General features: G+C 36.0%; 4 protein-coding genes, 1 long non-coding RNA gene and 1 pseudogene across 6 annotated transcripts; 3 read left to right on the forward strand and 3 right to left on the reverse strand.

Moving 5' to 3' along the window:
* Positions 1-1,293: 1,293 nt before the first annotated feature.
* On the reverse strand, positions 1,294-3,914 carry LOC122274633 (annotated as a pseudogene).
* Positions 3,915-25,436: 21,522 nt separating this feature from the next.
* Positions 25,437-36,670, forward strand: LOC122318525 (nuclear envelope-associated protein 2-like). The gene is made up of 9 exons (XM_043135954.1): positions 25,437-25,780; positions 26,148-26,212; positions 26,517-26,881; positions 27,053-27,160; positions 31,528-31,989; positions 32,113-32,214; positions 32,678-32,892; positions 33,036-35,397; positions 35,523-36,670. The coding sequence occupies exons 3-7, from the start codon at positions 26,657-26,659 to the stop codon at positions 32,843-32,845; spliced, it is 1,065 nt and encodes a 354-aa protein (XP_042991888.1). The 5' UTR covers positions 25,437-25,780; positions 26,148-26,212; positions 26,517-26,656; the 3' UTR covers positions 32,846-32,892; positions 33,036-35,397; positions 35,523-36,670.
* LOC122318524 (cell wall adhesin EAP1-like) lies at positions 33,672-36,458 on the reverse strand. 2 transcript variants are annotated; one of them, XM_043135953.1, is made up of 4 exons: positions 36,321-36,458; positions 34,526-35,980; positions 34,283-34,415; positions 33,672-34,170 (listed from the first exon to the last, which is right to left on the reverse strand). In XM_043135953.1, the coding sequence occupies exons 1-4, from the start codon at positions 36,382-36,384 to the stop codon at positions 34,005-34,007; spliced, it is 1,818 nt and encodes a 605-aa protein (XP_042991887.1). In that variant the 5' UTR covers positions 36,385-36,458; the 3' UTR covers positions 33,672-34,004. The 2 variants fall into 2 exon arrangements, with proteins under 2 accessions (XP_042991887.1, XP_042991885.1); XM_043135951.1 differs by having other exon boundaries at positions 33,672-34,176.
* A 2,346-nt stretch (positions 36,671-39,016) lies between the features above and the next one.
* Positions 39,017-40,401, forward strand: LOC122274634 (protein FAR1-RELATED SEQUENCE 5-like). Its single transcript, XM_043083655.1, has 3 exons — positions 39,017-39,103; positions 39,226-39,713; positions 39,804-40,401. Exons 1-3 carry the CDS (start codon positions 39,017-39,019, stop codon positions 40,399-40,401), a joined length of 1,173 nt encoding a protein of 390 aa, XP_042939589.1.
* Positions 40,402-40,662: 261 nt separating this feature from the next.
* Positions 40,663-42,651, forward strand: LOC122274635 (protein FAR-RED ELONGATED HYPOCOTYL 3-like). The gene is made up of 3 exons (XM_043083656.1): positions 40,663-41,526; positions 41,627-41,740; positions 42,463-42,651. Exons 1-3 carry the CDS (start codon positions 40,663-40,665, stop codon positions 42,649-42,651), a joined length of 1,167 nt encoding a protein of 388 aa, XP_042939590.1.
* Positions 42,652-62,641: 19,990 nt separating this feature from the next.
* Positions 62,642-63,445, reverse strand: LOC122274251. The gene is made up of 2 exons (XR_006228262.1): positions 62,952-63,445; positions 62,642-62,831 (listed from the first exon to the last, which is right to left on the reverse strand). It is a non-coding gene; the product is annotated as an uncharacterized LOC122274251 (long non-coding RNA).
* Positions 63,446-72,089: the final 8,644 nt, after the last annotated feature.

Raw genomic sequence — 72,089 nt, forward strand, 5'->3', positions numbered from 1 at the left:
AAATTGAAATCAGACCGATTTTAATTAATTTTAAGAAAAATAATACTAGTATAGACCAAACCAAATCCAATACCAAACTGAACCCAGCAGTCCAGTATACTAATTTTTTTTTTCACCCCTAGATATATGGGTACTGGCAAATGGCCTTGGGCAGATCCGTCCGCAAGGCCCGAAAGTGGCCCACCCGACAAAAGTCGAGTTCATCGGATCCAGTTGCAATAACGGGTTGGCTTCACCTAATATCGATCGAAACCGATAAACTGAATAACGTTTTGAATCAAGTTCTCCAGGTCTCCTCCCCAAACCTTAGCCTCTCTGTTCGTCATCTTTGTTCTTCGTCACCGTTCGTCGTCATAGTTTGTGGTTGTCGTGGGTCGTCACAGCTCGTAGAAGCAGTTCATCCCCTCTGTTGCTTCTCCACGAGGTCCAGATCTGCCCCACTCTCTCATACTCTGATCCATCACAGGTTACTCTCTCTCTCTTAATTTCTATCTCTAGTCGATCAATCTCTGGTGGATCTCTTATGCCATCTATTGCAGTCTCTTAAATTCAGATGTGGGACTTGAAAGAAGTTTGGCGATTTTATGAGAGTTCTCGAATAGCTGAGATTTAAGAGCTTTTAAATTGTTGAGTATTTGTAAAAAAAAATGTATTGTAAAACGCACTTTACCCTGTTCTCTTTCCAAATTTGTGTGAGATTGTTGTACTACATGCCATCTTAACTCTTTGGAAAGATATTTGAAGCTTCCTGTGAGATGTACAACATTGATTTGTCGAATCGTTGGACCAAGGACTAAACGGTCGAGACCAGAGCATTGATGGTCTGGACCACGGCGGAGCAGAACTGGTTGGACTCGAGGGTATGGGTGTGGTCGAGACTCGGTTCTGCACAAGGACTTGAGGGTGTGGGTGTGGGTCGAGACTCGGTTGATTTGGGACTGGGTTGACTCAGAGGAGCATTGGTTGGACCAGCGGGTCATATGGGTTCGACCCGATTTTGTTCAATCGGATCGGATCGGATCGGGTTGTTGTCTTGTTGCGGCTGTGTCAAGCCGGGTCGGGCGTAAACCCGATTTAATCAGCTCGGGTTGCACCCCTAGGTACTGCAAGCTCGTGTTAATTCTGTCTAGGCAGCTCATATTTTAATACAAAATATTGATAAGACTCTTTTTTTTTAAACAAACAAAATATTGATAAGATTCTGTCTAAAGATATTTCTATAACAAGATTTACAACAAAAATTTAAAAAAAAAAAAAAAAAAGTTCAAATTCATAAGTTACATTATTGGGGTCTCGTCGTCTCGTTTTTTTTTTTTTATTTAATTAAAAAAAAAAAGAAAGAAAAAAAGAAAGAAAAAGAAAAGAAAAGAAAAGAAAAAAGAAAAATAAAAAAACAACAACGACAACATTATAAATTAGATATTCTTCTTACGGTTAACTTAGATATATATATCAGTTGACCTCGTCGCAGCGAAGCATCTCTACAACCTGGGTCATGGTGGGCCTATCATCCTTATCTTCTGCAACGCATTGCCAAGCCACCTTGAGTAGAAGTTCCATCTTAGCCGAGTCATATCTGCCGCCCATGCTTGGATCTAAAATCTCCTCAATATTCCACGACTCCCTTGAAGCTTCACGGCCATCAGCATGCCGCACCAGGGTGTCCAATCTATTATGCTCTTTCGCCCCTCCGCCACCAGAGCTATGCTGCGTACCTGTGGGGCTCTTTCCAGTAACCATTTCCAGCACCACAATCCCATAGCTATAGACATCAACTTTAGAGGTGATAGGACGATTATATACCCATTCAGGAGCCATATAACCTCTAGTTCCTCTCATCTTTGAGAAGCTTGAATGATCACGCTCACCTCTATTCAGTAGTTTAGACAGACCAAAATCTGCTACCTTTGGTTGAAAGTTGAAGTCCAAGAGTATGTTATGAGGCTTTACATCACAATGTAAAACCCACTCTAGGCACTCTTCATGCAAATAAGCCAGGCCTTTCGCTGTGCCCACTGCAATATCAAACCTCTTTTTCCAATCAAGTTCGTTAGACGTAAGTTTTTCTGCTAAGGAGCCATTCTCCATGTACTCGTACACCAGAAGCCTATGCTTTCCCTCTGCGCAGAATCCCCAGATGTCTATCAAGTTCATGTGGTTAAGCCTCCCAATTGTATTTACTTCTGTTAGGAATTCGGCTTCTCCTTGGTGAGCTTCGTCAAGTCTTTTGATTGCTGCAACTCGCTTATCGGGCAGTATACCTTTGTATACTACCCCTCCCCCTCCTCGTCCAATCACTTCAACGAATCCCCGTGTGGCCTTTTTCAGCTCAGAAAACTTGAATCGCTTGAATCTAGACATCAGGAGGTGTCCTTCTGCAACTGGGTCGGAATTCTTACTGCTCATGAACAAGGAAAAGAACACCAGGAAAATGCAGGTTACCTCTAGGCCTCCCACTGCAGTGACAAACCAAAGCAAAAGCTTCACTGTCTTATTTTCATACGTTCCTCTAACTTTCCTGCTAAGTTCGGCTGTGCAATTCAACAATGATTCGGCGGCATCCAGCGTCTTGTTATAGACAAAACCAGCTTTGGGTACCCTTAAATACAAGTCTCCCTTAAAATTTGGTGTAAGTTGTCCATTGTATAATTCATACTTGGGGTAACATAAATAGCCACCGTATTCTGCTTTAAATACAAATTGGAAACCCTTGCAACTACACCCCCTTAGGCATTCGTTTTCACAGTGTTGTAAGGTCACATTAGCTGGGAACTCTAAATCATAGCCATAGAAATGAAAATGAGGAAGTTGGACAAAACTAGACAGCTTTCCATGACTCTGATTGCAAGGGATATTGAATTCTGCTTCACACCCAAAAGACCAATCAGTTGGATCTTTGATCTTGAATCCCTGCAAGCAAGAGCATCTCCTGCCGGAAGCATGATCATAACTACAAAACTATTGGGTCCACATATGCCATGAATCGTGCATGGATCCGACACCGCTTGCCATGTGACAACCCAATCCCACCCTTCATTCATTGCTTCCAGGCTGTCTAATCGAAGGTTACCATCACGATCAAGAGTTAATCTTCGGTGAGTTTTCACACCAAAATCTGTAGCTAGGATCTTCAAATGATCAGATGACCATAAATAGCCCAACTCGTTCAGTACTGCAGCTCTACTAGAGTTGTACATAGACCTTCCGGCAAGTCCAGGATCCCTAAGCTCTGGATCAGGCCAGTAGAGACTGGATACAACAGGACCTTGGTATAACAGACGAAGTACATTATCGTTGTCAAAAAATAGCTTATAGTAGCCAGAAGAATAGTCTAGTTTGCTTAATTTTGATACGAGGGTTGAAGTCCTGGTTAGCATTTGTTGTGGAAGTAGAGTATCTGTTGGTGAATCAAAGCTCTGCCAGACGACACCATTCTGAGAATGATTTAGAACAAGATTTCCGGTGTTTTGGAGCTGAAGTTGCAATTTCCAGGACTCTAAAGTGGTCGAGGGTGCTGTTCTGGTGGCCCAAACGGTTATACCGGCAGAGTTTGTTAGGCGAAGCTTGCCATCTTTCGAAATCGAAAGCTGTGAACCTGTTCCGTCAACCGGATCATCTCGGTTTGCCATCCAAACAACGGTCGGAGCTGAGGACCTTGTCAACCATATGGCAAAGCAGAAAGCGTTTTCACCGACCGGGAAAAATCCCGCAGAGAAATCCCCATTGAGAGAAACCAGTTTGTCGCTTGTGTCCTCCACAGATAAAGAAGCCTCTGAGAACGTCAAATGTTTTTGATGATGAAGATAGGAGAGGAGTTTGGATGAGCATAAGAAGAAGGAAGAAAATTGAGATATCCATGGTGAGAATGGAAATGTTTGCAGACGGCCCCGCAATTTGTTTTCCCAGCCCCCTTGTTAATCAACTAAAACGTACGTTTGCAAGCAAGAGTCGCAAGAGTCAAGACCATTCCTCAGACAAAGGCTACCCCCAAAATGGCCATGGGTGAGGAACCTCGACCGGAAATCACTTGTCAAGTGAACGTCCATCGTTTTATTATTGTACGTCAGTGTTGATTTGTCGAACTCAATGGCGATTTTGAGATTGTTTTGACAATAAAGAAGTCGATTTGAATGACAATATTATAATTAATGACCACGCACATATATAATATAATATAATATAATATTGAAGAAAAATGAGACTTCTTAACTAGTTATATATAATATTTCATGTGGTTTGAGGCTTTGGTGAACAATTTTTGGGTCAAGTGTCGAATAACGAAAACGACCTATTTTGGTATATATATGGTTGGGTGTTTCGATACCCCCAAACTCAGTCCTGAGATGTTGACGTTAAATTTTTAGTTTATGCATGGTTTGAGGGGAGTCGAACATAGTGCATGCATGGGGCCAAGCCCGCCCGGCCATCAGTACGGACAAAAGAAGAAAGGAGTGGGTGACAAGAAGGGAAGTGGAGCACGCGAGTATCAGGAAATCATAAGTGGGTGGAAAAAAGCAGTGACGGTCAGATTCATAAAAAGGGCCAGAAAAAACCAGGGAATTCTTCTACCTTTTGATAAAGAGCTACGTACAGAGAACCCCTTCAGCATATCTAGTAGTTTTTTTTTTTTTTTTTTTTTAATTTATTTATTTATTTATTTAAGGGTTAAGAGGTCGTAAAAGAGCGTAAACAAATAGAATTTTGTTATATATAAATAAAATTCTATATTAAAATTAATACACATATTAATACATAATTATACTTACAATTAAATTTTTTCAAACAAATATATTATACTTTCTTCAAATCCTCATATTTAGGATCTAATCACGTAAATATGTATGTTGACCATTTTATTTTTGTATTTATTTTATTTCATTACTATAAATATACACATCAATATCATATAACCATTAGATCACTGTCGGGAGGATCAGACATATCATTCAAAGCTTATATAGACTTAGTGGGTTAAAAATGACTATTTCTTTTATTTTATTCTATTATATAATTTTTAGAATATTAACAATAACTCTATAGAATCTGATTTACTTTCTAAGTTAGAGGTGGAAGAATGATGATTTTTTAATATACTAAATAAATCACTAGACGAACAGATAATGCTCTCCTAGATGATTATTCAATTTATTCTCAATTTTTTAACTTTTACATTTGTGAAAAATGCACGGATTGTGAGCGAGGAAAGACCATATTTTTTTTTGCCGAGGTGCATACATGGGCCCAAGCCCGCCCGGCCATCAGTACGGACAAAAGAAGAAAGGAGTGTGTGCAAGAAGGGACGTGTAGCACGCGAATATCAGGAAACATAAGTGGGTGGAAAAAGCCAGTGACAGTCAGATTCACGCAAGGATGGAAAAATGAGACACGCAAGGGAGACCAATCAGGCACGCTGGCGTACACAGTAAATAGCCAGAAAAAATAAGGGAATTCTTGTACTTTTGAGAAAGAGCTACAGAGAACTTCTTCGGCATATCTATAGTTTTTTTTTTTTTAATTAATTAATTAATTAATTTAATAAGGGGTAAGAGGTCATAAAAGGGCGAAAATAAATATATTATACTTTTTCTCAAATTCTTAGATTTAGTATCTAATCACTTATTTTTGTATGTTCACCATTTTATTTTTGTATTTATTTCCTTTCCTTACTATAAATACACGCATCGATATCATATAATACCATTAGATCACTGTTGAGAGCATCTGACCATACCATTTAAGGCCTAAATCGCCTTAGTAGGTTAAAAATGATTTTTTTCTACCTTTCAATCTATTATGTGATTTTTAGAGTATCAATAATAATGTCTATTGTGAAATCTGATTTATTTTCTAAATTAGATGCGAGAGAATGACGATTTCTCGATATATTACATAAATCACTAGACGAACATATAATGCCCTCCCAGATGATTATTCTCAATGTTTTAACTTTTACATTTGTGAAAAATTGGCAGATTGTGAGCGAGGAAAGACTATACTATTTTTACCCATATGAAGAAGTTGTTAGGCTCCTCGCGCACACGAATTATATTCTAACAATATTTTAATTTTATAATATTTTTATTTAAATTTTTTTATCTTATTTTACAAAACACTATAAAATATCTTAACTTAAACTATTACACTACTATTTACAAATTATTTTATAATTATTATTTATATATCATTTTATTACTATTTATAATTTTTTTTTTATATCACCTCAATCCATCAAGCATCTCCTTAAAACTTGTTCGTTCGGATAGGGCATTGCGCATCAATTATTTTTACTGATACCTCTGACATGAACAGTGTCAAATTGTTCAATGAAGGAACAATGAAGAAATATGAATAATGAGTTCAAGAAAAAACATTTGGATGTGGAGTAGAGCCTACCATACGAGAACATTTGATGTAGGTTCGTATCACCTAAGCACTCAAACGCCCTCCAATAAACTGAATCAACTGATAATGCTAAGAAGAACATATTGGCCATAAATAGGATCCACTCTATTAACTATATATATTTCTCCCACTTATCTTAGACCTCAAATTTATATACAAATTAACTTACATGGACCAAAGTCTGCCGCCGGTATAAATATTTCGAGCAGTAATGAATATTAAAAGACACTTGTTGTATTTAGCTCTCTCCCACGTGAAACCTTCAAGTTCGGGCAAGTACGTTACAAATTTCTTCCATATTTTTTCATATGTTAGCCAAACCAAATTACAACATTAATTATTATTAATATAATTAAATTCTTTGATAATATTAAATACTGATGGATTACTACTATAATATCTATTTAATATTATCCTTATATATCTCGCTCGAAGGATACGATGCATTATTAATTTATATAGAAAATGTGGAAATAAGGAGACTCCTTCCCCCCTGCCCCCTCTCTTGTAAAAAATCAAAGGAGTCTGATTTTTACAAGAGGGAGAGAAGGCATCGGCTTCCTCTCTCCTCCTTTTCCTACCTTTCGTTCTCTTATTTTTTCATTCACTCATCTTGTCTATCAAGATTTCTTTATCTAGTTTTATTTTATTTTCTTCATGGTCATAAAAGATAGATATAAAAGCTTCCGACAACTCTCAAGAGAAAAGCACGGCGCAAGTAGATTCACAGGTTGAAAATTGTTAAGAGGAAAGTGGTGGTTTTGTGAAAATCAACGACGGCTCTTCTCAACACACTCATCATATTATCGGACTTGCTACTATTAGACCTTTCAGATCTGACATTTGTAACTGAAAATAGACAAGTGCGTTACCTTTACAGGCCGTCACATATTCCAAAATTAATTGAAATTAATCCAAACTGTAATCTGTCCTTTTTCGTATCTATCTTACTTTTTCCATTTTAGTTTCCTTACTGTTAATTAAAGTCAAAAAAAAAAAAGTTCATCCCTCATACATTTGTCTATAGAGGTTAAGTCATCTCTTTTTATAAAATGTGAGATTGAGTCGCTGTTTAGATAGAGTGTTGCCTCTTGGACAATTATCTTTAGAGAGTATCAGTAATAGTGAAAACCACAATACTAGTCACATAAGGAAATAATGTCACATAAGGAAATAATGTACTAATAGAGATCTAAATACATTATTTTAGTTTATGATATCATGTTTGATATAAGGACATCTCAGAATATATCTAGCCATTGAGATAAGTTTATTTGATAAATGAATAATGACAATTTCTCTTTAAAAAAAAGAATTATATACAAAACTTCGTCACATGATTTGTAGTACTCAAAGTTAAAACTCAATGATAAACAACTTGTTTGATATATGTATGAGTGTAAGCAGTCTGGTTCGGTTTAGTTTTTGGATATATTTTAAAACCAAATCGATATATACCAATTTTGAGATTTGAAGAACCGGTTCAGTCTGATTTTTCTGATTTTTTATATAGTATATATAATATAGTTATTATAGTATATAATATATAATAATATAGTGATAATATATTGTAGTATATTATAATATATATTATAATTGTATTAGAGATTACATAGTGATATATTATAATATATAATATAGTAATATAGTATTAGTATAATTATTAATACAACATACTATAGTGTTATAGGATTTTAAAATTTAATATTATATTAATTAGTAATTTATCATATAATATAAAATTATTTTATATAATTATATATAATAGTTGGGTATGCTATCAAATTGTAATTCACGCAACAGACATATATGTTTGTTGACCATATAGGTCATCAATAATGACTTGATCGATCATCATCTCCTAGAGTACTTGACCATATCTCATTTTTCAATTAAGGATTCTAGAGCATGAATTTATATATATATATATATATATATATATATATATATATATATTTGTTACATTCTACTTATATATAATATGTGGTTTTGAATTGTTTAATGCTAGAAGTGGTACTAATGAGAAATATATTAATTAATTTATACAAATATATTAATTTATGTAAATATTTGGAAACTAGAATTGGAGTACTCGGTTTTCTTTTCATATAATCATATATTTTGGTTCCATGAATAAATAAATAAATAATCCAGCATGCAATCAAAGAGATCGATTATGATCATCAGCTCAGATCGAAAAGGTGAATCACCTGGATTGATTTGGTTTTATATAAATTTTTCAAACCATCTCATTACATCTTAACATCTAAATATCATTCAGACAAAAATATTTTTTAATTTTCAATTTTTATTTTTTTCATCTAATTATTACTTAATTATTATAATTTTTTTAAACTTTTAAACAAAATATTAAAAATAATTCAATTTTTTTAAATCCAAAAAAGAAACTATATTAAAAAAATTATATTATAGTATTGCTTTAACTTTATAATTTCTTTTATTCAACTTTCTTTCTCTCATTTTTCAAAATTTTATAAAAATTAAGTTAAACTATTTTACTATTATTTATAAATTATCTTATTATTAATATATATTTTAAATTTTTTATCTTATCTGTGTAACCAAATGAGACTATACTTGAAACTAGTTGTGAGCAGATATGCTTGTCCATGCAGCTGGATTTGAATGTTTACTTGCTGGTCCTTAATTGAAAGGAAAACTTCTACATGACCACCCATTACATGAGTCCTGACAAGCCAAAGCAAAAGCCTGACCACTATCTTCTTTTCGTATATACGTTTAATTTCTTGTTTAAGACGAGACCTTGGAAATCACGCGAACGTCGTCCTTAATTTGGCTAGAAGAAGCTTGGGCTAACATTTACAGTACCTTATCATTAATAGTTTGAATTAATATTTTTATTGAGTTATAGAAAATAAGAGAAAAAATTGAATAAATGTATTATAAAATTAAAATATAATTTTTTAATATTATTTTTATTTTGAAATTGGAAAAGGTTATATTTTTTTATATTAAAATTTGAAAATTTTGTGATTCTTTTTTAGGGTGGATTGTCGTGGAATTAACTTGTGGTGCTTCAAAGGACCAAACTCTACTATTTTGGAACCTAGCTAGTTTACTACATATAACCACGACTTTCAATGGAATTAGGTCTGGGGTTGGAGGATTGTGGCTCAAAACTCTCAAAAGACGTTTTTTTTTTTTTTGGTCCTCTACTTATAGTTTTCCTCTTTTGCAAGACCTCATTCTTCCGGGGATAAGCATGAAAGTCACATTTAGAAATTGAGAGGATAAAGCCAATGTGTTACTGCTGACCTTGACTATATTATTTTCTTAACGAGATTCCAAATACAAAGATTCATTATAATAACTAAAGTCATTATGTATCAAAATATTAAAATCATAAAAACAGAGCTTTGAAGCAATTATTAAAAAAATTTCAAACTTTGTACCGTAAAAACCATGACTTCAAATTTCTGTACATGATTTAAGCCTTTGCCTCGCTTCCTTGGGCCAAGCCTCGTCTTGCAGCCCTATCTTCATAAATATTCTCAGCTGTGATGGTTTTAAATATAAAACAAACTAAAATCAGTCGTAGATTTAGTAAGAAACTCATTATAATGAAAACATACTCAATATCATGTTTTTCATAAAATATTTTGTAGGTGAGAATAAAATCATGATCATTCATATATTTGCTTAATTATGACATGTATGACTTGTCTTACTTATCTTACCAGCCCACACACTTAACCATATGTGTAAGGTTGTACATCGACTCCACATCCTGTAGCTACAAGAGGAACCGCTAATAGTATCCCAGTATACTATATATGGTGGACCACGCTTAGATCTGTGGCTTTTACACCCACCCATAAAATCGCATTGGTACTATGCATTTAAATGACAATTTTATTAATTATTTTTATCTTATATTACACTTGATCTTATGAAAACTTACGTGTCGAGCATCCACATTGGTCTATGCATATGCATATGCAAAGCCATATTTGCATAATATGAGCCTAAATTCATCTATATTGGATTATGCATTTTCAAATATTTGCATAGCTATGAACAATACATTTACATGTTTGAAGATCTATTATTTACTTTCTAAAACATATTTTACTCATTCTTTCTCTCTCATCCCACTCTCTTTCTACATATTTTACCTTTACATATTTTACTACATATTTTACTCATTCACTCTCCAAAAAATATTTTACTCAAATATTTTACATATTTGAAAATCAAACCCGTGCACTTCTCTCTCACAGGTTTTAAGTATATTGGGTGCTAATGGAATTTATTTGGGTGCTAATTACATGTATTAACCCAATACATGGAAATTGAAAACTCTATTAAAAAAATAAAAAAAATAAAATAATAACATTTTATTATTATTTTGTCTCAAATTTGCATAAGGCAATGTGGAAGTTTTTCTTGTATAGCAAATTGGATCTCCAAAAGATGTAATTTTACATATGCATATGCATAAACCAATGTGGATGCTCTTTTATATGACATAAGATGAATGAGATGCATAATACATACATAACTATAATATGCATAATGAAACTTAATCATAAATTATGAAGAATAACGCAATTGCAGATCGATTTCATGACAAGCGTAGTACATAAACATTGGCTTCCAAATAACTGACTTTAATAGTAATATCTATAACTAGCTAACGTGTGTTAATCTTAATTTATGATTAAGCTATTTATCTTAGAGTATTAGCATTGAATTAGCCATCTCAATCTTCAAAATTTAACTAATATGTAACTCATTTGCATCTAGCTAATAACTCAAAACTTAAGTATACATTGGATTAACCATCACACTCTATAAAAATAAAATCTTATTATTTTTATTATGTATATTTCTTTAATTATTTTTTATTTTTTAAATAATTTTTTTTTTATTTTCATTATTTCTAACAGCCTTCAACAATCATATTCATTTTCATCAATTGATCCAACAATCTATAAAATTAGCATATCTAGTTGACAGTTTTTGTAGATGTTAACAAAAATATTATTATGCACATTCACAATCTCATATGCAGTCAACTAGAGAAACAATTTTGGATTCACATTCATTTTTTATGCATTCAAAAAGCACCTACCAATTTTTGGACATTCACAATGCTAATGTTCACTGCCTACGAATATTTCCATATAATTTTCATGCACATTCACAATTCCATATGCATAAACCACATGATCACACCCTATAACATCAACATCTAGATAAACCTAGATGGTATAAAAAAAGAAGAATTTCACCAACATATAACGGCACAAAATGATCAATAAACTCTAACATATGCAGTCCCAACAACAGCATATAGTTTTAACAAACATATGATAGTCTTAGCAGAACAAGTGCAGTCCCTACAACAGCATTCCAACTCTAGTTTGTACTCTAGTATTTCCTATTCTAGTTTTTGCTACACACACCTACAACAACATGTAGTTGTTGACCACAATCATAAACACCCATATTTAAAGCCCAGAATAACAAAAAATCACAAAATAGCATAAACAATAGTCATCGGTAGTAACTGGTTCGTGGCAATGCACATGTGGCTAGGATACTCTATGGTGGTTCTCGATCTCAGTTGGGGTCAAGTGATTCTTGCTCAAGGGACAGTGAGGCATGATGGTTTACATATGAGAGGTGAGAGATAGAGGGCTGTCGGCATGGAGGCAGGAAGTAACTCATCTATGGGGCTGGGTGTTGTCGTGACAGAGGGTCTTGTGAGAGAGAGGAACCGATGCATGGTATTATAGGGAGAGGGAGAGGGGACGTGGGGCTTATTCCATGGTGGTTGATGTCTAAGATGTGGAGGCTAGGTGTTAGTTTCATTTTGCAGTGGCCTAGGTCTTCATGGTGGAAACTTTTGTGCAACTACACTTACATGTTATATATATATATATATATATATATATATATATATATATATATATATATGTGCAGTAATGAGTACCCTAGGGTAGTGAAAGAAAAACGGCATGCATGCTACGCGGTTATAGTAGTTTGTAGCAGTTAGGAATTTTTAATAGGAAAATGACTCTAAAATTATAATCCTAGTGGAAAGAGGAGCGTATGACTTAGGGTTATAGAGAAATGGGCAGTTGCGTCTTCACTGGAGGGGGCTAAGGTCGTGAAGAAGAAATTACTATGAAGTGTGATCTTTATCTATATATACACGTAGTTGGAAACCTTAACCAAAGAAAAGGAAGAAATCAATGCCTAAGGAGTTACGCACGAGTCTCACGTAGTGTTTTTGGGCTTTAGCTCATGAGTTTTGAATTTTGGATCCATTTCCAAAATGTTAGGGGGCCTACATCTTACATAGTGAATGGTTTTAACAAATAGTATTTAACTTATTTTTATATGTTATAAATGTTTTAACCATAAATGATGATCTATAAAAGAATGAAGCTTTAGGACAGAACTTCACTTAGGCAGAAGAGGCAAGAACTTGGCTATTTATAAAAGATCTCTAGTTTATGTCAATTATTTTTAAGTGATTTTCTAAGCATAAGACTTCGAACAATCACAATGAGTGCTTCTATTGACTGTCTTTTGATTATTAATAAAGTATGTTTTATCTTAACTTTATGTAATCTTTTGTACTTGGCTCTCTCTTACTTTCCATGATGTGGTGGCAGGACTGAGAGGGGATTGGCTCTAAGTGTAGATAGGGTAAAATATGCAGAGGAGCTTTTCGATGCATGGTCCCTTAGAGCTTGTGTGGAACCTTTTATTTTTGGCATAATAAAGATGGAAGGTAAATATATATATATATATATATATATATATATATATATATATATATATTATGGTAGCATAACATAAGGGTCGTATATACGGTAAACTATGACTCGGATATGATAGGATTGTGTGCACAAGGCCTTTCGGGTCTCATATTTTGCTCGAGTTTACGCCTTGCACTACATACAACTGTCCATAGCATCATAAGGAGGACCTTCTTTTCAAACTTAAAAAAAAAAAAAAAAAAAAAAAAAACAGTGTGATATATAGGAAGATGGTCTTTCTCAACCTCAACAGTACAAAAATCTTTCAATATTAGAGGATCATTCACATTAAACAAGAGAAGAAAGAATTGATTATCTTCTTTCTCTTTCTTGAGGATTAAAGAGAAAAAGGGTCTTATGGAGGGAGGGAAGCATTATTTTTAACCCTAAAATGACAGGATGTTACAAATAAATATTAGAATTGAGGCTTAGTAGGTTTTTGTAGACTTTTTAAAACAAAGAGAGGAAATGTTTTAAGTCTCTTCAGGGCATGTACCTACATTAAGCTTTTATTTTATTGAGTTTTTTCTTGGTATTTTTAACACATGCATGATAGAAAGGCACCTACTACTATAAGCAACTCTAGCACACAATGTGAGAAAAGTTTTAATGGATGACGTGGAAATTCTCTTTCTATTTGGGTACATTTAAGATTCTTCTATGTACTCATAAGTGGCTTATCCATGTATAAGACTAGATCAAGAAAAACTTCCTTATGCTAAATGCCCAGGAAAGAGGAAAAAAAGCTAGCTCATATGACCATTCTATTGATACTTTATGTTGAAGAATAAATTGATCTAAATTATTTTAGCTTACCCACAATTGGTACAACCTTGTTTATTTATAACTTCAAAACATTGTTAGACTAGAAACCTATGAATAACAATAGCCTAAAGAAGTAGTTTGATAGGAATCATAAGCATCATATTACACTATGTACAAATAGAAAATATCTTCATAATTGCTCAATGTCTTTAGTAGGTAGGAGTCTGCTTCTTATCTTGTTAACTATTTTTTATTTTACTTGATTTTCTTGTACTTCTTGTGGCTTATCTTGATCACTTTGAAAGATTATTTTGTGTTTGACTATGAATTCCTTAACATGCCCCTACAAGCCCAATGGTGGTTACACAACATTGACCTTGATTTTAAGTGAAGTAAATATGGATGAAGATAAGGCTTTTGTAAAGATGTTTGCCAATTGATCTTTGGTTGAAAATTTTTCCCTTTGATGATGTTTTGTGTAACCATGTCCCAAACAAAATGGAAGTCAATCTAAATGTGCTTTGTACGTGCATAGAACACTAGATTTGCAGAGAGATAAGTAGCTCCTATATTGTCACACCACAAAATTAGAGGCTTTGGAACTAAGATTTCAAGTTCCTTGAGCAGTGAATGTAACCACTGTAGTTTAGCAACTGTGCTGGATAGGGCTTTGTACTCAGCCTCTGTATTGGACTGGGCAACAATGACTTACTTTTTATAGTTTCAAGATATTATATTCTGTTGCAAGAAAATACCGAAATTGCCAGTTGATCGTCCATCATCCCTTGAGCTTGCCCAATACATGTCAAAGAAGGCTTGTAGCTAAGTATATTGTAACTTTTGTATAATAAGACTATGATCAATGGATTGTTTGAGATAGTGTAAAAGATGCTTCACAAACTGCCAATGAATGAGTTCAAGTTTGAGACCGTGCATAAATTAATAAAGTTTGTTAACTATAAAGACAATGTCTGGCCTTGTTAAAGAAAGATATTACAAAGCCCCCACAGTGCTCCTATATAGACTGAGATGTTTAAAATTTTCACCCTCATGTGTTGTTAAACTGGAAGATGTGGTCAAGGTGTTGTAATAGGCTTGGCCTTACTCATTTTAGTCTTGTTTAGATTGTCCAAAATATGTCTTTGTTGAGATAGGAATAGTTTTCCACTACTGTGTATAACTTCAATGCCCAAGAAAAAATTTGAGAAGCCTAGATCCTTGATGGCAAAGCCATGTTGCTAAGCTCTAAGTAATTTCTCAATTACAGAAATATTTGAACGGGTAATCAAGATGTCATTAACATAAATCAAAACATACATGATCAAATTGTGTGATGTATGAATAAACAAAGAGGAGTCTAATCTAGACCCTATGAAGCCAAGGTCTGATAACTTGTTGCTCAATCGAGAAAACAGGGGTCTTGGAGCTTGTTTCAATCTGTATATTGTCTTGTGTAATTTGCACACATAGTTAGGAAACTGAGGGTGTGCATAACCTGGGGGTTAAGTTATATATACTTTCTATGTTAAAGCACCATGTAAAAAGGCATTTTATACATCTATTTTCCTTAAAAGCCAACTACAAAGTGATTTAGCTATAGTGGAATAGGAACTGGGTTCAGTGACAAAGGGATTGATCTCAATGGTGATATCATATGGAGCCATCGGTGGAGGTCTGGAAAGATGCTATTTCGGGATCTGGTGACCATGGGGGTGCCGATTGGCTGTCAATGTGATAGGTGAGACTATGGATGACAACAGTAAGGTGTCAGGACTGGAGTTTGGATTTTAAGCAAAGGTTTGAGCTAAGGGGGATGAGGATCAGAGTTAAGGAAGATGTTTGGGTATGTCAGGCTCTCAGTGATGTATGTAAAGATGTCTGGGTATGTCTGGGTCTTGGGATGACTGATTGGGTCTACTAATGTTGGGTAAGTTGGAAGTAGTAAAGTGATAGATGGTTGGACTTGTATAGGTTCAGCTTCTGCATGGGCTAAGAGTGAATTGTTTTACCATACTAGAGGGACTGTGAGAGGATATAGATCTAAACGTGTATGTGAGTAAATTTGTGACTAAGTTTGGAAAGGGAATAACAACTCTTGAAAACTACATCACGGGAGATAATGATTTTCTTGGTCATGGGTTGTATCATTTGTAGCCCTTGTGTTTGAGATTATAACCAAGAAATGTACAACATGTAGAGTGTGGCCGACGTTTGTGTTCATTATAGGGCAAAAATTGGGCCACTAAGAATAACCAGAGACTTTCAAAATTGTGTAGTAAGGAATACATTTGAACAACAGTTCAAATGTAGATTTGTTATGTAAAAGTGGAAAGGGGAAATGGTTTATAAGATAACACACTGTGTGAAAAGCGCATCCCAAAATTGAAGGAGAACGTGATTGTGATAAATGACAGCTAGTCCTGTTTTAACTGTGTGCTCTTTGCATTCAATTGTACCATTTTGTTGATGTGTATGTGGACATAATAAACAATGAGAGATTCCAGGGAAAGCGAATAGTGTCAACAACGGTCACAATTCATCACCCCAGTTAAATTTAAAAGATTTTATTTGTTAGTTAAAAAATTGTTCCACAATGACTTGAAATTGAAGAAAAATAGTTGTAATGTCACTTTTGCATGAGATGGGATAAAGTCAAAGTATAATGACTAAAGGAATCCAAAAATTTAATATAATACCGAAAGCCATATTTAGAAATAATTGGGGAAGGACCTCAAACGTCACTAAATACTAACTCAACTGGAGTAGGCACTCGCTTACAATTAAGAGAATGATAATTGTTTACTTTTGGAGCTAAGACATGCGGAGCATGAGACAATAAACTAACTAGGTGCGACAGGTAAGAAAACTGTGACCACAATGAACAGCTTTAAAGACTAGGTGACCCATTCTTGAGTGTCATTGAAAAACTGAGGTACACTCCCCAACGAGGGTAGTGGGTGAAGAAACATTGGTGGAAGTGAAAAGAGTATAGAGTCCATGTTTACTCAACTCGCTCATCTGTGTTTTGCCCATGGCTTGATCCTTTACAAGAAAATAATGTGGATGAAATTCAAAAAATGTATTATTATCTACAATGAATTTTTGAATAGATAGTAAATTTCTCTTAATGTGAGAAACATGGAGAACGTTTTTTAAAAGAAAAGAAATATTAGGATTGGAAAGTCATGTGGTGCCAAAGTGTTTAATTATTAAGTCCAAACCATTATGAATTTGAATCTATTCTAAATCTGTGTATTCATCAAACTTGATATTCAAGTTGACCAAGTTTGAAGTAATATGATGTAAGGCACCCGAATCAGGATACCACTGAGTATCAGATTGCTGCAAAGGGGTATAAAAAATGCCTAAACTATAGATGTAGAGTCACTTTGATATGATTCATGGAATATGTGATAGCATCTAATTGTTGTATGGCCGGTACAATTGCAAACTTGACATATCTGCTTTGACACTGGAGTGTTCAAAGGGCCACGACCACCTTTGCCTCTGCCTCGAGGGTTCTACATGAGCCAAAATTAGAACCGCAACCACCATAATGGGATAACCGACCACCCTGACCACCTCTTCCGCCTATGGAACGTGAGGCCATATTTGCATCAGCAAGATTCAAATCAACTTAAGGTTGGTGCTATTCCAACTGAAGTTTGTGAGCAACCATGTGATGGTAGAGAGATCGGATCTACTCTTCTTGTGACTGACATTACAAAGGAGTCATATGCAAGACCTAGACCAGCTAATAATAAAGACACCACCTCAAAATTATTCAGTGACTGATTTGTAGCGACAAGGATATTGGCTATGTTGGTGACTTTTTGGAAGTAGTTGGTGATGGAAGAGTTTCCCTTTTTCAATATAGCCATCTGATGGTGGAGGTTCGTGGATTGTGCCTGAGACATAGATGTGAACATCTATTCCTAAGTACACTAAACTCTCTGAGAGGTGGAGCATTTCGTAACATGTGCAAGAACTATTTAAAAAAATGAGGAGTTCAAGGCATTGAGGATAAGTTGACCTTGCAGAGTCCAAGTGGTGTATACCAAATTTGGGACTAGCTAATTTGTGTGGTTTGTGAGAAGCAAAAAGGGACAGTTAGTGGAGCCATCGATATATCACTGAAAGGTTTTTGGGACAACTTGTGCCTTCCATAGTAGGTAGTTGTCATGAGTGAGTTTGAAGGGACATAATTATTGAAAGAAGTAATTGATGGAGAAAGGTTTTTGATGAAATGATTGGCTGAGTAAGAACTGGGGAAGAGATTGTGGGGTCAAGCGGTTGAGTGCTTGAATCCTCCATGGAAGGAAAAAAAAAAAACTAACATGAGTCAAGAGGCTCTTGATACCATGTTGAAGACTAAATTAATCTAAATTATTTTGGCTTACCCCAATCAGTACAACCTTCTTTATTTATAAGCAACAACTTCAAAGCATTGTTGGACTAGGAATCTATGAATAACAACAACCTGGAGGAGTAGTTTGACTAGGAATCATAAACATCATATTACACTACGTACGAATAGAACATATCTTCATAATTGTTCAATTTTTTTTTCGCAAGTAGAAGTATGCTTCTTATTTTGTTAATTGTGTTTGATTGTGATTAATCTTCTTGTACTTCTTGTGGCTTATCTTGATCACTTTGAAATATTGTTTTGTGTTTGACTACGATTTCCTCAACACTTTAAAAGTATATTGTCTCTTATACAAACATTTAGTGTAAGAAATATCAAATAAAGAAAGAAAAGCTTGCAATAATATGTACATTATTTTGCTAAAATAAAATAATTAATGCAAAGAGAAATGCATTAGGGCTAGAGAACCCTAAAACGACAAATATAATGCAAGAAATTAGAATTATAGCAAATTGTGCTATAAGCCAAATCAATGGTTCAATATATGGTTGCCACAAACGCAGTTCTTGAAGTAATTCATTGGTCAAATTACTTCGAAATGTCTATTTGTAGTAGGAGAATAAATTGCTTCTAATGTATTGAAGTGATGATCAAAGATCTTCAATCCCCTTGTCCTTTGAATTCTTGGATAAAGGTAGGTGCTTCTCGACAAAAGAAAGTTCTAATATACCCTAGGAAAGTGGAGAGCTTGGAACCCTACTACTTAAATTGATGTTGGAGAGGCTTAGGAGGTGATGGGACATTTCAAAAGGAATTTCTCATTTCTAAGCAACGTGTGGTCTTATACACCTATCCTTATCAATCATAGGTAGCATAACTCAAGTTATACATTTTGGGTTATAACAGATTCTGATACCATTTATAATGTTCCACGGAAGGCCAATGTCATATTTGAGCCCATATTCCAAAAGAACTATTTAATGATATAATTAGAGTCCTATTAAAACCATTATAAAGAGTAAAAACTTTTTGTTCTTCAACAATGTGTGATTTTATACATCAATACTCTTATCACTTAATATGGGATACTAAGGTAGTGAGTGGTAAATTAAAAGCTCATAAGTAAGGAAGCAAGGGTGGCTGGCACGTAGGGGCATATGCAGTAAGAAAGACAAAAACTAAAAACTAAAAGAAAATTTTGAAAAATGGGAAATGATCAAAATTTGAGTTTGGCAAATGAGATAGGGGAGGAAGGGTAGAGTTGGAGCACCTCCCTCCATTCTAATTAGAGTCAATGGAGGAGGAGGATAACAAGTTGCGGATTCTTTAAAGAGGGAACCAACTCTACTATAAGATGAAAATTCATGGGGCTCCTTAATAGTTTGAAAGTATGCACTCAACATAGGCTTGTTGAATTTGATGTGGAGTCCGATTCAAAAGTTGTAGTCTAAATTGTTAAGGGTAATGATACCCTTACACTTACTTTACTATCCTTTTTTTTTTTCCTTTTGCTATTTGAATTTGGATTAAAAATTTCAAAATATAACCTTATTGCATAATTTAAAAGAACATAAATTCAATCAACCAACTAATCATGTAATTTAATCAAAAATAAATTCAATCTTATAAAAAATGACTCAAAGAGAAAAATAGACTATACATAGAAGAACTAAATGAATATTTATATTAAATTTGTAATTATGCAAAAAATACCACAATTGTCATGTACTTGTAACTCAATAATGTTTATCTTTTTCATATAAGAGAATATTAGAGGCAAAAGAACTAAAGACAATTGAAATCAAATACATGAATTGTATGATTCTTGAAACTATTTAGATTCACATTATTTCTTCTTCTTCTTCTTCTTCTTCTTCTTCTTTTTCTTCTTAAACAGTAAAACACATCCACATTCATTAACTTAGTAGCACTCAACATAGGCTTGTTGAATTTGATGTGGAGTCCGATTCAAAAGTTGTAGTCTAAATTGTTAAGGGTAATGATACCCTTACACTTACTTTACTATCCTTTTTTTTTTTTTCCTTTTGCTATTTGAATTTAGATTAAAAATTTCAAAATATAACCTTATTGCATAATTTAAAAGAACATAAATTCAATCAACCAACTAATCATGTAATTTAATCAAAAATAAATTCAATCTTATAAAAAATGACTCAAAGAGAAAAATAGACTATACATAGAAGAACTAAATGAATATTTATATTAAATTTGTAATTATGCAAAAAATACCACAATTGTCATGTACTTGTAACTCAATAATGTTTATCTTTTTCATATAAGAGAATATTAGAGGCAAAAGAACTAAAGACAATTGAAATCAAATACATGAATTGTATGATTCTTGAAACTATTTAGATTCACATTATTTCTTCTTCTTCTTCTTCTTCTTCTTCTTTTTCTTCTTAAACAGTAAAACACATCCACATTCATTAACTTAGTAGCAAATCAAACATCACAAGTCCTCTAAGACACTCTAGGACAGACCCCATATTTACACACTTGGACATACAAAGTAAAGCATCTTTAGCAAGTACATGAGCCATATGATTAAATTTCTCGTTACATAATAAATTTGCCACTTATCTAAGCCATTTAGAACTTTCTTAATTTCCTCCACAATGTGCCCAAACTTGTAGAAGTTTTCTGTAGATCTTCTCACAGCATCAACCACCGACTTGGCATCTCCTTCTTGTGTCACTTGATTAAAACCCATCTCACAACAGAACACACTTACACTCAAAACAGCTATGGCCTTTGCTGATGTAGAATCAGCACAAAAGATAGCAAAATCATGCAAAAAAACCAAGACTTTTCCATTCAAATCCCTTACTATAACCCCAATACCTATATGAGAATTCACTTTGTCAACTGTAACATCTCAATTTGCCTTAACCCATAACCTGTTAGGTGGTAACCAACCTTACTGTGCAGTTTGTCTACAACTAATATGGGTAACTCTTTCTATCTTGGCTTTCTGGTATTCTTGCAATTCCTCCCTTACTTGGAAAACTAGACTTGTAGGATGAAGAAAGTATTGCTCATATATTACAGCATTTCTTTGGAGCCACAGCTTTCTCAATATCATAGCCATTTCAGCAAACTCTTGTTGATCTAATAGCTCATACATGTGATTCATTAAAGACAAAAAATCCATACCCCAAACACTCATCTTTTGTATCTTAATACAACCAAAACTCCAAACATCCCTTGCTGCCTCACAGTTTCATAGTATATGAGTTACATCTTCAGAATATAGGCCACATATTGGACACAAATAGGATGTAAGCACCCTCTTCTGCATTATGTTGGGTTGGTAGTTCATTATAACATGCTTTCCAAATAAAAACTTGAAATACCTTAGGAATAGGTAGATTCCTTGAATGCTTTCAAAACATGTCTTGGCTTGAGTTGTTAGAAGAGTCACCAGTATTTCAAGCAAACAATCTTCTTCTATAGGTTATAAGCAGAGAAAACTCAAACTTGTGTGTATTACTATATCTGCTTATCTTGCCTACACATGATCATACCCAGAGGGATCTTCAATATACCTTCAACATCATCTGCACTAAAATTACCTCTTACTATTGTCTCATTCCACTTTTAATATTCAATATCCATCAACACATGAACTTTTGTTGTCATGGGCAACTCAATGGGAGGAGTTTGAATTTTAAAAGTCCATGGTTTAGGAACCCATCTATCCTGACATAAAGACATTGACCTTCCATTGCCAATTCTCCAAGCTAGTCCTTCTTGTAATAAACTTTTAGCCCCCTAAATCGATCTCCAAGCACATGAAGGCTAACATCCCAAGCTAGATTGCAATAGGTCTTTATGTTTATAATAGTTCATCTGCATAACTTTTGCAACAAAAGAAGTTAAATTCTGAAGTAATCTCCATCCTTATTTAGCTAGGAGAGCCTTATTAAAACATTCCAAATCTCTACCCAACCCACCAACCCCTTTTGTTTTACTCAGAACTGACCAATTTATCTAGTGAATATTCTTGCCCTGTTGCTTATGAAAACACCAAAAATTCTATATCGTCTTAGTTATGCCTTGCAAAATACCTCTTGGGAGTTGAAACACAAACATACAATAAGTAGAGATGGCTTGGAAAACAGCTTTTATAAGCACTTCATTTCTAGCCTATGACAAAAACTTTAGTTTCCAATTACTTACTCTGCTACAGTCTATCCAATATGTAATTAAAGGATCTTGTTTTACCCCTACCTAGCATGATAGGCAACTCCAAATACTTCTCAAAACTTTTAACTACTGGCACCCCAAGGACACTACTCAAGTAATTCTTTTCCCTCATTTATGATATTCTTACTAAAAAAAGGTGTTGTTTTATCTTTGTTTAGCGTTTGTCATGATGCCAATTCATATTTATTCAATAATGCATGCAAACACCACCATTCCTTCATTGTAGCTCTACAAAAAATTAGACTATTATATGCAAAGAACAGATGATTGATTCTGAAGCCATCTCTTCTAATAGGAACTTCAGTTAAAACACCATTCTAGCTAGCAATAGTCAAAACATAACTAAACATTTTAGCACAAAGTAAGAATAAATAAGGAAAAATAGGATCCCCTTGTCGAAGGCCTCTAGCAAGGAAAAACTTCTAACTTGTTATCCCATTTACTAATACAGAGTATGAAACAAATTTTAGGCACATCATAACTGCCATTTTCCATCTACCAGGAAAGCCCAACTTTAGTAAAATAACTTCAATAAAAGGTCATTTTATCTTATCATGGGCCTTACTCATATCCAGTTTCAAAGCCATGTATCCCTCTATTCCCTTCAATTTACTTGACATTCAATGAAGAGTCTCATATGCCACTAATATATTATTTGAAATAAGTCTATTAGCAACAAAAGCACTCTAAGATGGACTTATAACATGAGGCAATATTGGTTTCAGTTTGTTTGCAAGCACTTTAGAACATAACTTATATAAAATATTACACAAACTTATTGGTCTATAGTCCATCACCTTCACAGGATTCTTCTTCTTTGGTATCATACATAACACTGTAGCATTAATACTCTCTCAAGAACCTTGCCCATCAAGAAGATTAATAACAGCTGTACTAACTTGATCTCCCACAATGTGCCAATATTTCTAATAAAAGGATATTGAAAACCCATCACGGCCAAGGGATTTTAGAGGATCCATTTGAAAAAGTGCTTTCTTGACATTATTAGCCATATAATCTTTCTCCGATTCACCTTGAAACACAAATAGTATCCTTGTATTAAAATTCTGAAGAATATCCTCAATACCTATTGGATTGGAAGTTGTATAGACGGATCTAAAGTGTTCCATGAAAGCCTTACTAATATCAGGCAGAGTACTATATGAAAAACCCCTATCATTCTCCACATAAGCAATATGATTAACCTTCATTCTCTTGTTAGCATATTGATGAAAATACTTGTGTTGCTATCCTCATGATTTAACTAATTCTGTTTTGCTCTTTGCTTCCATGCAATTTCTTTCTGTTCTAAAAGAGTATTTAGATCTTTTTGAGCCTGATGCATTTCCTCCACACCATAAGCATCACCATTCTCATACCAAGAAGACAACAATGTTTTTTTTTAATACTTAGTTCTCTTTCTTATACTTGACCCAGTAGCTATACTCCACCATTTTAGATGAGCCCTAGATTACTACAAATGGTTTTGTACTTGTTGTATGTGGTCCATAATTTTATGCCTAGACTTCCATACACCATCAATAAGTTTGGTACATTCCTTGTATAAAACCCAACTGGCTTTAAACCTAAAAGGCCTATTCTTTGTAGTAAATGTGATTTGAGGACTCAAACATATCAACAGAGGACAATGATTTCAACTCCTTGCTGGTAATACACTTGCCTCCACATTTGGATAAATATTAGACCAGCTCTTATTAGCAACTACCCTATCTAATCTTTATTAAGTAAAATTTCGATTGTTACACCAAATATACCTTGGACCTTTGTAATGAAGACAACTCAAATTACAACAACCTAAAGCCTGTTGAAAGCTTGCCATCTGTAGAGGAGATCTCCATGCTGCCCCGTACTTTTTAGCTTGACATAAAATTTCATTAAAGTCACCAAAACATAACTATGGCCCTAGATTACATGACTTCAAAGTTTTAAGTAATTTGCATTCTGTATCTCTTTATCCAATCTCTAGATATCCATAGAAGCCAGTCAATTTTCAATTACTATCAAAATCAGAAACTACAACCTCAGCATTGATATGATGTAAGGAATAACTTTGAATACTTATACCACTACCATCCTTCTAAAATAAAGCCAAACCTCCTTTACTACCAACACTATCCACAATAAATACATTTTCATAACCAAATTTAAACTCTAACTTGACCATTCTATTTCTAATGGAGACTGAAGACCATTCTATTTCTATGAAATTTAGTCTCCAAATAGAATATCGAAACTAAACTCCTTTACCATTGATAAAGATTCCAAAACAAGTCAAAGAATTTATATTTAACATTCAATTATACATAATTTTATAAACTTTGAATTCCATTTTATATGTTTTCAATATATTTTACTAACCGTAAAATAATCGCTATAAAATTATTCTAAATTATTATATTCAACTCGGGATCCAAGAAATTAACTATTGCCTATCTTGAATATGTATATTACAAGAACAAAAATGCTAGAATCACCGGTAGTTGGGTTTCGATTAAGTCCCAATAATTTATTTTTCCTTACTTATTTAGTGATTGGAATTTGTTTTTATGATTTTATGAATTTATCTTAAAAAAATATTTAATAATATAAAAAAAATATTTAAAAAAAAAAAAACATTTTTATTCTTTGTCGAGAGGGGTCTCGTGCGGTGCTACACGGCACTGCTCTTCCAAGAAAAGTTCTTAAGGCGACAATGTCAACCGTGGTGTGCGAAAATTCCTCGCATATGATTCTCAACTTGCCACGCGTCATTAGTCCATTAGCCAAAGCAAAAATTTGGATTTGCCGCGCCGATAGTTAAAAAGAAAAGAAGGAGCCTCGGGCCAGGGCTCGGGGCCTCGGGCTTTGTCCTTTCGAGCAAAGACGCCTCCAAAATACAGGTACAGGCAAAACATGATACTCTCGTCTATAATTTATTTATCTATTTTTATTTTGTTATCAGGAAAAAAAAAAAATCTCAATGGCTATTACGGTTGGCTCCTGGACGTTACTGATTCGCCTTCCATTTCTTGATCATCTGATGGAATCTGTGCCATGAGATTATGCATCTGTGCTTCTGAAGTAGCTTTAAGCTCAAGACGGCGCCGTAGAGAGGAAGAGGAAATAAAACAAAATCCGGAAGCTCTTCATTTTCGGTGTCGGAAAGCTGTTTCTGGAAATGGATTCGGCTCACAATCTGGTATTCCCCCCCCCCCCCCCCCCCCCCCCCCCCCCCCCCCCCCCGGCGTTCTCCCTCCCTTCTTCTTCTCTCTCTCTCTCTCTCTCTCTCTCAATAACTTAAATTTTTCCTTTTTCGGCTACCAATGAATTAAGTGGTTTTGTTAAGCAATGCTTTGCTAGTGAAATCATGGTTTTCTCGAGTTTAGGATCAGCTTTTTGAGTTATAAAAGAAAATGGGTATTTTTTTTGGAGTTTGAATATTCCCAGTGAGAATAAAAAGCCGAATTTTTAAATAAGCTTAAGTTCTAATTTTTGAGTGTATACTTTCACGGACCCATTTATTGCCTCGCCTCGCTAACTAATGGTTTATTTGGTGAGGTTGACAGGCTTTTTGGAGTGAATCTCTATCTAACATTCTCCCTCTCTCAAGAAGTTGATTACGTGGCGGCGTGTAAGTGTCGTATTTGCCTGAAAACAGATATGCTTTATCTTCATGGGGTAGATTTTCCCAGAAAGAAAAAAAAAAAAATTTAATGTATCAGTTTTTCCACAGAAAATGATGAATAGTATGAGATAGAATCGAATTGGAATCAAATTTGTGATTTTTATTTTTCAGTTAAAAATTTGTCAAATCCGTTTCAGTACTTTCGAAGTCACTGGTCCTTCAAATATTTATTTGTTTCTCTGTAATCTCTTAAAAATCTCACGTGTGTAGACCTCTCAAATTAATGCACACCGACCGTTTCTACATGCAGATATGTGGAACATAATGGATTGCACTGCAAGTGGCATAGTTCACCATTTCCTGGTCCTTAGGACTTGATTCGTTGTATGGTCTTTATCAACAAATCCACCGCCACTATTCGATACCCAAAAGAAAAATCTTATAATCCTCATGTCAATTTTGGAGGAGGAGCCATCTTCTTCTTCGTCATGGCTGGCATCGGAGGCTACGTCGGTGATACCGGCTGGAGAGATTGATCCTTTGTTGAAGGACTTGAATGAGAAGAAGCAGAGCTTCCGACGGAACGTGGTTTCGTTGGCAGCGGAGTTGAAGGAGGTTCGGACCCGCTTAACATCTCAGGAGCAATCATATGCTTTAGAAACTCTAACAAGACAGGCATGTCATCTTGAGATTCTGGGTTCTTTTTCGAATATTGTGTGCATGTGGTTTGAATCTTTAAAGTCAATGATTAGTCTCTTCTTTAGTGTTTTTGTTTGCGGGCTCATGAATTGGATTTGTGGTTATTCTGTTTTGATTTGAGTTATTTTCGTGCGTATGTTTTCGCAGGTAGCAGAGGCAAAAGCTAAGAACATGGAGGAAGAAATTGGTAGATTGGAGACGAAATTGGAAGAGAGGAATGCGAAGCTTCAGGCTTCGGCATCTACTGCTGAGAAGGTTCCCTCTCATATCTTCGTCGTCGGCTTCTTAATTTTGTGATTAATTCATTTAAGATGTTTTAGTTTTTTTGGCGAATCCCTCGAACTTAGGCCATCATTCACTAATTAATGTCATTATGCTTTCTTTCCAGAGTTGATGTTGTGCATTATTTATTTGTTTTTTCCCATCTTGCTACTGTGACGTAATAAGATATTCCACACATCTTATGCGTATCCATTGAGATGCCCTTCGGCCTTTTCCTCTTTGGTTTTTCGGCGGAGCCCATTTTGTCAAAGGCGACCAAGTCACGAAGTATTCTGATGTTATATTATGCGTATCCATTGAGATGTAATGACGTTTCCCTTTCCTATCTTTTGTATCTAGGATGGTCTTTTCTGAACGTGAGATTTGACTCTTGTTTTCTGTGCTGTGGTTGGCACATATGTTTTTAGGAAAATGCTAGGTAGACCGATGCCGAGCATTTGCACCGATAGGTGCATTTTTATTTTTTTTTATTTTTTGCTTTTAAATGTTAAGAAATGTATGGAATTGATTTTTTTATTTTTTGTTTTTTTCTTAAATACTAAGAAAAATATTTCTTAATGTTTAATAAAAAATAAAAATAAAAAATAAAAAATGAAACAATCGGTCAGCTATTGATAGACCATTGGTCTCCATATCATGACCCTTGTTTTTATATAGGTTCTTGGAAAAGGACATAATATGGTCATTTTTTTTTTCTTTCTTTAAATTTTAGTAGTGGAGAAAGCTATGTAGACTTCTTCACCATCTCTCGATGAAAAACTGTTATAGACTAATTGAAAATGCATTAATAAATGAAGTTTAAGGCAATAAACTAATTGAAAATGCATTAATAACTGAAGTTTAAGGCAATAAGTTCAACTGGCCAATTTTATAAAGCTAATGGTTAATCATTTGCTTGAGGACAAGAAAGTGTTGGTGGTGATTCAGTATATACACAGTTGCCTTTTTATCCTGCGTATTAAACATTTGCTAATGAAATTAAGGTAGTTATGTTGTATTATTGTTGTGCCTCCGGCCTCTCTAAAAATCACACAAAACAATTTTAAAGTGGTTCAGCAAATTGTTTACGTCCACTGGAGCCTCTTTTATAGAATTTGTACGAGATTTACAAAACACTCTACAAAATTCTATTTCTCTCTCTCACGTTCCTCTTTCTCTCTTACCCACTGCATTTTTGCATCAGAGCTCTCTCCTATTTATAGGAGAAGAGCAGCCCACCTATTGCTGCTTCTTCTGACTTGGTAGAGGGTGGGTGGCCTAACAATGGTAGGTGGTGGTGGGTGGTGGTGGGTGGTGGTGGGTGAGCATAAGTTGGTGGTTGCAAACCCAAACTTATTTCACACTCACACTTGGGTTGATTTCATATGCATATGTCAAAAACTGGTAGTGTCAGCATCAGTCTCATCTAGCTTCTCATAGCCTGTGGAAGATCTTCCATCAACAGTACTTCCTTACAAGAAGTACAAGTTTCCTTGCCTCAAACCCTTCATTGCCACCCGAACTCCCATTAGTACTTTGAGAGTTCCGTCTTCAATGGAGATTCTGAATCCCTTTGAATCCAGAGATCCCAGTGAGATGAGATTCTTCCGCAAGTCCGGAACGTACCGAACTTCTGTCAGAGTCTTGACGCTGTCATCATGTAGCTTTAACCGAATGCTACCTATTCCCTGAGTCTTACAGGCACTATCATTGCCCATAAGTACTGCTTCACCATCAATTTTTGTGAAGTCACTAAACCAATCCCGATTGGGACACATATGATAGGTACATCCGGAATCCATAATCCATTCATCGGAACGACAAATGGATGATGAACTTGCCAAGGCAAAATCTGACTCGTCATCTCTGTCCATGACATTGGCTGTGTTGGGTTGATTCTGCTGTTGTCTCTTCTGGTTGGGACAATCCTTCCTCCAGTGTCCTTTGTTGTGACAAAAGGAGTACTCGTCTCTGGCGAGTTTTTTGCCGACTGATGAATCACGTGATGTGGCTCGGGTTTTCATTCGAAAACCTTTCCTCCTTCCGGGATACCTTGACTGTGGTCTCCCTCTTGCTGTTAGCGCTTCACTTGATGTATCTTGGTGTACCTGTTTATCTTTTCTCCGGTACTCATTGCTAATTAAAGAGCTAGATACATCTTCAAAACTAATCTTTTTCTTCCCATATAATAGAGTAGTAATTAAATGCTCATATATATCAGGCAAGGAATTTAATAGTAGTAAGGTCTTATCTTCATCTTCGATTTTAACATCCAAGTTTAACAAATCAGCAAGAATTTGATTATAATTATTCAGATGTTCAGATATTAAAATACCTTCACGAAATTGGAATCTGAAGAGCTTATTCTTCAAGTGCAAACGGCTCTCAATGTTCTTTTTCATGAACTTATCCTCCAATTTCTGCCAAAGTACCCTAGCATCTGTCTCTCTCATGACAAAATACTTTTGTTTTTTGGTAAAGCATAATCGGATTGTACTACAAGCTTGAGTATTAAGCTTCTTCCAACCCTGATCAGTCAAATCATCTGGCTTTCCTCCTAACGCAATATCCAACTCTTGTTGGATCAACACATCCATGACTTCACACTGCCACATGCCGAAGTTGCTTGTTCCATCGAACTTCTCAACTTCAAACTTGGCATTTGACACAGTGGATCGACGTCCAGAGCTACTGGCATGTTCAGAGCTCCTGTCTCTTCCAGATCCTTCCATTTGAATTTAAAAAATTTAGACTCAAAATTTCAACATTCTAACCGTACGGATGAGTTCGGAACGATCCAAATAGTAGGAAAGCATTATTTGATTGCTGAAATCGGACTCCAAATGGCTTAGATCAAGCCGAAAATGGATATGAAAAACGGACGGTTGTGATTTGTCTGGCGCGTGGGACGCACGCGCTGCACAGTGCAAGTTGGTGCGAGTTGGCGCATGGATTACACACGCTTCAGCACTGTGTGCGCATGGGGAGCTCGTGAGGCGCGTGCCTTTCACACGCTGAACCTCTGTAGGGCGCGTGGGGGCACGTGAGGCGCGTGTCCGTCACGCATCTTCAACCTCTGGAGCGCGTGAGGGCGCGTGTGGCTCAGTCGTCTTCTTCCTCCTGTGCGCGTGGGGGCGAGTGGATGACAGCAGTGCACGCGCGGACCTTCTAGGGGCGAGTGTGGGCTACTCCAACCTCCGTTTTCGATTCCGTTTGCGGCACGCATTTGTCTCGACGCGAGGAACACCTTGGAGTTGTCAAAAATTGATTTTGAGCAACTTGAATTTTCGGACAGCTCGAACCAGAGCTCTGATACCAATTGTTGTGCCTCCGGCCTGTCCAAAAATCACACAAAACAATTTTAAAGTGGTTCAGCAAATTGCTTACGTCCACTGGAGCCTCTTTTATAGAATTTGTACGAGATTTACAAAACACTCTACAAAATTCTATTTCTATCTCTCACGTTCCTCTTTCTCTCTTACTCACTGCATTTTTGCATCAGAGCTCTCTCCTATTTATAGGAGAAGAGCAGCCCACCTGTTGCAGCTTCTCCTGACTTGGTAGAGGGTGGGTGGCCTAACAATGGTAGGTGGTGGTGGGTGGTGGTGGGTGAGCATGAGTTGGTGGCTGCAAACCCAAACTCATTTCACACTCACACTTGGGTTGATTTCAACAATTATCACAAAGCAAATGATGTGTGGAATGGTCTTGAAAGCTGGACAAAAAACTGACGATATTTTGCTGTCGACTTAATAGCCACAACAGCAAGTATACGGCGTTGAAATCTGAGAAAAATCCACTTCTGCCCTTAGTTCTGAAACATTGCTATATCTAATATCTTCTACTCAGAAAGAAAAGTTCATCTGAGCTTTAGCCTTTCGGAATGCCTCTCTATTGCAAAAGAAAATTGAACTCATTCGATATGTAATAATTGTTTTAACTCAAATAATTAGGTAGTCATATGACCATTGACTTTAATATGTTTCTTCCTGTAACCAAACAACCAAACAATTCAGTAAACAGTTTAACACAATATGCTCTAACTCTTTAAGATTCTTGTTAATATCCTATTCTTTATAAGATTTATAAGATTGTAAGATTTATGATCTAGATTAGGATTTTAATATCTATGTTGCTGAGTATATCTTAAGGGCATGTATTTCTTAATGATTCAATTTAATATTATGGGTATTAAGTGATTTAGTTATTGTTCAATATCATTTATCATATTTGAATATCTTTAGCAGCATTCTTGCTTTTGCAATGCAATCACATTCATTTTGTTGTGTTCTACTTAACCTTGGTTGTTTCTCATCATCCTGCGACTCTGTAATCCTAATTATAAATTTGATGGGATGCAGTGTTTCAAGGAATTGGATGACCTTAGATCACAGCTTTCAGCCACTCAAGCAATTGAAGATTCCAGTGCTGCCTCGGCTCAATCAGCACGGCTCCAGTGTTTAGCCCTTGTAAAGGAATTAGAGGAAAAGAATGGTTCGCTGAAAGAGCATGAGCATCGTGTAACTACATTAGGAGAGCAATTGGATAAACTACAGAGGGATAGGCAAGCCAGGGAATCTTCCCAAAAGCAACTGAAAGATGACGTGTTGAAAATTGAAAATGATATTATGCAAACTGTTGCAAAAGCTGGAGCAAGCAAGGATTGTGAACTGAGGAAATTATTAAATGAGGTTTCTCCAAAGAATTTTGAGAAGATTAATAAGCTTTTGATTGTTAAGGATGAAGAAATTGCAAAACTGAAGGATGAAATTAAGATAATGTCAGCTCACTGGAAAAATAAGACCAAGGAGTTGGAGTCACAGGTACATTCACTTCAGTCTCTCCTTTTATCTTCTCTGTTCATCGGCCCACTATTTTAGTGCTTCACTTCTTTGAGGTTCCCAATTTTTCTTTGTTTATGCATTTCAACCTGTTTTGAGGAGCAGTTAGAGAAGCAACGGCGAGCTGATCAGGAACTGAAAAAGAGGGTGCTGAAGTTGGGATTCTGCCTCCAGGAAGCTCGTTCCCAGACACGAAAGCTCCAGAGGGTAATCTTGATGCAGTTTCAATCTTCAAACTTTGCATTGCAAACCATACGAATAGAAGTTAATTATAACGCTTTCTGCACAACATATGGGTTTCTCATTGACTAGATGAATCACACTGTTGTAAATTGCTAGAGGCCTTGTCTTTGTTATAGTGAGCCACTTTGGTCAGGCCCTATTTTAATTAAATGGTTCACATTCTTTGTTATAATGCTTCTTCTTGTAGAAAGTGCCGTGGTTGAATGCTGCAGCCTTTTTTAACCCTGATGATTGAGACCCTACTTTCATTAGGCCATTTCATCATTATTCTAGTTTTGAGCAACTTAAAAACATGCAAGTTGCTTGAGCTTTTAAATTTATCCCACATACATAAATTTTAGTCCTATCCTCTGCAAAACTTTCATATCGTATACCTCTCTACTTACTTATGGATATGCTTATATCACTAATCTCTACCCCTCATCAGATGGGAGAGCGAAGGGACAAAGCCCTAAAAGAACTCAGAGATCAGTTAGCGGCAAAACAACAAAGTGCAACCATGAGTGCTGAAGAACAAAATTTCTGGGAAACCTCTGGCTTCAAGATTGTTGTTTCAATGTCGATGTTGATCTTGGTGGTATTTTCAAAAAGATGAAATCATTTGCTACCCAGTTCTTGTGTATAAAAAATCTGATAGTTAAGGTACTGCTATGCAGTTTTAGCCTAGATTGTCGTTCTTACTGTTACTTCTACATTGCATTAGTTGTGCTCACAATTGAAACTTTGTTTGGAATTCTCATCGTCAAGGTCTCCATTTTAATTTATGTGGTTAATTTTTCTTGTAGTGGTTCAGTTGCTGCCAAGCATGATATGGACCAACAGCTGTCAAGTTTGGCCAGTTCTAGTATGGTATGTTTGTTCTTGAAATGTCTACTCTTGAATAATTTCCTTCACTCCATTGGTCATTGTAATTAATTTGAATGGAATGAGCTTCCATGAATTTCTTGTAACACTGAACTAGCACACTGCTCTTGTATATGTTCCATATACCTGGGCTTTTGCCTATTCTTAAGATCAATATAATTTTGTTTATCCCGATCAAAAAAAAAAAAATTGCGTCACTCCTACAATAGTGATTCTCTTTCCAACAGTATCTCAAAGCCTTCGATCTTCAATGTTAAAATCAGAATATATATATATATATATATTAGGTATAATTGGCATCCAATGCATTAAAGTCCTATTTAGTGGCCCTACTAAATTAGTACTAATAGTTTAGTAGAAATTTTCTTAGAAACAATCAATGCTCATGAGTCATGACACACAATGGTTTAATTTTAATTTTTAATTTCTTCATGGACATATACGATATGCTTTTTGACTAAATATTATAGTCACCATACCTACTAAATTCTAAAATCATGTAAGCTTGTCTGAGCAACACCATGTACAAAATATATATTCTTCACAACTAAAGTATATACAGGATCAAGAACCACTACTACACCATCCAACTTTATTGCCTTAAATCATAGTTTTCTCATTGCAGACAATGCTATATACAGAAGTTATGATTATGTTTTAACTGTAAATGTTAGCTTAGCAGCAGACATGTTGGTGGCCAGTTAAGCTCATATAAAGCCGGAAAATGTCTTAGCAGTATGTAAGTCTATAGTTCTGCATTGTTTAACTTACCTCTAATTTCTGTCCTGCATATATGGATCTGTACACAATTGAACAGCCATTCAATCAGATGATTTGCTAGTGAAGAAATGACATCTAGAGCCATTGATGTGCTTGGAGAAGTAGTAGCTCTACATGTCCAGAACTATTTTTGCGGTAACAAAGGAGGTTACCAGAACAATACAACCAATAAAGGGTTGCAAACCAGATGAAAAAGATGTTGATGAGTTGACAGGAGGGCTTAAATTTGGCATTGTACCTGAAGCTGGATCACCTGTGTCAAACACTGTAGGAGGACTGGAGCTGCAAGCGGATATGACAAAACAGAAACATGTTCAAGGTCATTCTTCAGGAATTGTAGTAATGAAGATTCTGAATAGATTTGAGTTGTGATAACAAAAGAGATTACCTTGATACACCTGCCCCTGGCGATGATGGTGCTGTTGGAATTGTTGTCGGTGTTGGACTTGCCGTTGTTGGTGATGATGAGGATAATGGTAATGATGATGCTGATGATGATAGGTAAATGCAAGAACCAGTGCCTATTTATAATCAAAATGGTCTCGGATATGATTTCGATTTTGTGAAGCAAGACACTAGTTGTATTCTATATAAAGATCAAATGATCAATGAGACCGAGGGAGGCTCTTACTTGGATTGTCATTGACTATGGCTGCAGTCCCTTCAAAATCACAGCTAGTTGGCCCTGGATTCTTCTGATAATAGCTGTTAAATGCATATGAGGCATGGTTTTGTAGTGTATTTGGATCGAAACAACTCCCACCCTGCTGGATTTGTGAACAGTCTGCACCTCCCATTCCACATGCATAGTCCAGTGCTGACTGAAGTGCTGCCTCCAACGCTCCAGTCTTGGCCACACACCAGCTTTGTCCTGGAATTGCTGGAGCATTTGTGGTTGCAGGAGGTACCTCTGGGTTTATAACGGGAACAGCTCCTGGTGGGGCTGGATAGGTTGTTGCAGGGTTAGTTACTGGTGCCCCTGGAACTGTGCTAGGAGTTGTTACCGGATTAGTGATTGGTACTGGTGAGTTTGGAGGATTTGTGGAGGGTATTGTGACCGGCGTGGCTGGGGGAACTGTTAATGGCGTGGAACCGGGATTGGCTGGTATAATTGTGACAGGGTTAGTAGCAGGAACGGTGACAATTGGTGTGGGGTTATCTGGAGAGGTGATGACTGGGGGTGTTGATATTGGAGTTGTGGGAAAGACTGTTGGTGGGTTGATGGTGTCATGTAAAATTGTAGTGAGGTGGGATTTGCTAATAAGTTCTCTATGGGAAGAAGGAAAGATCTCTTCCTCTCCCCTTTCAAGCCCTCTCTGCAATAAATCATCCATAGATAATACTTCTATATAAAACCCAACTATCTGCTTTGATAGCTGAGTGTTGTTTTCCAATGACTTGAAAACCTTATCACTGAATGGAGCTACTTCTGTTGCACTTGGAACGGGAGTGCTCTTGATGGCTAGGACCACTGGAACTTCATTGTGAGGAAGAAGATAACTGGTAAGGATGGCTTTTTCAATCATAGACTGCACAAACTGATGTCCCATGCTTGAGTGTGTATCAATACTGGCTTCAATCATGACGTAAGACCCAATTTTCTTAATAAAACCGCAAATCCTATGCAGGTCTCTTTTCTGTGTTTGATTCAATTTCTCTAAGAATGACATTGAAAATGCTACCGAGACCCTAACTTGGCTTTCCAGATGAAGATTACGCAGGGCTGATTGGATTGATTGTAAGGTTGATAAAAGCATTAATAGTTCACTTTGTACCGAAAGGTCGTTGCCACTATTGACTATGATGCTATTGATGTTCACATGTGGAAGAAAGAGCATTACATGGCTCTTCAGCCATGAAACAACAGATGATTGTGAATTCAACAAATTCTCAAGTAGGCTTTTACTTAAGTAGAGATCAACAGATCCGCCAGAGTCGGATAGAGTATTTGAAACCTTTTTTTTGTCTTTTACAAAAACCTGAATATGAGACGGGGTGACATTTTTCAGCTTGACGAACGATATTGTTCTAGCAGGTGATGAAGATGCAGTGCCTCTTGCATGATCGGAGAAACCCACCAGAGTTCCTGTACGGTAGGAAAGAAATTCAAATTCTTGGAAGTTAGTCACGAATCTAAGCAGCTGCAATGTACTGATGCAGAAGGGGAAAAGAACAGATAATGCAGCTTCACGGAAATTACAGGGCTTGTAATCAAAGCATTTTTTAGAAAAATGGAAATTATTCACTTGGTGATTGTTATTATAATGAGCTACTTTCACAAATCCCCAGCAACTGTGATGGTTTCAGAAATCAAATCAAACTGAAAAGAGCAAAGGTCACAAAAGATGGGGTCCATGTTCCTTATGCCCCCTAGAAAATTGCAGGAAAAAAAACACTCATCTGTTTGGGCAGTAGGAGTTACTCACCAGAAGAACAGACAGTGAAGAGAAACAGAAAGAGGAAGAAGCATTTAGAAGCTCCTTCGGCCATACTAATGAGAGACGCCTCTGGGTACTGGGAAGATGCCCGACTGCCTGTCAGTGTGATGAGTATAATGGCGATTCTGTAAGGACAATGCACGTCGAATTATAATAAAAGACGTTCGAGAGGATGATGGGGGAGCGGAAAGAATTGTAGATAAAGGTGAACAAAAAATTGTGAAAAAGTGATAAAGAAAGATGACCAAGTTGTAATGATAAGGAAAAGACGTTACTTTGTCATGAAGAATGGAGTTGGAGATGTTCTGTTCTGTCTGATGACAGTAGAAAGACTCAAACCTGCTTTTTTGCTTCTATATCTTTCCCCAAAGCCGTAATGTAAAATTCTAAAAGCAGCCTGACTTGGCAAATGGTTTAACATGTGCAAACACATGCATCACAGTAAGGTGTCAAACAAAGTTGTTCCAACTACATTGCCTTTTGCATTCTCATTGGCCCATGTATTGGTGTAAAATATAATGATAAAATAGTCGTAGATAAAAATTATAATTTTAAAGATAATAGGCAAAAGGTTAATACCACAAATAAAGGAAATTATAATATATATATATATATACACAAGTCCTAGTATATAGTTGTCATGCATCAATTGTCCAAAATAACTCTAAAAAATTCTAAAATGCAAACATTTTTGCTCTCTTCTTTTCCTAAAAACAGGAAAAACAAAAATACAAAGAGTATTATGAATTTAATATATATATATATATATATATATATATATATACACATATTTTTATATCAGTACTGCTACATACCCCCGGGGAAGTAACCCCGCCGCGTCCCCGTGCCTTGCCACGTCAGCCGGTAATAAAAAATTAATTAAAAAAAAATACAAAAAAGGCGGAAAGAAGGCATAGTGAACTCAACGCAGGAGGGAGTAGCTTTTGACGTGATTTTGACCTCGCAGAGCCCAAAACAGAACCTCCCATAGCCGACGAGCTTGAGCTGGGTTTTGCTGTGATTTCATATGTATTACTCAAGTAAGCGAACGGTTGCTTTTGAAGAATATTGAGGAAAACTGTGCAGAAAATCAAAATTGGAAACAGAGAACTGCCGAGGAGCTTTAACTGGCTTTTTGCTTGTTATTTCATCTGCATTTGTGGGTAAGACTATGGTTTTAACTGAGTTTTTCTTTAAACATTTGATCTGGGTTGTTGTTACACATTTTCTCGTATATTTCTTTGTTATACCTTTTTATTTTATTTTATTTTTTTTGTGTGTATTTGTTATTGCTTAGTACTGGGTGGATTTTTTGATAGTAGATTGGTATTTTCTATTACGCATTTGGCTGGAATATTCTCTACTCTGTTTGCTTCAAAACCCTCGATTTCAGATGATGTCCTAACTAGGGCCTTCCAAGTAGAAGAAAAGGTTGTCAAATATGTAAAGTCGAAGCTCAGTTCTTGAGCTAAGACCATCCACTCCAGATAATCTCCCCTTTATGTGAAAACTGTGTTGTAGTAATGCTTTTGATTTGAGGTTGCATACCTCCTATTCTTGTGTTGTTATTCTTTGTATTGATTCATTGTGTTGATTTGAAGTTCAGTTCTTGTAATGCTTGTGTTGGTATTCAGGTTGTTTATCTTTATAGTCATGGTTGGTTACGATAAAATAAGGAAATAAAGGCTTTACAGTAGGAGGACACAGTACTCTGGGTACTCTTATGTAACTGTGAGGAAAAAAAGGTCCATCCATTAGAATCCAGAGGCACCAATTGGTAAAAAGAGTTGGCATAAATCTGCACAATGAAAGCCAATGATTGCATCACTGGCAGCGGAAGAAGTTCCAGTTCTGCAGCTCTGGAAAGGGTAAAAAATGAAATAGAAAAAAAGAACAAAGAAAAATAAAAAAACAGTTCTGCAGCTCTTGTAAGAGAGCTAGCTGGGAAGTCTCTAAAACTGAAGGAAATATCATGATCGACAGTACTATCTGTGAGCAACCTATGCAGCAATATTATTGTTGATAGTGATGCCAATGGCTCACTTTGCAAAGGGCCTTTAATTCATTTCATGCCTTTGTCTAAATGGTCGATAAGTCAACACAATGAGAAGCTAGCTAGGTAGATGAGAGAAATATCGATGGTTCAGGTGCCCAACTGCTCGCTCCAGCATGCATGTGTCCAAACCATTTATATATATGTGGATAGTGACCGATATTATAGAATTATAAGATGATCATGCATGTGTGCTTCATATATATATGCTTATAAACTGATGATGTAGACAATGATGTAGACTTTGAATCAAGCTTACCTTTTCTCCTTCTTAGAAATTATTATTATTAATGCACTGCACTGTAGGGTAGGGTTTGATTTTGGCATGCATGGCTCCATGTGATACCAATTGGGGGTGGTGGGGGTGGTGGTGGTGGTGGGGTGGTGGTGGGGTACATGAGGAAAGATTCCATTTGGTGTCATTCCTTATTTATTCTCTTTGGTTGTTACTTGAGGTTGTAATTAATACATTGAGTTCATTTGATTAAATGCTTTTAATCAAGTATTTAATATTTCATATTTATGTTTCCATACTTAATTTGTGGCAGTTGTATAATATTTTCGCAGCATGGGAAACGAGAAAGAACAGTAAACTACGCAAACATCATCTAGTCAAGACATTCCAAGTTACATGCCTGGTTACTTTGGACCAGTGCCTACGTGGTCACCAACTTTTCTACCATATCCGACTGGTAACCAATATGGCATCAACATACAGGTAGTGATAACTTGTAGCTCGAATTATTGGATTATAATTAGCTTTTTTGCAACTACTAAAAAAAGTCAGAGTTGGCTTAATTGCATGCTGGAATATTGATGACCTTTTATAAGTTGTTGCAGAATGCTAGTTACTCTTTTGAACATATCATGGAACCTCCGACTCATATCAGCAATACAAGCTCTGCCACTAGCAAAATAATTGCTAAAGATCTCGATAATAGAGTTGATGGTGGGGAATTTGAAGCACCACTTGGTTCTCCTCTAGTTGAAGAACATACTGAGGAACGGCCAAATCCCTCAGAATCTAATACTGGCAATCCCTTGAAATGTCATAATGTCCAAGTGGTTGATGATGATACGATTGAGGAGCCAAAGTCGGGAATGGAGTTTAATTCCCTTGAAGAGCTATTGTGTTATTATAAGGAATATGGTAAAAAATGCGGGTTTGGGGTGATGACAAAACAGACTGATAGGGAAGAAAATGACTCTGTTAGATACGTCACTCTTTGTTGTGCCCGTGGTGGGAAGGCCCTGAATAGGACGTTAAATGTTTCCAACCCACGTCCGACAGGAAAGATAGAATGTAAGGCAAGAATTAATGCCTTAAGGTAAGATGGAGTGCTGAGGTTGACGACAGTACATAATATCCATAACCATGACCTCAGTCCAAAGAAATCCCGCTTCTTTCGATGTAATAGAGAAGTTAGCGATGCAGTAAAAAGGGTCATAGATACCAATGATTTGGCTGGCATCCGAGCCAGTAAGAGTTACGGATCTCTCGTTGTTGGCGAGGGTAGATTCGAGAATCTCTCATTTCTCGAAAAAGATTGTCGCAATTATATTGACAAGGCAAGACATCTACGACTTGGGGCAGGTGGTGCTGGAGCCCTCCAACAGTATTTTTTACGGATGCAATACAAAAATTCTGGATTTTTTTATATAATGGATATAGATGACGATGGGAGGTTAAAGAACGTCTTTTGGGCAGACCCCCGTAGTAGAGCTGCGTACCAATATTTCGGCGATGTGGTGACATTCGACACCACATACTTAACGAATCGATATGGTATGCCCTTTGCACCATTTGTTGGTGTAAACCACCATGGGCAATCAATTTTGTTGGGAGCTGGCTTGATTTCTAGTGAGGATACCGAGACATTTGTATGGTTATTCGAGACATGGTTGCAATGTAAGGATGGTATCGCTCCGAAAGCCATTATCACTGATCAAGATAGAGCTATGAAAAATGCAATCGCTCTTGTCTTTCCAAATACAAGACATAGATTTTGTCTTTAGCATATACTTAAGAAAGTTCCTGAGAAACTTGGCTCATATGGTTCCTATAAAACTGGGATGAAAAGTGCCATGATGAAATGTGTATATGACACCCAACGTGTTGATGAGTTTGAGAAGTGTTGGGATGAGTTGCTTACCACTTACAACTTGCATGAGAATGCGTGGTTGCAGAGCCTATACGTTGAGCGTGAACATTGGGTCCCAGCATTTTTTAAGGAGTGTTTTTGGGCTGGAATGAGTACAACGCAGCGAAGCGAGAGCATGAATGCATTCTTTGACGGTTATGTACATTCTAGAACAAACTTAAAGGAGTTTGTAGACCAATTTGACAACGCATTGAAAAAAAAGATTGAGAATGAAAATCTCGCAGACTTCCAGTCATTTAATGTCACAATTCCCTGCATATCTAGATCTCCGATTGAAAAGAGGTTCAAAGAGTTGTACACGATTGCTAAGTTCACGGAAGTTCAGCAGCAAGTCAACGGTATCATTGACTTGAATCCGAAGTTACTACCAAGTGAAGGTGCAATAAAGACATATATGGTTGAGGATGAAGTAGCTTTGGAGGAGTTCACTAAGTTGGTTACGTATTTTGTGGACTTTAGTAAGGTTGATGCAGTTGTAAAGTGCTTTTGTGGATTATTTGAGATGAGGGGAATATTATGTCGGCATATTTTGGTTGTATTCAGATGTAACGATATTAGATATTTTTCGAAAATATACATTTTAGATCGATGGAGGAAGGATATTAAAAGGCGATACACATTAATCCATAGTAGCTATGATGAAGGGGACCAACGGCCAGATGCTAATAGATATTCAAGTCTTTTGAGCATTTGTTATCAGATGATTACTCATGCAGCTAGTTCGAAAAAGCATACTGAGGATGCGAGAAGTAAGTTATATGCGATGATTGAGCTCTATCGTGCCAATGAAGAACTCCCATCTTTCACTCAAATTGGTTCTAATGCTAATGACACGGCAAATGACACTACGGTCGGGTGTTCTAGGGAAGTACACAGCCCACGTGTTGTGCGAGGCAAAGGCAGACCTCCATCTCTAAGAAGAGCATCCAGGATGGAGATAAACATGCGGAAAGCAAAAGCAAAGTTGAAGAAAGCACCGGTAAAGGGGAAGCGTAAAGAGGTGAAAATATTAGAATGTTATTTGGGTCTTCCAGTCATTTTATTAAAAGTTTAATAATGTATATTTGTTTGGTAATTAGCGGGATGGAGGCGATACCTGGTCTGTGGATAAAGGAGATACACCTGTTGCGGAAGTATGCATGAGTTTATTTGGCCCTTCTGAGATCGATCGAACCAGATATGAACACATGCAGGTATATTAATTATTTTATATTTATTAATAAGTTTAAAAAGGTGGCTGTATATTGACCTTAGACCAATTTGCAGCAGGCTATTTCAGGTGTGGGTATAGACATGACTACAACACAGGCCCGACAAAGTGTGATGCAGAGTCAAGAAAGATTAAGTGGATTTGTGCACTTTATCCCCTTTATTAATACTTATATTTATTAGTACGATTAATATTTTTATTTATTATTTACAGATGCAAGTTGAGTTGGATGGATCACAATTGGATCGATGTGGGTTGGACGGCTCACAACCGTTGTAATGAGAATTATATTTTATTAAGCTGAATTCCAAGCTTATGAGGTCAGAATGGCATCCCATGTATTTAATTTCGATTGCAATCATATGATAACCACCATGAATCCTTATTTGGTGGTGCTGGAGAAATGTATTAGAGTAGTTCAACGTCATACTTTATTTACTTTTCTTTATCATGATCGCTTGATTAAGTAACTGGCATTTCTTAGGTTCATATTTTTGTCATACTTATGCCATTACCAACTAATTGCATCATTTCCATACTTATTTGTACGCGCTGATGGTTTGAAAAAGATTAGGTTTTTTTATAGGTGTTTGAAGGGGAAAATTTTCCTCAAAATGATGTGTTCTTTTTTTTCCTCCCTATTTTTCGCATCTTTGCCTCTCAGCTAGATAAACTAATTCTTATATTTGTTTATCAATTTTACAGCCTACTGGTGGTCAGAGTTCAATCATGTTTAGTGAAGAACCATGTAAGGCAAGAAAAAAAAGATTTTACGTCATTACCATTCAGGGGAAAGTGCTCCATGATTTTACGTGCATTACCATGGTTGAGGATGAACTACTCCAGGATTTCACTAAGTTGTTAAAGGCAGAGACATTTACGTGCACCAGTTAATTTGATGTAAAATGACTATTTGATTTATGACTAACATCAATATATTAGTTAGCCGTATGTATCCTTCAAATGGGAAATAAACCTATTCTATCCATAGGTTACAACATATTTTACGTGCAGCTATTTATTGATGTTCAATGAGGATCAACTGATGGTTGTGGTAATGGTCAATTTTTGAATTATTCTGTCAAAACAGATAGACCAAATTGCTGCTAGAAAATATTAGCAGCTGGAATCCGAACCATTGCTAAGTTCAAGCACTGTATAACATAAGAGAATGCATTCTAATGCCTACCAAAAAGAACATCTCAACTTCCTATATCTTCCATCACAAAATAAAAGAAATAATGATACATATCCATAACCATATGTTCCTTCCATCAATTTCATTCCAACCAAGCATTTGGGCAGAGTTACATTTTCTATTCTCTGTCACAGAAACAAGTACCCAGCAGACCAAGCATTACATTCAGCGTAAAGAGTTACATAACTAGCCTTGAAGTCCACAAAATATCATGTTACTAGTTAACAACAATCCCAAATTCACTTATATAACACTAGGTAAAATGCATGTACAAATACAAAACAACAGTAAATCCAAAATAGCGTGCACAACCCCCTTTTTCTAGCTTCTTGTGCATTGAGCAGCAACTCCTTTTGCGTAACCTCGTCGCTTTTATTGGACAGCACCATGCTTACCCTCTCGAGGCGATCCACTATCTTATGGAGCTCAATCTCCCTCTTTTCCAGCATCTGAAGTATGTTCTCTACATCTTTCTCTTTCTTTAAAAGTTCATCAATTCTTTCTTGAACTTGTAGCTCAATCACTTCATTACCATCCAACCACTTGAAAAACTTACAATATGGTAAGTCCTGCACATTTCATACATATATTAGAAAAGAGGAACTGTGCAGTTTATTAATGCTTATATAAAATATTTTAGGCTACAAATATTTTACTTACCTGGGTATTATACTTTGAACACCCTAAGAAGGGTCTTCTTGGATTTTTTGTAGTCATTGACCATTTCAATGTGGCTTCCAGCTCGCAGAAGCACAATTCTTTTCCTAAACTACGTTTGGGAAAAGATGATGAAGATATTGATGGCGATGATTTTGACATTCTAATATGAACCCCCATAAATCAATTGAATAACAGTTGAATAATGATGGAATAATTAATGAAGAGCGGGAAGTTTTGACAGATTAGTGAAGAGTAGCAAGTTTAGAAAGTATTATTCATAATATAATTAGTTAGTAATTTTCAACCTTTTTTAATGAAGACAAGTTAATGAAAGGAGGCTTGAATTTCAGGTGGACCTAAAAGACCCAGGTGGTTACTTCTGGGGAAATACTTGGTTACTGAACGACCATTCAACTGCACATTTATAATTGAGATTCAATAATCACTAAACAGAAAATTACTGTGAAAAACCATCCAATCAACAACCTTGAAGCCTTGTTGTTGCTAGTAAAACTAAGGAAGAACATTGACTTGAAATCAATAATTAGTTTAAGGCATATGGTAGATAGGGGCTTTTATTTTCCTAGTTTTCCCAGACCTCCCTAATTTCATTCCTACCCGATGCTATCCTTCACAGCAATATTTCTTTTCTGTAATGTAACAACTTTTCCCCAAATTTTCCCAGCAGCCATATGCAGTAAGTATTAAAACCCCTCATCTCAAACAGACTCGAAAAAACGATATAATAAAGCTATATGAAATTTCTGTGCACAAACCATAAAAACACAAACATCAGACTCGAAGAAATCAAAGTAGCACATTCGACAATATTCAAAAGACACAATGATAGTTGTTCCCTCTTTCCCATATTCTCTCAGCAACCAAACAGAGCTACAGCAGCTTATAAGATCCCAGTCCGCCAATAATACCCAAAACTCAATCCAATCAAACCCAACCGAGCAGAAAATAAATAAATAGAAAAGAGTTGGTAAAACAAACCAAAACCATTTGAAAGAAGTACATAAATTCGTGCCTTCAGGGTTCTCTGGGAGAGATTCGTGCCTTGAGGGTCGTGGGTTCGTGTCCCGTCATGGCCTCAGGTGTCAAGACGACGGGGATGGAGGTTTGGGGGAGAGCACGGGGTGAAGACTGAGTGGGTTCTCTGGGAGGACGATGGGGAGAGGGAGGGCGAGTGGGTTCACGGGTTCGTGTGGGTTAGGGTTCGTGTGGGTTAGGGTTAGGGTTGAGAGGGATGATGAGAAAGGAGATATGAGAGGGAGAGATGCGAGGGAGATGAGAGGGTTAGGGTTCGGTAGGGAGATGAGAGGGTTAGGGTTCGGTTCGTGTGAGAAGAGAGGACGAGAGAGAAGAGAGAGACGAAAGGGACGAGAGAGAAGAGAGAGATGAGAACAAAGTTCAAACACATGCGAGAAAGCCACCGATGGGATTCAAAAACCAAAACGGCGTCGTTTACATTAAGTTGCCACGTAGGCAACGGGGACGCAAAGGGGACGCACCCCGGGGATGTTTAGAATTTTCCTTTTTATATATATACACGCAAAGAGTATCATGGAGGGGGTTATAGAGAATAGGAGTAAGAAAGAAAAGTTTGGACTCTCACTCTCTCTTCCTCTCTTCTTGCAGTGCATAGAGAATAGGGGAGAAGCAATCTTTCGTAAACCCAACAGAAGTGAATGATCATGTTTGATAAAAATAAGGTATAATCTTGTTTGAGATTTTGCGGTGCATTGGCTTTATGAAATGAGCAGTAGCATCTTTTGTTTTTTCACTTACACGTTTTCCTTTGAGCTACAGGCAAATGCAATAAAGTAGGAGAAACCACTAGAAGGTATAAATGGGCTGACACTGACACAGTTTGCACCGCTAAAGGGACACATGCACGTTGTGGGATGCATGAAGCGGTATATGTTCTTTAATTTGCATGTATTCCAAATGAAATCTGTATGTTAAGAAACCAAACACTTACGTCTGCAAATGCATTATAAATAGTGAAGTGTAAAGCTGCAACGACTGGGGCCTTTTGATTCACCAAAGGTGCTGATTAGCCATTCTACCAATATTGGTTGCACCTTCCTGCAGGTTTTAAGATAGGAATATACAACCTGAGCGGTTACACCCCATGTGAAATAATCTACAGTGCTTCCGTCTACTTTCAACTTAGTGAATCAAAAGCTACTTCTCTGACTGGGTTTCAGCCGAAAGAAAGAGAGAGAGAGAGAGAGAGAGAGAGAGAGAGTCATCTAGTGACAAGTCTTTACAGAATTGAAAAAAAAAAATGAGAAAAGCTTTAAGAAAGAAAATTAAGAAGGAAAAAAAAGAAAAAAGCAGTCTTAAGTGATACGGCTTCATTGAATTTGTCTTTTGCCTTTTGGTGTTGTTTCGTTATATTGAAATTGATGGCAATGTCTATATAAGAGCATAAACTTCTTCCCTAGATCTGGATTCCATTGCACACGACTGCTGGAAAAGGTGCAAAAAAGATTTGACTGAAATGAGGTGTATTTTCATCACTTCTGGAAGATATAAGTAGTCTTAAAGTTTTGAGCTTTGTCTGCTCCTTCATAATTTACTTTTAGCCGGTAGCCGCCAACTATTAATTTTTGCTAGACACTCTAGTTTGTATTCGGATATGGAAGTGCCAATCACTATTATGTCAGTCCATCCATTGTCTCCTGTATAATCCATCAATTGCTGTCCAATTTATAGCCTTTTAGAAATGAATAATTCTATTTGAAATGGAATAGAGGGACTTATATATATATATATATATATATATATATAAATATATAGTATGCGAGGGGAGTAAAATATTTGGGCTTGGGCCAGTCCATCAAGCCACTAGGGGATAAGGGGAAAAGAGAGGCCAAGGGAACCATGTGTGTCAGTGGGAGGGGCTGAAGATAGGGCACTGGATGCAGGGAGTAGGGTGGGTTGTCAACAAGGGTGTCAAGGAGGCATGGCGGTAGGGGGTGCAGAAGGCATGGGGCTTCAGGGAAAAAGACGACATGCAGATAGAGGGGTCACCTTAAAAGGGACTGGGTCTTCTTCTCTAGTTCTCTCTTCATCTCTAACTCCACCTTCAACCTCTGGACAAAGAGCTCCAGCACAAGTGTTCATCTTGAGTAAATATATCCGAAGCCACCATTGTACAATGAGGAATGACAGAATATGAGAAACTGTAAATAATAATAATATTATAGTGAATTTCTCTCCCTCAAATGCCAGTGGACGTAGGCGTATGCCAAACCACGTAAATATGTGTGTCCATCTATTGTATTTTCTCTGCACCTATTTCCCTACTCCGTCATGAATGTACATGTTGATATCGTATGTGCCGCATTAAACCACTGCCAGGGGCACCAAACCACCTTGTTCGAGACCCTGATCGCCTCAATGGGTCGAGAATGACTATTTCTCCCCTTCTGACCTATTGTGCGATTTTTAGAATATTAACAATATATAAAATGGATCCTACAATATTTATTATTATCTGTTAATTTTTCAGACAATAATATTAATCACTCAATAAATATTAAAAGATCCACGTCATATCTGTCTCTTTTTTACTTGAGGCTCATAAATTTGTACCTGGGTTTTTTTTATTGGAACCAAGTGTCTAAAAACAAAATTAGATGTACAAGCTGATCTCTAAAATGAATTTATACTTGAACTTGACAAGATCTTGATGTTGATATTCTGTTTCTATTGATAAAGAAATCTAATAATGATTAAATAAAGTGTTTTTTCAGCAAAAAAATGATTTTTTTTTCACTCTGAGAATGAGAGTCAACTGCTGCTCTCGCTTCCCCTCTCCCTCTTTACTCACTTTCCCTTCCTCCCCCACCTTTCTTTTCCCTTGCCAGACTCTGCACAAAGGCTTTCCTTCTCATCTGCAAAGGAACAGACCCTGAACGAAGGCCAATCCCAAGTTTCTAGTGGATTGATATAATTGCTCTGCCAAAAGGAAGAAACAATTAGATTACAGATATCTTTAATTAGGAAATTTTGTTAAATCTTTGATTACAAATATCAAAGTGTAAGATTAGATTAAACGAAAAAAAGAAAATACATGTGCGTAAAATGCATATCTACACCAAAGAGAGCAAGCCATGTGAGTTTAAAAAAAGAAAAAAGAAAAAAAAAAAAGGAGAATAAATGGTAAGAGTAAAAGAGAATTGTGAGAGGTATGTTTGTTGAAGGTCCTGCATATGTGAGAGTAAAAGAGATACTTATGCCATGGATGTGAGCTTACTAGTGGCCAACGAGGTGCTGGAAACAGAATGCAAGTGGAAAAGAAAGCTAAAACCGGATGCAGGGGCTAGGAAACTGAAAGGACGCGCTTCCAATAGGACTGAATGGGATCGATGGATAACACTGTAGAAAGTTTCTAATATAATAAAAAAAAATCTGACATGGCATAATGCCACGTCATTACGTGGGACATCCCAATGTGTCTATATCGAAAAGTCTATCCATCATCCGGCTTCTTTCTCCACACACCCACTCCTGACGTGGCCAGCCGGTTTGGTTCACATGTCACGGTTTAATGAAGAAATGTAAAATCAAAATCCCGAGCTCAGTTTCTCCCGCTTTCAGTTTCCCTCTTCAGACCTCTCAGCTTTCCCTGAAAGAACTCAGACGGAGCGAGACCTCCTGAGGTTGTTGCTTCATTCTCCCCCCCATACCGGCTACTTCAACTACGGATTATGGAGTCAGGCGAGCAAGGGAAAGACCCAAACGCAGCATCCGTTGTCACCCCGACGCCAACAACCCCAATCCCCTTCAGTCCCGAACCCTAGAAATCACCCCCTTCATCCCCTACATATATTATTTCTCACCCCGATGACAACAATACCCTTCAGAACCCATAGAGATCAACCCCTACGGTCCCGTCACCCCCATTCTTTCTCACCCCGACGCCAACAATCTAGCCGTGAGTCCCGAACCCATAGAGATCAGCCCCTACGGTCCCGTCACCCCCATTCTTTCTAACCCAGACCCAACAATCACCCTGAGTCCCGAGAAATTAGCCCCTTCAGTCCCGAACCCTAGATAATCGCCCCTTTAGTCTCAAATCTGTTCTTACTGTCGAACTTGGTGACTCGAAGGCTAACCGAGACGCTGGACTGATTCTTCCTAAAAGGTAGGTTTTTTTTTTTTTTTTTTTACAATCTGTGTATCTTTTACGTGAATGCATTTCTTCTCACTCTCACCCCTTGTCTCATCTCAGCCGGTCTATCCTTCAGACTCGAGCCGCTGCAAGATTCATCCTGAAAGGTAAGTTTTTTTAAGGTCTAACTCGAATAGTTTTAATCTTTCTTTTGTACTTAGAAATTTAAATTACTGGGTCGTTTATTCACATTATTGTTTAGAAAGTGTGCTTATATTTATTTGGGTTCTTGTTTTTGTACAAGAAACGATAAGTTTAAATTGTTGTTGATGAAATTGGTTTGGAAATTCTGTGTTTGGTATGAAGTTGTTAGTTGCTTATCAATCACAGTTGGTTTGGAAAGTGGTTTATTGAGGTCGTGCCCTATGTAGTAATTTGGGGTTCATATCTTGTAGCAGTTTAAGCTGTAGATCTATCCCCGTAGTACAGGGGATGTAAAGAAATCCGAAATGTGAAATGAAGGTGGGTGAACCAGTCTAAGTAAAAAAAGTTTTTTTAGCTTTTAGCTATCATAGATAGATTATTCATTATTATTGTATAGCATTTTACTACCTTGATATATATGTTGGTGATATGTCAGTTATTAGATTAAAAGTAGGTTTTGGTTTACCCAATCAATGAGGTTGATACCTGATATAGATGAAAAATTTTCTGCCTTCTCGACCATTCTGTGCTTTGGTCTTGCAATTGGGTGCTGATATGAAGTTTGTTTTCGTGCATGTGCTTGTCAGAAGTAATATCATACGGACATGGGTTTAAGTTTACCTCTATAAATTATGTTATGTCTCCTTTTTTGTCTATGGGGGGGATTGGATTTTCTGTCCTTTAAAGTTTGATGGGTGATAGTATCATTGTATACATCATGTGTTAATGGATTAAAGCGTCACGGTTTTTATTGTACACTTTTATTAGTACGCACAAATAATTATACTTTGAATGTCAAATGGTGGCAATGGTGGGTATGCTAAATGTCCAACTATTAATTTTGGGTTTTTTTTTTTTTTTCCATTGGGTTGCCATTATCCACATAACAAGTGCTTGTTAAAATTTTGGGTCTTCGAGCATCGGGGGAAAGAGAGAAGGTATTCGAGCATGCAATAATAGTGGGAACTTGGCATTTGAAGAATATCAGGACCTATTTCTTGTGTGCTACAACTGCATTTTAATGTTTGTCTTGTGTATAAGTAATATATTTGTTCTTCAATTTCTGGTTTGTTGATGGATTGTACCTGAGATTAGCCATGATTGAAGTAGTCATACAGGCCTAGAGTTATGCCACTGTTATTGCAGTTATGGTTTAATGAATTTCGCATCTTGAGGGCAATGCATCCAAAGCTTGATAAAAAATTTTATATGCACATGGTGTTTTGTTTTCCAGCATGCATCCAAAGCTTGGAGACTCTTAAGGTTCTTTATACAAATCATTCTCATGTTGCCCATTAGTAACACCAATTCACTTAAATCGCTTGGGTCATCATGGATGAGTTATTACTAGACAAAAACCTAAATGTGTATCTCACATTTTGTTATGCTGTCACTCTTAGCTCATGCACACTCGATTTGTATATAAGTATATATACATGTATTAATAATAATATATTACAACTTATTAATAAAAATAATGAAAATTAAAAGTTTGTTAAAAAAAGGGGGGACAAAAAGACACTGCAGGAAAACAGAGTAATAATAATATATTACACATTCTATTGAGTGTTAAACATTTCGCTGGAGCCTTAACAATTTCTCTGTAGATCTGATGTTGTATTTACTATATTGAAAATCCTCCAACCAAAGAATGAATGTGTATCCTTGGTCTGAATTCAAGCCCAACGAGTCTTCTTCCACTGTCCAACAAACTTATCAATATTCGCAATGCTGTATTCTATAAGAGTTTAGTTCTGATTAGAATATTCAGCCTCCTAAGTGAAAACCCAATAAATGCTCATCACACATTAAAAGACAACATTGGAATCTTAGTGTTTACATTAGATCATCAATGCTTGCATTTGAACGTAGTTACTTTTGTTAGTCCATGCGAACTAAAGTGGACTTAACATATGAAAATGGTTGATTAAATAAAATCACCTCTGCTTTAATACCGCTGAACTAACAATAAAATTACCTCTGCTTTAATACTAAGGGGTAAATAAAATTACCTCCAACTTTAATACCATGATCTAAATCACCACCAAAAAACAGGGCAAAAAACTTAAGTGAAGTAGGAAAGAGATAAAATGACAAATTATATATTTATAGCTACTGAGCCTCAGAACAGTTATAAAGCTCAAAACCATGTGGCATGGAAAAAATACTATTTATGGTTACTGATTTTGATTGTAGCAACGTACTTGCTCTAACCAAACCTACTTGATGACATCTTCACTACTAAACTTTGACATTGGAACTGTAGTTAATTCATCATAGAATGTGTACTGTATGGCTCTAGCAACTGCACTTGCCAACACCATTTGGAATTGGCACATACTGCACATACCAACTAGAATCGCTCTTCACACATTCCTCAAGAGGCTCACAGCTTCAATTGGAACACTCTACAAACCTGACTCCTTGCCTCACACAACCAAGGAGACTCACTCTTCCTCAAACATAAGTTTTACCTATGTTAATAGACGCAAACATCTTTGATGGCGTTGGAGTCATGGGCTCCCTTTTACAGTCCAACAACAAGGTCATTCAAAGCTAAAGGAACACCGAGCTTCCATGTCAGCAGTCTGTGAGCTGACAAAGTATGTTTTCTATTGGCCCTAACCTTCCACAAATATTCAAAAAAAAAAAAAACCTGCTTATATTAAATAATCCCCTCTATGATTTTATAAACTTTCACTGAACATCTCCAACCCAAACATAGTCTGGAAAATGGAGAGTTAGAGAGAGACAAAAGCTAGAGAAGATAATGATCATTGCCACATACGAAAAATTAGACATGTACCACTAAAGGACACTGACTTTATACCCGATATGATGCAAAATTTTAAGGACAGCAACCAGATACTGTAGTGAAGTCGGTAAGGAATACTCACTTCCCTTGTAAAGAAATACTATTAACTGCATGTCTGCATGATGATTGAATTTTACCTATGTTTTGTTGTTAGCATTTTACGCATGCAGCTCAACTGCATTGAACTTTTGGCATTTGTTAATCATAATCTAGATCAACTATGGCATCGAGTCAATCATCATCGTGTGTACTAAATGATCTTGAACTTGACTCGCTAAGTAGTTGGTGTGGTTTGAAAGCACCATTAAAGATCTCCCGCACCCACAAAAATCCGAATAGGAAATTTTATGCTTGTCCAAATTTCCAGATGGTAATTACTCTCCAACTTTTCGAATCATATGTTTATTGCATGTACAATAAGTTATAGTAATTTGGATCTTGGATTTCTTGAATTGTACACAGGGACAAACAAGATGTCAATTCTTCGTTTGGGAAGATATACTGCAATCAGTACTTCGTGAGACTGCCAACAAGACAAGAGAGAATGAACTTCGTCTGAGGGAGGATGCTGTTTTGTTGAGTGAATATGAAGCCCAAAAAGAAAAGGACAAACTAATAGAGAGAGTAGGGGTGAGCATCGGCCGGTCCGGACCTGCAAAACCGACCGGACCGGCACTGTTTGGACCGGACCGGACCGGACCGAATTGGGTCCGGTCCGGTCCGGTCTCATTTTTAAGGGACCGAAAAGATTCGGTCCGGTCCCGGTCCGGGAGTTCTTCACCCCGGACCGGACCGGACCGGACCGAATAGAGATAAAAAAAAAATAAATATTATTTATATATATTATTTATATAATAGTATTAGCATATTACTAATATATATAATAGTATACTATATGTATATATATTAAATATATTACAATATAATTACATAAATATTAAAAAAATGTCATTAAATATTAGCATATTATATAAATATATAGTTATCACTATTACTATTATTACATATAGTTATTAGTTATAGTATAGTTATTATTACATATATTTATTAGTTATAATATTATTAGTAATAGACTAATAGTATTAGCATATTACTAATATATATATATAATACTATATGTATATATATTAAATATATTACAATATAATTACATAAATATTAAAAAAAATGTCATTAGATAAAAAAAAAAAAAAAAAAAAAAAAAAAAAAAAAAAATCAACCTTGGACCGAATGGACCGACCGGACCGGACCGGACCGAATAGGACCGGACCGGACCGGTCCTGATGGAGTTCGGTCCGGTCCAGGGTTGGAAAACCCTGGACCGAATAGGTCCGGTCCGGTCCACAAAACCTCTCCGGACCGGACTGGACCGGACCGAACTCACCCCTAAGAGAGAGAGAGACTATACTGAAGAATCAAGAAGATGAACTCGCAAGAAGGATGGCAACGAATAGGATTGGACGTATTTTGTTGTGTATGTGTTGGATTGTATCTCTTGTTAGATTTTTGGGTTGGTTCTGAATGTGTATCCAAGTCTAGCTAAATTACTAAACGTAGTAAGTTATTGTGGATATATACTTATATTTTTCCAGCCTGTAAAATATGTTTTGGAGCTTGGGATATTTTTAGGCATTGGTAAGATTTTTGTGTATGAATGATGTATGCATTGACAGGTATGGAAACATGGAGCCAAGTAGAAATTCTGTAGCCATGCTTGTTCATTGTCTGTAAAATGGACTTAAAGAAAAGTGGTCACCTCCAAATCCTGTTAGTTTGTATTGCTATTTTTGGTAAATTGTGGCCTTCATACAGATTGTAGTGGACAGGTATTTGGCCTTTTAGGTATGGGAAATGTATTTTTAGCACATGGCAGGGAACCCCACCATTCTATGGTACACGTTCCATATAACCCAATACTTGTTGAATCAGACTTTGTCGAATCAAAAGAAAGTATTCTAAAGTTACTAATGTACAAGACTTTAAATCAAAATAATGAAACAAAAAAGCCAACGGCTAATATTGGGATGTTGCAGCGTGAATTCTTCAAACGTTCCCTCATAACTCCACCAACCTCAAACAACCAAGGAAAGCAACATCCCAGCCAAAAATTGCCAATATCAGGATCCAGAAAATGGGCGATACCCAGAAACTACAAGTTTGCCACATATGAACAACAAATATACCATAACCTCGTATATGTTATCATCATCATGACAGTTTGCTGCCCGGTGATATGCTCCCTGTACGAACTCCAACATGGAGGAATAAGCATCATCTGATTGGCATCGTTTGTAACCACTAAAGTACCTAAATGAAAATCCCACTTTTTTTGAATGAAAAATATTATATTCATTGTAAAAGGAAAAAACACATTGCATTACTGCCAAGGCAATACCTATTCTTTCAACGTCAATATAAACATTCACAACATACTACCTGTATATACAAACTAATCATCATAGTCCTTTATTGCCACAAAGTGTCGAAGTAGTTACAATATCCGTATATACATGAAAGCTCTTCATCATTTGCTAACAACGATGATGAAGTAACTCAACTTTATTATTAGTGGGACTTAACAAAACCTTCATACAAAGTATAAGAGCAGTTACAATAACAGAGCCTTTGTAAAAAAATAGTATTATCATGTCCCCTCCACTCCACCCCACTAACCAACGATGGAAACCTTGCAAGCTTCCTATACCCAACAACATGGCAGCACAATATCCCTTCTTAACATATGTACACAAGCATTTCCATCTTCCTGCAGAACCTCATTATATCTAGCAACATGGAAGAGAACCTCTTGAAATTTGAGGGAATTAAGACCAGAAGGTAATACCAAGGTCAACATAAATTCCAGAAATATCACCACCAATTGCTAGCAACAACGCACATCAATGCCAATAACAAAACCAGCAGATGGTTACACATAGTATAACCATACCTGATGCACCACGATATGCACCTATCCATCTAAGTTTATCATGGATACATGCTAAATATAAGTTAGCATTCCCTATCATTATATAAATTCCATAAAGTTAATATCCACTTCATATACAAGTCTAGTTACAATATCTATTCTCCATGCCCTATACATATCCATTTACTCGAGGTATTGAATCTTCTTTCAATACCTACTTATCAATATTCACAGGATACCTACTTACAAAGGTCACTATACAAAATCCCTTCGCATATCAGGCTGTAGGATGCTGTGTGAAAATACCTCTATTTCCAGACCTGTACAAATTGATGACAGTTGATCCAGATCAAAAAGCCACCCATTCCCAAAAACTGCAATAAATGACCAACATTACCAAATTAGCATGCAAAGAAAAAATTACACCTTGGAACAATAATAGAACAATATGTAGCAAAAAAAAAATAATGTAAAATGCAGAAATATTCAAAGCACAGTGGATCCCAATGCAAGCTTGTGTTTTCCCCGATAAATATAACATATAGTGTCATTGCTATGTTATGTTTCACGTCATATTGGTCAAAGCTTGAGATAATATTCGTTACACTCCCCACAATTCAATGCAAAGGTAGAAGACCAAGATGATGATGCTCATCTCTCCCCCAAAATACAACACTGCATGTGCACAACCATAAAACTGTTAAAGGCTGGAAAATCCTGTACCCAACACCAAAGGAGTTCCTAGATGTGCCAGAGGAAATTGGATTATATATATGCATAGAAAAAGGAAAAATTAGCAACTTCCTCTTCTAATTTCCTTACCCACCCAACAAATGCATTCTTGCACAATAAATGCATTCGTTGACAATAAAGCACTAATAGGATGCTAGATGTAATGGAGTAGTAATGGAGCATATGGGCAAAAAAAACATATACTCTCCAACTTCTGGTTACTTTCTCCCTATTGCAAAATTGGAGAAAACTTACCCACAAAGTACCAACCATGGATACTGCAAACATTTGTGAAACTAGTAACCAAAGTTCTGTTAGTGTATATGCTAAAGTCCATGGGGCAAGATTGGCGTAGCCTGAAGAGATAGCACAATGATTAAAATTAGTATAATATACTGATTGCTCTTGCATAGAGTATGGGAAATATATACCCTAATCCTATACATAATACCTATGCTCAAACCTGATCAGTGGCTGGAGATGTTACTTGTGTTAGATTACTACACTGGGTTGGGAGCACAACCTCGTCAATACCACCTTGGGATTCTTCTGCTGGCTTAGGATCACCAATTTGTGATTCCTCCACAAATATTCTCCTATAAGTCTAAAATGGAAAATATAAAATTACACATTAGGAAGAAATGAAAGTTTGCCACATAGAAATTCCTACACATAAAAATAGAGAGATATTTATGCTGGATGTACCTATTTCTTCTTTCACTTCCTTCCAGCCTTCTCAACTATTGGGACCTTTCTTCGAGTTGGCGGTCTCCCCTTCCCACAAACAACGTGTGGACTTAATATTTTCTTACCTCTATCGGCATCGACATTCGATTTCAACCTCGTTGATCCAGACTCAACCTGTAATCCTACTACCTTCTGCTCAAACTCTTCCAACAGATGAAAGAAAGCAGTAACATGCTCATCATTCCATGGTACACGTCCCACAAATCTTAGACATCGTTTAACAACAACGTCATGCCGCCGTGAATCCGTATTGCCCCGACAATCATCATAGCTACTCTTAACCAGCCTGTAAGATCTCTTTATGTCTTTCCTCCATCGATCTAAGACATATTTATCTGGCACGTGATGAATGTACTTCAGTTGACAGACTTTAAATGCATGCCTACAGATAATCTCCCTCATTTCAAACAGGGCACAAGTGCATCTCACTTCGAATTCCTCTTCATTCAAGTAAAATATGTATTTCACAATTTTGGTTTGTCCATCGGGGGTGGAAATCTCTTCGAGCACATCAAAAGTGGAAATGCTGCCTTGTGTGTTGACAAGTGAAGGGTTACATAAAAGCATCCCCCAAACCTCGGATTGAACCTCTTTAAATTTAGCATTTGTATACAATGATTGAAACTGTCTCTCAATTTTGAATGATGAAACACATGGGATCATTTGGTTACACGACTGGAAATCAGCTGCCGTCTCTGTCTCCACCTTCTTCCTCGAGGCATTGTCATATTGATCGACAAATTCTTTCAACGTCGTACTGGAATGGGCATATCCGTCGAAGAAGGCGTTCATGCTTTCAGACCGCTGAGTAGTGCTCATACCTGCCCAAAATACACTTTTCAAATATACCGGTACCCAAAAAGACCTCTCTGTGTACAACCCCTCCAACCATGCATTTCCCATTAGGCCATACTTACGAATTAGCTGCTGCCACTTCTCCTCAAATTCATCACAAGTTTGTGTGTCATAGACTGCATTCTGAATGGCAGCCTTCAACCCTGCGTCGTAATCACCATGGGATCCCAATTTCTCTGGCAATTTCTGCATTATATGTCAGAGACAATATCTATGCCTTGTTTGCGGGAATACAATGCCAATGGCATTCTTCATTGCACGGTCTTGGTCTGTTATGATGGCTTGGGGTGCCCGTCCATTCATGCATTCTAACTATGCTTCAAACAATCAAACAAATGTATCCGTATCCTCGCTTGAAATCAACGCTGCCCCCAAGAGTATGGATTGTCCATGATGGTTGACACCAACGAAAGGAGCAAACGGCATTCCGTACCTATTTGTTAGGTACGTAGTATCGAAAGTGATAACATCTCCAAAAACCTCATATGCTGCCCGATTTCGTGCATCAGCCCAAAACACATTCCTGACTCTAAACTCATCATCCACATCCATGACAGACACAAACCCATCATTCATTTTCCTCATTCTCTTAAAGTAGTCATTTAGTGCTTCACCACCCCCTTTGCCCATTCTTAAATATCTGGCTTTGTCGATATAATTCCTGCAATCTTTCTCTTGGAACTCCAAATTCTCAAACCCCCCAGCTTCAGTCACAAGTGCTTGGAAATTTTTATTCATCCGAATGCCCACTCTGTCATTCAAATCGAGCATCCTCTGACTGTATTCATCTAAAACTCTGTGAGATCTAAAGAATCTAGATTTCTTTGGGCTAACAGTACTATGGTTCTGAAGCAGCTCAACACTGGTCAACACCCATTCCCCATTCACAAACCGAGCATTTACTTTTGCCTTACAATCGGTTTTTGTCGTTGGTCGGGGCTTAGCTAAATTACTATAGCTAGGATAATACCTTTCCCCCACATGCACAGCCAATCGTCACATATTTGGCATTCCCATCTAGATCTCTCTTTGTCCGTTTGATAATAACACCAAAACCCTCTTGTTTGGCATATCGTTTGTAATACAGCAAAACCTCTTTATCAGATAAAAATTTCATACCAGTTGTTGGAGGGTCAACTTTATCATCATCATCATCTGATAGATCATTCATACCCTCCGCATCTGGTGATATATTTATGTCCGGTTCAATTTCTGAAAAAAAATATAACCAATATTAGCTGAAAACAATATGGCATGGGATGTTAACTCATATGACTAAACATGTACCTCCAACATTCATTTCACTTGCACAATGTGGGTAGGGGGTACTTGGTCCGAATGGTGGCATTGTTGAATGCTGTATTTTCCTTACTGTGTTAATCAGTAAGAAAAATACGGAGGTAGAAGAAACTATCCAAGAAAATAGACTGAAGTGAACTACGTGAGTTGTATTTTCACTCGTCTCGACTCATCAGGATTACTCGACGTAGGGGATGACATGGTTGGTTCAAAGGGTGGCAATGAGGAATACTACAGTTACCCACAAAGTTGCACTGTGTTAGAATAACTGAAACCCACGCACGCACTAGTCACACAAAAAACTATCCTTCATGGGAAATATAGAGTTACATAAAATAATGAAGTGAGCAACCTGCGTCGTATCTTCAGCTCGTTTGAACTCCTCAGGATTACTCAACGGAGGGGATGGCAACGGAGGTCCAAAGGTTGGTTTTGCGAAGGGGGTGGCATCGCAACATACTGCAGTTACCCACCCACAGTGTTAATATATCAAACACACGCACGCACAAAAAATAAATAAAGAAGATAATTAATTAAATAAAGCAAATTTAAAGGTGAGATTCAGGTGAACTACCTGCGTGGTTTGGGGTTCACCTCGGCTGAACTCCACCGGATTACTCGACGGAGGGGATGGCAACAAAGGGACAAATGGTGGCATTGCGAAGGGGGGTGGCATTGCCACATACTGCAGTTACCCACCCCACTGTGTTAGAAATGCTCAAACCTTCTCCCAAACCATAAATTAAAAATAAAAACATAATTAATTAAATTCAAAAAAAATCTTAACGATGAGATTGAGGTGAACTACCTGCGTGGTGTGATCACCTCGGTTGAACTCTTCCGAATTACTCGACGGAGGAGATGGCAACGAAGGGACAAATGGTGGCATTGCGAAGGGGGGTGGCATTGCCACATACTGCAGTTACCCACCCCACTGTGTTAGAAATGCTCCAAACCCGCTCCCAAACCATAAATTAAAAATAAAAATAAATTAATTAAAATAAAAAAACATATTAAAGATGAGATTGAGGTGAACTACCTGCGTGGTATGTTCACCTCGGCTGAACTCCTCCAGATTACTCGACGGAGGGGATGGCATCATTGGAACCGAGGGTCGCATTGGCACATACTGCACGAACTCTGACTATGTTAGAATAACTCAAACCCATGCACGCACTAACAAAAAATATTATTTATAAAATGGTTGCAAAATCCGAATGAAGCCTCCTACCTGGTTTGTATCTTCACCTTGACCCAACTCCTTCGGATTACTCACCATTGAGTATGCCATGTTTGGTCCAAAGGGTGGCATTGCGACATACTGCAGTTACCAACCCACTGGTTATAATAACTCAAACCTACGCAACAAAATTAATATATATATATAGGAAAGGATAAAATAACTTTACCTAGCTACCCCAAGCATATGGATATGGAATTGGAAATCTATTTGAAGGCATCATATATGGCGGATTATATGGATTTACAGTACCATAATATCCCTATAACATACAAAAAAACACCTTTAATGGATTAAGTAAATGTAACAGGAAAATATTTGACAACACAATAGAATCAAATAACCAGTGTGTATCCTACATGGGTCGTAGAAGTCAACGTAGATGGCCTGGGTGGCCTTCCATCTTCCTCTTTGCCCATCACGATTGTTGGACTAAGTATTGGGAACAAGAATAATGCATCAACATAAGAAATCCCTCAACCACCACATTACCTTAATCAGGCAACTGCAACATGCATTCAAAATATAATGTCAGAAAAATTAAAAATAACCAGGAAAAATGCTAAATAACCCTCATAATCAATCCTCATAACCTAATTAGGCATACTCCAAGTGCAGAAAAGAAACACCCCTAATTAGATGTTCAAGAGCTTGCCAAAAATTGCCCAAAAACCTCATTACAAGTAGTCCCATTCAAGAGTAAAAAGGCCACTTGTAAATGCGATAAGCAAGCTAACGGATATCCAAGGCAGGATTTTTGTCTGGTAAAACAGGTTCTATGTGCCATGTCGCACCAAATCCTATAAATTCATGGGAGGCCCACTATGTATTATGGACATGGTTTTGTCCTCTTTATTTTTGTTCATTCTGCACACACACACACAAAAGAAGAAGAAGAAACAGAAGAGGCTGTAAATGAGTTGGGGAAATTATCATATAGATGGGGTCATGGGTTTTTTATTTCCCTCTCAAAAGACCTAAAGTAAGTCAGTCATTGCCTCCTTGTGATCATGAATAACAAAATTTAAACAAGAAGAAAGGAAAATCATGTTAATCAGGTGGGGCATCCATTCAATTGACAATTTGTTATTCCCTCCATTCCAATCTCATGCATCAACAAACACAAAAACAGCATCATGATTATCACAATTAAATTCATTTCATAAAAACCCAAATGATCACAAACTGACATTCACCTCTCAGGTGAAAAATAAAATCACAAACTATAAGTTAAACTAAAAAACACCTACTTTGGCATACAGCTAGGTACATACATCACCTACAATTTCTAAACCACTAAGCTTCAAATGAGCCTCCAGAATCGGACTTAAAGTCCATGTCTAATTCTGTTCTACACATTTATAGAAGGAAATATATCGAAATGCCCACATTTGTTAACCAAAACATCATAGGTAAATGCCATGCACCTTCAAACAGCAAGGGAATCACCAAAACCTTATAAACATGAAGCAAACCCTAAAACAATTATAAGCAACAGATCAAAATAATTCGAATTCATCACTTTAACACCAGAACATCAACCTCTTCGACAGACCCAAATATTTACATCCAACAAATATAAAATTCTGGGTATTACTAAACGTAAAAATAGAAGCTTCAAGAAAAGGATAAATTTTTCATACTATTATTGAATTAATCGACGCTCGAGGAGGGACTTACGGTCGACGACCTGCTTACGGAACTATTCCAGCCGGAGCTTGGTGATTACCACCAACGGATTGCTGCCGACGTTCATATTGGACCCCATTCCCTTCTCTCAGAACAGTTCCGCTCGGTTTGTGCTGCTCGACTTCCGGCGATAGACGTGGACCACCTTGCCCACCGCGACTGGGGTTCTGCAATAACTCTAACCTAGCCGACCGACCCAACACTGTGCCGGAATGATGGACCCACACGGTGCCACAGTGCTGCAACAACCCCCTTTCCCCCCCTTTCTGGAGTATTTTTCACTTGCGGTGCGGCCAGCGCCGCCCAACGCCAGCCAACGTTCGAGTTCAGGGAAAACAATCGTTGGGGGGGGGGGAGGCGGGAGAATGCAGCACAAATGCCTTTTTGATCGCGGGTGGGGGGGTATGGAATTGAAATCTAAAATCTGAACAAAACACCCGCGTTTTCTCTAAATAAAAATAAATAAATAAATAAATTTTTTGCCACGTAGGTGGAGTAGGGAGGTTGCGTGAATAGTAGGTCCTTGTATAGAAGAACTCGTGTCTATATTGGTCTTCTTTTCAAAAACTTGAAAGCCTTTGGGGAGAGAGGAGAGATTTTTTAGATTGTATTTATTATTCGTATTAATATGTTATTTACAAGGAAAACCCCACGTCTGTAAATTAAAAGACACTTGGTTTCAAAACAATAAAAACCAATGGCCATTTAACTCTACCATTGATCTCTGCTGACACTTGTCGCCAAAGGTAATGTGATTTTGAGCATTAGATAGATCATACTTAGTAGGACGGTTAATTAATTGATTCTTTACCACCAGATGACACTTGATTTGACCCACTTATCCAAATTACTAATATTGACAAACTAAATTGTGTTGAATAGCATTTTATGATTTAAATCATATAATCACTAATTATTCAATAAAAAGGGTACAAAATAATATTATACAGTTGGATTTCATGATCCAAACTCTGTAAATGGTGAGTGGGTCTCACTCTCAGCAAAAAGAGAATATTCAGGGCAAAGCAATAAGAGAAAGTTAGCAAACCCAAGGCAAGCCAAGTCACCTGTGATAATTAGCACGACTGTAAGTGTCTAACCATCTGCTCCCCTTCCTGTTATGTACACAGGACAAAGACCATCTTTTCTTTTGTCTGTCACTACCTCTTTTGCTTCTTCACCCACTTGATCACTCACACGCCATGATGAACAATTCCCTGAAAGAAAGGATAAAAAATGGCTTCTTTGGCTGAGTGATACTTGTCCAGACGCTTCTTCAGGAGGCGCAAATCTCTCTCATTTTTTGAATTGCGATCCTGGCACAGCATTGATCAGACAACACTGACATGTCTTTAATGTACTTATGTAGGTCCATATTGAAAGTGGACCCTGCTACTTTGGGTAAAGTAGGTTTTCCTTTTCTTTTTGCCTGCTTCACTTGGGGCTGGTGATGCACACAAGCGCCAACAGCAATACTTGTGGCTGATGGAGAGAGATCCGTTCCAATAAACTCGTTTGTTGGCGGCCGCCGCCAAACTCATCTGATTCCCATTTCGACAAGCCAAACTCGACTGATTCCTGAAAAAAAAAAAAAAAAAATTAAAAAATAATTGACGAAATGCACTGCAGAGAAATGGAGATTCAATTTAAAAAATAAAAAATAAAATAAGAGAAGAATTCGAAGGCTGAAGGCTTTACAAGTCTACATCTTGAGGTGTTTTCTGGGGTCTTCTCCTTCTGTAAACCGCTTCAACTTGTTGCTGCTGCTGTTGGTTTTCACTGGCTACGATTTCTGCCCATAGATAATTGGAATTTCCACCTGAAAACAGATAAAAATTACATATTATACAAACACGTATATAACATGTGTATGTAAAGTAGAACCGTAGAAGAATTGAAAATGAGAGAAACCCATATTGAAATATTAGGGATCTCTCTCTCTTTCTCTGGCCCTCTCCCTAACTAGCTTTGGAACCCATAAGAATCGGTGAGTCACAGTGTCACACTGTGAGTGAGAATGAGAGAGTTTGAAAAGGGCGCTCTCATGGCGGGACAGGGAGGAGTCTAAAAACGTTGCGTTTTGGTGAGCCGTACAACTTCAAGTTTTCGACTGGCCACCGGCCCACCTCTTGGGCTGGACCTTATTTCAAATTTCAGAAATACGAACATTTCTCAGGTTCAACCTCGGTCCGTTGTCAAGTTTTGAGGGAGAGAGAGAGACTACGATAAATAATGGGTTTCAATATAAAAATGAGACAAGAAAATATAAGTCTATTTTTAAATAATAAATATAGTAAATATAAATAGAGTTGCCAAAAACCAGCATATGTCCAATATGGTTGATAATTCTTTGGCTTACGTGGATAGTAATAAGGATGTTTGTCTACTTTAACCTCCTCGCACTATATAACCAAAATGTTGATATTTAAAATCCTTTCTGGATCTAGAAGTAGGGTGTGCAAAGAAAGGGTGCTCTCTTGGAAGGCCCCTCCTCTTGGTTATGTAAAACTTAATTTTGATGGATCTTTGATCAAAGAGTCGGGGGAAGCTTGTTTAGGGGTTATTTTAAGAGATTCCCAACTTTCAGTTTTGATGGTTGCAAGTAAAAAGGAAAGGGGAGCTTTTGACGTTGATGGTATTGAAACTTTAACTACATTCCGGGAATTACAACTCACATGGAATTTGGGTATAACTCATTTGATCTTACATGGAGATTCCATGTTAACTCTTGAAACTATTTGTTCTTAAGGACCACAACTTATCTCGTCAAGGACATGTGATCACAAAGATCAAAAGTATTTCGAGTTGTTTTGAAGCGGATGAGGTGATTCATGTGGGTAGACAAGGGAATGAGCTAGGCAGCTCATTTACTTAGATGTCGCTAAGCAAATGCAGTTTACTCTTTATATATATATAATTAAAAAAAAACAAAAAACAAAACAAAACAAAAACATCATATGTCCAATACAGCCAAGTATCAAGTGGCTTTACTTTCTAGATTGGCTATACAGGTACCGGGTCCCGACAAGCATAAATTTTTTTTTAAATTTTTTTTATTTATTCTTAAAATACTCTTAATTTTTAAAAAATAAAAATAAAAAATAAAATTTACAATATCAATTAAAAATATTTATTTAATCACTAAGCAAAAAAATAAACACGAAAATTCATCTGTCGAGATAGATCCTCGGACCCATATATAATCGGATCTAAGCATTTCTCTACTTTCTAATTAGAGCATTGGCATTAATTTGGCCAAATTTAAATATCAATACTTTTTACATTTACCTATTCCATCTAAAGTCAGTCCTCACGTTGGATTAGTCATTCATTCTCTATATAATAATAAAATATTATTAAATTAATAATTTTTTTATTTAATTTATTTTATCACATTTTGTAATTTTACTTATTAAATGTTAATAATAATTATATTCTAATTAAATTAATATTACAAAAAATTAATATTAAATGTTAATAATAATTTTATTCTAATTAAATTACTATTAAAAAAATTATTATCAAATGTTAATAGTAATTATATTCTAATTAAATTAATATTAAAAAAAGTATTGTTAAATGTTAATAATAATTATATTCTAATTAAATTAATATTAAAAAAAGTATTGTTAAATGTTAATAATAATTATATTATAAATGTTAAATGTTAATTATATTCTAATTAATTTAATTTATTTATTTGGAATGAGAAATTAATATTTTAAAGTTTGATGAATGAATAGTGGTCTTCTATCTTTAACTAACCACTGTAGCAAAAGTATAAATTATTTTAAATTTGCCCAATTCAATATAAATAATTTTTGAGCCAAATCATGTAAAATTTGGCCAAATATCTCATTTGGCCAATGAGGATGCCCTAAACAACAGGAAAATTATGTGTGAAGTTGAAAAGTATGTTGTCCAATCAAATCAGTAGTGTATTCATGTTGAAAGTGGATTAACATTCAAATAATTCCTTATGGAGTTGATTTTAGACCAAACACAAGTAACTTTTTTTTCTTTTTGTTTTTTTCTTTCAAAAAATGGTTGCAAGTAGACATTATTTGGTAAGAACAAATACAAACATATTGAAATCATTGGATCCCACTTGTACACGTAAAGGTTGTGACATAACTTGGCTAACAAGCTAGCAAGACTTTCTTTCCTAGTTGTAGAAAAACCCACACTCAATCCTCAAGGAAGGGTAAATATTTGCTATTGGGTACGTCCTTGATAAGAGTTTTTGCATGTTGTAGATCAAAAGTTAGTTTGAAATCTTATTTGCACATATATTCTATTAAAACCCCACAATTTGGTCCATCCGCACTACAAGAAAAGTGAGTTTTTGTGACCAAACTTTTATGACCAAAATGACTATTTCCTACAAAAATCGTAGGAAATAATCATTTTGGTCATTAAATTTTAGTCACAAAAACTCACTTATCTTATAGTGCCGGTAATTTGTAAAGATGTCGGATTTTAGCAGGCTAATCTGAAAAAATATTCGAAAAACCTTGCCAAAAAAGAGACATATGGAAATTGTAGAGTGTAATAAGAAAAAAGGAGTGTTTTGTAGGGGTCCAAACGCAAATGTGCGCTCCTTGGCAAAGCAAATGTAATAGCATGGAAATGGAGTTCTTCTTTCAACCTACTTTGCTTGGCGGATAATACACACTTACGTCACACCTCACTGATGGGTCCTATTGGCTAATTGACACGTGTAATGTAACAATATATTGGACATTGGTCTTGTTCCCAAGTCAACCTCCATCTTTGTTGCCACATGAATGTGTCAACCTTCATGTGGGCGTGTCATAAAGAAGATGATCAAAAAACAGTGAAACTTTGTTTATAACAAATTCTTGTCAACCTTATAAAAACCCGGCCAAAACGAAAAGTTGAAAAAAAAAATTATTTACAAGTTTGTTTGTTAACACATCTAATACAATACTAAAATGATCCTACAATAATAATGTCTTGATATTTGTTAATTTGTTTTACAACTATAACGGATTCTATAAGAAGTAGTGTTTTTGGCGAAGAAAAAAAAAAGTAGTGTTTTACTCTCTCACTCTCAAAATAAAGCCTCCTCCACCCTCTATCTCCCCTCATTTCTCCTTTCATCTCATTCTCATTTCTCATTTCTTAATTTATTTTTCTTCCTTGAAGGTTGAAAAAGTTAAACTTACAATTTTCGACAATTTTCGAGAGATATGTGTAGCACAAGAAGACTCTCAGCCTGCAAATCATTTGGAGGATAGTGGCAGTTTTGCAAAATTCACTGCGTGTGGTCCTCATGTGCCTCTCACACAACCGCGCTTAGTCCTCATACACCACATGCTCCAGATCACCGGAATCACCACCACTAGATCTTTCATATTTAACTTTTATGGTTGAAAAATGATAAGTTTGTTGCCTTTACAAGCTGTCAAAGTCTACGGAAGTTGGTTCAAATTGTAATTTATAATTTTTGTTTTCTTTATTGTACAGTAAAATAAAAAAAGAGTTTGTCTCTTGGACAATTTGTCTGTAGAGGTTGTGTCCTCCATTTCTATGAAGTGTGAGGTTGAGTCTCTATTTATGTAAAGTATTGTCTCTTTAATATTTATCTGTAGAGAATATCAGCAGCAGTGAAGTGCAAACCAATCTAATAGTATACTAATGGAGCTCCAAATAGTTGATATAAGGATATTTTCGTATGTATTCGGTCATGAATTTAAGTTTTTCTAGATGAATGAATGAATGATAACATTTTGCTTAAAAAAAAGTGGTGTTTTAATATAAATACTTGTAGATATTAAAACTCAAAAAGCCTAGGTATACAAAGTATATAATCTTATAAAAATATATTTATAAACTTAGTATAATTCGTTAAATCTTTATATATATATATATATATATATATATATATATATATATACAGATATGGCACTTCTCCTTTAAATATCAAATCCACACTTATTATTACTTTAATACAGATATTTATCATTTTAATATTAAATGCAATTAAGTTTAGATCACTTCATATAAATGATAAAATGATGATGTGATCATAAATCCAAACCTATGAATTTATATATGATGATGTGATCATAAAACCTAAACCCATGAATTTGAAAGCAATAGTTGATATTTCACGAAATATACTTAATAAATTATCTTAAAAAATCTGGACAATCAAGTTTTTAAAATGAAACACAAATACGGGGAGATATTTAATTTGCGTAAGGCTATATATATATATATATATATATATATATATATATTTCATGGAATTAAAGTTCTTGTTGTACTAAATATATATTATTCTTTATATTAAATTTTGTTATTTCTAATCACCTCAACTGATATAATACATATTAAATGGCATATAAATAAATTAATTTAAATAAAAATTGACTTAAAATATATATGACTTATTAACTGAAGTAACTTGAGATGATGAGAATAAAGGTTAAAAAATATTGTATTTTGTCTTTTGCTATATTTCACTTGCACATAATAGAATATCTGAAATTTATTTGTTCAAGAAATGTAAGTCAAAAGCTTGGATTAGCCCATGATTCATTGGAGAAGTGTTTTGGTTGCATTAATATGTAGTACAATCACTAATTGAAATAAAGAAAACTAAGTCACAAAGTTGAGTACTTAATCCCATGCATGAGGGGATGCTGCTACTCATATTTGTTCAAGAGATCCACTTCGACACCTTCGCACTTTGCATCCACCCCACTACCACACGCAATATGACCATTACACCAATGGAGGAGCTCCAGACCAGATTGGCATGCCCCTTCAAACCGTCGTGTTGGATCATTTTGCCTCCACAACCAAATTGTCGTCATCCTTTGTCTATCTCCATTGCCCTTGGACTTTAAACTCGACAACATTGTTAAGATTGTACGCTGTAATTTGTGGATTCTTACTCAGAGTGCTGGTAATCAGATTTTATTTTTGAAGCATTGTGAAATTAATTCTTCGTGGATCATTAAATAGTTGTTTAATTTTATGAGATTTATCTACATAAGCCGAAGAGCATTTAGGCTTTTGTTAAAACGGTTGAGAACAAAAGAGGTTTGGAGTTGGACTCGAAAAACTGATCAACCAAATCTTGTTTTTTCTCAAGTTTTGAGCTTTTCATTATTGGCGTGCTCAGACAGAGAGAGAGAGAGTGAGAGAGAGAGAGAGAGAGAGAGAGAGAGAGAGAGAATTTTTTTTCTTCCTCTACAGTGAGCTTAAGGCTTTTCGATATAAGGTGTCCATGTGGTAGGCCACCATTCGATACTATTATTTAAAGGAAATTGGAAGACCTTGTGGGAAGATATTCTCATATTAATTTCTTATGCATCCATGAAATGGTCAAATGATTTTTCAGTACCAACAAAATCAATTAATTAAGATATGAATCTATCTTTTGATTCCCCTTATTTTTAAGATGTTATTTCAAGATATTATGAAGTTATTTCAATGGGACACGCATTAGATAGAACCTCCTACCCAATACATGATCCCTTGAGATCTTAGATAATGCTATGCTAACCACTAATGCCTTTTGTTAGCGGCACATAAACATGCATCCACTCCGATGTTGACATGTTAATATATATGGTTGTGTATATACATATATATATATATATATATATATATATATATATATATATATATATATTTATATAAATGCCTCCATGCCCATTGAATAGGAAATCGTTGAAGCTTCTTTGTTAGAGACTAATTTCAATTATTTAAGCTCTAAATCTCCAACACATATATGATTCTAGTTATAGATTGAACTAGGGATTGCTACCAGCTAACAACATCCCTTCCCATGAGGTAATATATAAGACGATCGCCGTTGCTCTTCATAGACTTGTCACCTTCAATTACGATATATAGTTGATATATCAAGTTTTCAGTAGATTCATATGAAAGTTACTTATTGAACAATCATTTAAATGTGTCTTATCAATAGATGCGACTGAAAATGATAATATGCAAGATGAGAAATAGCACTTTTAATATAAAGTTTAATCCTTGGTTGCACGTTTTATTATATTAATGCCAAATAGTCTATTACTTTTTGAGAACTGCTATAAATACAAAGATATTACACAAAATAAACTCACAAACTGATGTGACTTCATAGAATCTATTAGATCTGCTTTGTAATAAAAGTAACTTTACAATATGACGTACTACATCAAACCACATCAGTTTACTGCTACAGATACAAAGATATTATACAAAATAAACCCACAAACTGATACGGCTCCATAGAATCCATTAGATTTGCTTTGTACTAAAAATAAATTTACAATCTGACGTACTACATCAAGCCACGTCAGTTTGTAGGTTTATCTGTGTGTAATTTATTTGTAGTTAAAGTATTTTTCTTACTTTTTAAAGAATTGGCCAATTTTGGGTTGTGATTAATTGAAACCATGCATAGTCTAATCACATATAATAATCGACAAATACCTTTCAAATCATATATATTTGTTAAGGTTTCTTTTTCATGGTTGTGGACTACGTACGTGACTAGTCAACCTACTTAATTTCATTTTAGTTATTCATATCCTTCATTTAATTGCTTTTTGTGCACCATTTATAATTTTATATGACCCTTTAACTGATGATCGCTTTCCTTCTTAATTCTCTTCTTTTTTCTTTGGCTTTTTTAGTAGGACTTGTTGGCCAAACAACAATTATGAATTATAGACCACTAATTTTATGGGATAATTGTCACCTTTACATGATAAACATATAAAATATATATGCTTAGCAAAGAATAGGAAGAAAAAAACCAAGCCTTGGCATAAAGAGGTAGAGCTGGGCTCTTAACTCCGATGGAGTTGGAAAGCTCAACTCCAACCTCCAACTCTAGCGAAAGCTAGAGACCAAGTTGGGCTTCGATTGTGACCCTGAATCAGAGCAGATTTTGACTCCAATTAAAATTGTCAGAGTTGGAGTTGAGAATAGGAGCTTTGATTAGAGTTGAATGAAAGAAGAAAAAAAGAAAAAAAAATCGAACAAAGCTAAAGAAAGTCCCAACATTTCACAATTCACAACTTGTTTTCTCTCTTGCAACGTACGTAATCTCATAATCTCCCAAAAAAGAACATTTTACAAAAATTATAACAAAACAACAAATAACAAGTATGCTTCAATTTTTTTTCTTAAATTTTATAATAGAGCATAACATCAACAAAAATTATAACAAAACAACAAACAACAAATAACAAACATTCTATGAGAAAATGAGGGTTTTTTTTTTTTCCATTTTTTTAATAACAAATAAGAGAAATTATAGCAAATATATTTGCAAAGGATTTTCACAACCTAGGGTTTTGGATTGCAATAGAGAAAGACAAGTGCAAAGAGAAAATAAGGATGAAAGAAAGTTTTCGAGTGAGAGGCCGGACAAGAGACAATTTTGGGTAAAACGAATGAGGAAGAGGGAAATGACAGAAATGAGGATAAGAGAGAAAAGAAAGACTTTCAGTCCTACAAAAACAAAGGAGGTGGAGAGAAATGCCGTAGGCCAGGGTTTTGGTCCTGAAGAGATAAATATATAGGAGGCAGGAGTAATGTTGTTTTGGACTTTTGAGGGTTTCTAAAAATGTTTTTGCAAATACATCATCCCATACACAAGAGGCTTGAAGGCAAGTAAGTTAATTGGCAAAACACAACATTGAACCATTAGGCCACTCAACTATCTATTATTTATGTTACAACATTAAATATATTAAATCTAAATGTGAAAGTTTGGAACCTATATGAACTATAGACTCTTAACTCAGATTTTCAAAAACTCTGACTTTATCGAAGTCAGAATCTTGTCAGATTTGGGACAGATTTGAAGTGGGCTAAGTTTTTGCCCACCCCCTATAAAGAGGATACTCAAATGAGTAGGTGGATAAGCCAATTGTAATCATAATGAACAATTCCATGTAAAAATTATTGTTTTTAGGTAGACTTGTATTTAAAAGATATATGAACTTTTTCTGTATCGCAAGCTTTGAAATTTTATAAAACTCAATACGAGAAGTTTTGGAATTATATTATATGGTTATTGGAAAATATTATTTTTCATCCTAAATCTTATCATCTTAATTAATACACTTGTTAATGAAATTTCAAATGTCAATCACTTAAATAGACAATGATTTAAAATCAACCACATTGATAGTATGAATATTGAGGATGATATATAAAATCTAAAATGAAGATCAAGCACAATTTCTCATATATCATAGTTGGTTGATTTTATGTATAGATCGAGGGCATTAGGTAATTGCCAACTGCACAGGTTGAAATTCATGCTGGGTAGCTAGGTTGCTTTAAGCAAGGAAAAAGCCTGTGCATGCCTTCGGCTTCACGGACTTGGATCGATCCACCAAATTTCATAAAGAAAAAGGCGTTTTTCTGCGTTGTTTGTTGTGTACACATGTTCACGAGAAATGATTTTACGCCGGTGCATCAAGTTTTCAATGGCTTTTGGGTGGAGTCACCGTTTGTCTACTGCTTTTCAATGTTTTCAAAGATTACGTAGAAATTTTACAAACTCATAATTATTTTATAGTAAAAGAATTGCATTTCAAATCACGTCAGTTCTTACGTTTATAAATTCAACAAATGGCAATTTCTCGTTTTGGAAATCACACCATGCATGCACATAGAACATGCAAAAATACTCGTAGATCATATAGTGATAAACGAGGAGATAATGTGGGTTGAGCTGTAACAGAGGTTTTGGCACTTTAAAGTACTTGAAAAGTTAAAACCATTAAAGAGGTTGGCTGGTTAGTTCCGAGGACTGTGAAAGAGACACGGGGTAGA

The sequence above is a fragment of the Carya illinoinensis genome, chromosome 8 (genome assembly GCF_018687715.1).
Source record: "Carya illinoinensis cultivar Pawnee chromosome 8, C.illinoinensisPawnee_v1, whole genome shotgun sequence".
Lineage (NCBI taxonomy): Eukaryota > Viridiplantae > Streptophyta > Magnoliopsida > Fagales > Juglandaceae > Carya > Carya illinoinensis.

Excerpts from the sequence above, each read along its gene's own strand:
- LOC122318524 (XM_043135951.1), bottom strand. The coding sequence starts at position 36,384 with ATGGCCGAAGGAGCTTCTAAATGCTTCTTCCTCTTTCTGTTTCTCTTC. Across the intron at positions 35,981-36,320 it reads CTTCACTGTCTGTTCTTCTG|GAACTCTGGTGGGTTTCTCC; the intron begins GTGAGTAACTCC and ends CCTACCGTACAG. Across the intron at positions 34,416-34,525 it reads CATAGTCAATGACAATCCAA|GCACTGGTTCTTGCATTTAC; the intron begins GTAAGAGCCTCC and ends GATTATAAATAG.
- LOC122274635 (XM_043083656.1), top strand. The coding sequence starts at position 40,663 with ATGAATGCATTCTTTGACGGTTATGTACATTCTAGAACAAACTTAAAG. Across the intron at positions 41,527-41,626 it reads CAAAGTTGAAGAAAGCACCG|CGGGATGGAGGCGATACCTG; the intron begins GTAAAGGGGAAG and ends TTTGGTAATTAG. Across the intron at positions 41,741-42,462 it reads CCAGATATGAACACATGCAG|CCTACTGGTGGTCAGAGTTC; the intron begins GTATATTAATTA and ends TCAATTTTACAG.
- LOC122274634 (XM_043083655.1), top strand. The coding sequence starts at position 39,017 with ATGCCTGGTTACTTTGGACCAGTGCCTACGTGGTCACCAACTTTTCTA. Across the intron at positions 39,104-39,225 it reads AATATGGCATCAACATACAG|AATGCTAGTTACTCTTTTGA; the intron begins GTAGTGATAACT and ends AAGTTGTTGCAG. Across the intron at positions 39,714-39,803 it reads GCAAGAATTAATGCCTTAAG|AGAAGTTAGCGATGCAGTAA; the intron begins GTAAGATGGAGT and ends TCGATGTAATAG.
- LOC122318525 (XM_043135954.1), top strand. The coding sequence starts at position 26,657 with ATGTCAATTTTGGAGGAGGAGCCATCTTCTTCTTCGTCATGGCTGGCA. Across the intron at positions 26,882-27,052 it reads TAGAAACTCTAACAAGACAG|GTAGCAGAGGCAAAAGCTAA; the intron begins GCATGTCATCTT and ends ATGTTTTCGCAG. Across the intron at positions 31,990-32,112 it reads CCAAGGAGTTGGAGTCACAG|TTAGAGAAGCAACGGCGAGC; the intron begins GTACATTCACTT and ends TTTGAGGAGCAG.